The sequence below is a fragment of the Amblyomma maculatum genome, chromosome 1 (genome assembly GCF_055883805.1).
Source record: "Amblyomma maculatum isolate TAMU_Amacu chromosome 1, ASM5588380v1, whole genome shotgun sequence".
Lineage (NCBI taxonomy): Eukaryota > Metazoa > Arthropoda > Arachnida > Ixodida > Ixodidae > Amblyomma > Amblyomma maculatum.
The window spans coordinates 270,184,550-270,256,638 of NC_139344.1; the positions used below are offsets into that span (position 1 = coordinate 270,184,550).

General features: G+C 45.4%; 1 protein-coding gene across 1 annotated transcript; it reads right to left on the reverse strand.

Moving 5' to 3' along the window:
• Positions 1-30,633: 30,633 nt before the first annotated feature.
• On the reverse strand, positions 30,634-47,231 carry LOC146206516 (complement inhibitor CirpT4-like). The gene is made up of 3 exons (XM_084591247.1): positions 46,878-47,231; positions 44,622-44,733; positions 30,634-30,862 (listed from the first exon to the last, which is right to left on the reverse strand). Exons 1-3 carry the CDS (start codon positions 46,984-46,986, stop codon positions 30,763-30,765), a joined length of 321 nt encoding a protein of 106 aa, XP_084447373.1. The 5' UTR covers positions 46,987-47,231; the 3' UTR covers positions 30,634-30,762.
• Positions 47,232-72,089: the final 24,858 nt, after the last annotated feature.

Here is a 72,089-nt window from a genome sequence, read left to right on the forward strand (position 1 = left end):
AGCCTGGAATGCGCGTTGAGCCCAGAAGTCTCCACATATCTTTTTTCATTGGTTTGTTGCCCCCGTGCGCTTCTGAACCATTTATTTGGGCCAGAGATTGGAGCTTTACCAAGGGACTTACACCAAGTTCTGCATCTGTGGCATAATGAAAAGAATTAATTCGTGCGTCTAAAGGAAAACAAAAATGAAGCGAGAGGTAGAAAGGAAGAGAAAAACCGGCAAACAGAATTTTATACGGAGGACCTCTTTTGTTGTTCGACCTTATGTCCTCAAGAGCCTTTTTCTTCCCCCTTTTAAGCATATATGGCGGCCCAAAATCGTAGCATCCAGTAGGCTCCCTAGCCAAGCTAATGCATTTCGTGCTGGCTCCAGCCAGTTGTAATCCGAACAAAGTAGTAATTGTACATACGCACAAAGTTTCAGTTTCCTTTGTTTTTGTTTTTTTAGTCATCACGTGCCTTTAGCTCCCATTCTCGAAGACATCAGGCAACATCAACCGGAACTCGAAGCGAAGGCGAGGCCAAGCATGACGCCGAAATTATCTGAATACGTCTGAACGTTTTCGTCACAATGCTGGCCATCTGAAAATCCCCGGAGCAGTATTTGAGCCGGCGCTTGCGCCGCCAGAGAAGCTGTGTTCCTCGATGCCTTAATTCACTCGGTCATCGCCGCGCATTTTTTTTTTTAGTGGGGAGTAGCCTCTCTTGGTAGCCTGTCATCATAGCCGTTTTTAATCAAGGTCTTTCTCGCCTTTCGTCCGTTTCTTCCGCGCTTCCAAACTCTTGTACCGAGTACCGCCGTGGCTACGCAGTTGAGAGACGGCAGAAAAAGACTCAAATACGTCGAAATGAAGAAGTGGACATTCATGATCAGGACTGTAATGAGAGGACAAGGTAGCCGACGGCTTCTTAAGGTAACGGTATTGATTCCGAGGCAAGACAAGCGTAGCAGAGGAGGCTGAAATGTGGGTAGCCGAATGACACTGGGAAGTTTGCGCGGATGATGGGACCTCAGCTAACACAGGGGGAGACTATAACTGGAGGGATGCAAGCTGGGAGAAGGGCTATGAAAGGAGTGCTTACACAGCGATTTTGCAGGCTCGCAATATTCTGGGCCTCGATAATTTCTCGCGTGGTTTTGTCGCCACACCTGCGCAGGACACTTGTGTTACTCAAGCCGGGTGTGCATTAACAATCCCGGCAGTGAATGCCAAGATGACCTGATATCCGCTGTCACATTGCAATTACGCTCTAGTAATCTTTTATTACACTCTTAATCTCGTTCCACGTAGGTTTCAGTTATGAGTGGAACTTTCAAAAAAGTTCCGCTTATAAGCGGAACGTATATGGAACCAGATTAAAAGTGTAAGGCATCTACCAGTGTGGCCTACATAGACACGGCCACACGACGACGGAATCGAGTAAACTACGCCCTCAGTACAAGTTACGAACCGATCGAGATGTTTTATGTTGCAACCAATCTGTGTTCGGCCCAATTCCTTCACACGCTTGCACATGCTGATCAAGCGATCCGGAGCGGAAAAAAGAACATCAATACCAGCTCTTCTTCCTATTTTTCTTAAGGTGTGTGAAATTCCATGCGCGTAAGGGATGACAGCGATCTTCCTATTCTTGTCTTCTATTTGTGCCTCTTTCTCCTTTTAGCAAGTTCTCTGCCACAGAAGATAAAGTTGCGCCCAAATAGTTGCGCCGATGTGGCAGTGATTCGTTCCGCCATCGGACAACAATAAGTCCGCCTTGCGCGGCAAAAGCCCATTATGTGGCCCTTTTTGGCTTCAGCACGGCCTTTGCAGGCCATTGTTGTTCGAAACTAAGCCCCCGAAGGAGCATAGCAGGGTTAGCAGAGCCTCTTCCAAACGCACATCCCTGAAAGAGCCGGACGCCGGGCCGGGGGACGCTTGTACCCAATTTTACCGGTGGGTGTCCGGCGGCGGGTTTCGAACTAACCACCTCCCGCAGCCGAGACGGGCGCCCAAACCACTCGGCCACGTCTGCGGGTATCCAGCCTGCATGAGTCGGCGCGTCTGATTTTAAAAACTATCATGCAGCCTGTGGTCGCATGATTTATTGAGTGCATTGATGAAGCAAGAATTATTGATGCTGCGCTTAACCAACTTCGAGTGCGCTGAATAGAAGGGAAGAAGCGGTTTGTTGGCTCGAGGTTCAAATGCCCAGCACACATGATTGGAACCAAAATACAACCCTAATTCTAAAAACTTGATGATACCTTTGATAAGCAGTTCGTGGGTGATAATCAAAGGTCTCAGGATGCTTGAAAAAGTACAAAGAACCTTGGACGCTTCGGACGAGAGGGCATCATGTTCGCAATCCAGGATCATGAGATAGTCATCTACAAACCTAAAGATCTGCTTCACACTGCTGCCTTGAAAAGACCTGTTTAACGCCCTGTCTTTCATGGCTAAATACAGGTCACTGAGAACCGGTGCAATGGACGAACCTATACATATACCGTTCTTCTGAATAAAAAACGAACCATTCCACTCTGCGAAGGTTGATCTCAGATAAGTAGACAATAGTTCGAGGAAGCCGGCAGTTCAAATACTAGTCGCGTTTTGGAATTTTACAGCTCCATGCTGGTCTATGCAGTCCTTGATGCAATTGATCAAGTCGTCATGAGGAATGGCATAGTATAAGTCCTTTACGTCAATAGAAAAACCTGCTAGCGCCCTTTCGGACTTGTCTTTTAAAAACTTTGCCACCGGTCCTGCATTCCTTACCAAAAATGGGTCGTCAATAGTTAGCAGTGAAAGCTGCCTTTGTAAAAAAGATGCAACAGATTTCTGCCATTTCCCCTGCTTCAGAAACAATGACAATGGCAGAAATTAATCCCTTTTCAAGAATCAGTTCTGTTACAGTCACCAGGTGCGCTGAAGTAGTTGGAACTGAAATTAACTGAAATTAACTGTTGTCTGGAGAGAGCGCAGGTAACTGCGACGAAACATGTCGCTAAGGTCGAGATGAACAGCGCGCGAAAGTCCAGCCAGCGAGGCGGAGATCGCTGTCACGAAAAGAACAAGCGTCTCAACGTGGAGGCACATTACTTACTATGAGCACAGAATAAAGGCGTCGAAATTGGGTGTTCTGGCAGACTGTTCAAACTACGAGAGCAGCCAGCCAAGCAAAACTGGGCGTACCCTCTGGCTGGAATAACAGAATAGAGAGATAACAGGAGGATGATGTGCAGTCAATTTCCCTGGCGTGCATATCGCTGTGCAAGTACTGCAATCCATGAGCCGTCCAATAAGGAAGCGCTGCACCCCTTTCTTGTAGTCTGTTTCATGCTTGTACCTACTCTTGGCTAAGAGATAGCTGGCAAATTTGCGTCAAGATTATTGTACATGTTGTATAGCACGGCTGCAGATTTAAGTTCGATAAACGGTTTCTTTAACGCCCACAGAAACCTTGACACGTAACATTTCTGCATTTCGCCTCCATGAAAGTGCGGTCGTCAAAGCTCTTGATCGAAACCTCGTGCCGAGCTTCACGACGGCGCAGCCGATGAGCCAACACCGCGCGCGGCGATCGTTCTACTATGCTAGGGGCGCTGCATTGAGTCCATTGGTACATTCATCATTTGGTAAATTACGGTAAGGCATTATATGAAAGAAAAATGTCACTCATACTCGCACTGATGGTGTAACACAACTTTCCCTTTCAGTATTTGTCTCGGCTACTTAGTTTATTAGTAGAGAACTGTGGCATGTTGCAACATCGCTTGCCTAACTCACCCGTGAAGAAATACTATTCAATTCTGCATCCTGTGGCCCGCTGACGTGATTGTACATTAAGGATTCACCTACAGGCAATATACTGGATCAATATTCATTGCGGACAAATCCAGGGGTAATGGAATCAGATCAGTTTGGCAGAAAAATAAAAGGAGAAATTTGGCTGTTCACAGAGCGCTCAGGAAGCGAAGAAACCGGCCGTCTATCGAACCACTTTTGTTAATACTTTCTTAACATACTCAGCATTTCTAGACCTTTAGAGTTTCTCACAACCTACCTCGCCGCTTTCAAAAAAAAAAAAAAAAAAAAAAACAATCCTCAGAGAAGCGAGCTTTTGCATTTGAAGATCGCCAAACGGACACTAATGGACTGTTACCGCTGGCGTTATGCCAGTTAGCCATCGCAGCAATAGCAGCCTTTGGATGAGATGGCGCTGATAGTGCGCATTTGCTAGCCAGATGCAAATAAATAAAAAGAAATATAAGGATTAGCCCGGTTAACGGAGGAGGTGTGTCAGTTACTCGAATGCAGTGCATGCAGGTCCTATAGAAGCGCACTGCTTTTGTGACAGCATTCGAATGCTTAGCGGGAGGTACTGCTTATTGCTACGGTGGAGAGATTATTGGCAGAATAATAGCGAGGCCAACCCTACCTGCACCTTTCTAACTCAGTTTCTTGTTTTGTCTGGGCTGAGGCGACAAATCCGCTGCGTTCTGGGGCATTGATGTTCTATCCGGGGAATTTTTGTTTCCTTGAGAAATTTGAGAGGTAATATTTTGGCGAAAAGGGATCTAGAGTTTAAGAGAATTTTTCATACGTAAATTTTCTCGATACAAATTGCCCAAGTTTTCAAGCTGCTGCGGCGTAAAATTGCCATAAATTGAGATTTTTTGCTCTAAATAGTGGAATCTTCGATTAAGCCGAGGAAACTCCCCGTTATGACGCTCAGTACAAGGGCAAGAATAGAAACGCGGCGTCGGCTTCTGCGTCTGTGTGCAGATTTCTTGGTGTCTGGTCTTGAGAACGAAATTTTATTCTCACTGGCTGCCGCGTCATACAGTGCATGTGGTTTCGTCCTCCATGCTAATTTTGGGACCGTTGTGAAGGAAGCAGTGTTTCCTTTAGTTTCATGGTGGACGCTGAGAAAAGAGCTGCAGGCCGACATGCCCGGCTATGAAAAAACGTCAAATGAGCCGAAAATCTATTCATTAGGCTGAACTGTGAATGAGCGTGAAATGGACAGAATGTTCTGTGGGGATCGGCATCAGCTGTTCGCATTTACCTACAGCATAGTCACCGTCGTAATAGACAGGCCCCCTTCCGCTAGCGCGAGCAACTTCATTTTCCTTCGATATTCACGGCGTTCTTTACCAGCGGTGCAAACTGATTTATTTATTTACTATACCTCAATTTTCCCACTGACAGGAGATTTTGCAGAAAGTCATCCCAAACCCAAAACTACACTATTTACAGCACATTGATATCTCACGCATCTAAAATTATATATATTTAGGAATCAGCCTAACACGGCATCTTTCTTGGAGCACCCACATTATTCACGTAACCAATGAAGCTAACCCTGTTTTAGGTTTTTTTTTTTTTTAAATGTAACTTATGTCTGGCACTGGCTGCAGTAAAACTTTCCGATATTTAACTCTTGTCTGCCCTAAACTAGCATACTCATGGTCTATGGGGAACCCCAACAAAATAACATTTCTAAAACACTCGAGTCCGTTCATAACCGCGTCGTATTCGTATATTTATTCTGATTACTCATATCGCACGATCATAAAATAATTGAAAGCAAAAGCTAACATTCCCTGCCTTGAAAATCCCGTCGTAAAATAGCCAGACTTTGAAGGTTTGAAGGTTTATTTCCCCAACTGGTGTTGCGAGGACAGCCAGGCAAAAAGCTGCAGTATAGACAGCTTGAGATGTCCTGGCTTCCTCTTACAGTGCAGCATTGAGGGCGGCGGAGTACAACATCAAACAAAACGTGAGAAGAAAACAAACACGTATTTTCGGTACACAGAATGAGACATGTACGTTCAGTACGCAGTTTCCGTAAGTTTTATCATATATTATTTTCAGTCATTCCACTATCACCCCTGCTTACCGCATTTCACTTCGCACCAGTCCCCCGGAAACCGTCCATACACCTCGAGCATCCACTTCTGTGTAGCTCGAAACATTTTTTTGTCCGGACTGCAACAGACTGGAGCGACCTGTCCGCTGAAGCTTTTGTCCATGTTGGCCATGAATCTTGCAAATCATTCATCACCGGCCAATAAATGATCTCTGAGCTAACCCTCATGTAACGACTCAAGGGGGTCTTTGAGGTACCAATAAATAAATAAAATAAATTGATTAAACCTAGGATGTACCCAAGAAGTATACTACCACCCTCCTGCATAACAGACTTGACAGAAGAAATTATTTCCCACCCCATCCGAAACTAAGCACAGAAGAAGCAGTCACCCTCCGAAAAATACAAACAAGTAGTAACGTTCACGGTACTTTACTATACAAAGTCTCGCCCGACACCCACATATATGAATGCACATGCTGTTAGTGACAAACGCCCTGCAGCATAAAAAGAAACTAGGAGGAAAAACTTTAACGAAATGCAGTGTTAAGCGTCGAGAATGTCTTGAGCCAGGGTCACTAAGGCCAACCGGTCCGTCATCTGATCCGAGGCTAGCCAAATCCGCCACGTTGTGGGAGGAGGGTGAGGAAAATGAGAGGGCTGAATTGCAAAGGGGCGGGCGAAAATGTAGTGTTCTGAATTAGCGTAGGGTTCAGGACTTTTCAGGTATGCGGGAGAGTGTCTTATACGATAGAGGAAAGATGGGGCAGGAGTAAGGAGTGCATTTAGGTGTATGCGACGAAGAATGCGTTGCAGTGTAGTAGGGAGGGATTTGTCCAGAACTGGAACTGAATGAAGGGTTTTTTTAACGTTGTCATAGTGAAGATTGATTTGTTTTTGTTTTTTGTAGTGAAGCGTGGGACCCCACAACTTATGGTGTGGAGATTCAAGGGACTACATGACACCATAACCCTCAAAAGAACTTACCGAAGAGCTGAGGAAGACCTAGCTATCCAGCTCCAGTCTGGATGATCAGCGTAGTCTCGTCGACCGGACTAGGGAGGTTGCTCGGGTACGCAGTTTCCTGGACTGCGGGGGCTGCCAACCTAGGGCGAATATTTGACGCCTGCTCTGAATACAAGCTTATCTTTCCTAAACTCCCTGGCTGGAACATTACAGGAGGGGTGGACATAACATGGCAGGATGTTAGGTAAGAAAGCTAAGATGATTTAATATCTTCTGGCAGATGACCGCAATCTGAGGCAGCGCGGAAGAAAAACAATAAAACCTATGAAAAGAAACTAGATGGGCTATATTAAAACGAGTTGGGAGAGGGTATGAATCAAGCTGTGCTCTCAGTGCGGTGATACTGCTGCTGTAAGAACAATCAGATTGAATAAATCTAGTGGCGCGGTTCTGAATGAATTCGAAGATCGGTATTAGGTTATTATGATAAGGGTAAAAACAGGGGCTAGCATACTCTAGTTTTCGTCACGTTAAGGTCTTCCGGGCTAGTAGATAGCCATTTCGTATAAGTGTCATTCATTTGTAGCTCTACATCAGATAAATACCCTTCTTGGAACGGGCAGGTCGAATGTTTGATAGCCGTAGATTTTAAGGTGTCATAATTTCCATGGTTGGTGGCGCCGATAAGCATATCATGCCCGAAGAGGCACATTCCACGCTTCAACGCCCGGTAATGTCAAAGATGGCGTTGTGAAACGCATGCGTTCGCCATTGGTGCATTTACGCAAGCGGCGATATGGAGTCCGAAGTGGGAACGTCCTACCGAGGTGTTGGCGTTTCACTTCACCTCCCCCCTCCCCGCTCCCTGATAAGGTATACTCTGCGAAATAAAGTCGGGAGTCATGTTTTAGCCGAATGGGATGGCTAGGTGCCGGAAGTGCGGCAGATGAACCGCCTGTCTCGGTGATAGCGCACCTCGTCAGTCGCGCGTCGGCGAAGGTCGGAGGCTCTGTCGTAAGAAGAGTCAGCAGCGCTGTGTGACGAATGTGGTATATCGCGTTGCGATGTCGTGGCTCCTGACGGATGAATTGCGCCGGTCACTATCAGAAGGTCTCCGAAGATAAGAGCAGGATGAGGAGAGGAATGAACCATTATAAAAAAGGAGCGATAAAACTGAGTTTGAGCAGGCGCTTGCATGGATATCGCAAGATCTTGACTTACAGTTTGCCTACTAGCTCGCCAAAGTACTGCTTTACTCTCAAAGCTAGATGATTTGAGTAGTTCTCTTTTCATATATATATATTTTTTAATCAGAAGATGACTTTCATATTCATAAAAAGTCTCTGATCAGAGTTGATAAACCACTGGCTTCAGTTAGGGTGCTCTGAACGTAAACTTAACGAAGTAGTCAAATGATCGCGATGGCGTATTCCAAACGCGTATTCGAATATAGAAACGAGGTATCGGGCTCTTCCCAGAGCGAAAGCGCTTAGGGCTGCTTAGCACTTTCGGTTCGTGAAGATTACAACTTCTTTTAAGATATAGGACAGCGTTAAATTTCACTGCCCTAATTCTGGTTATGCACAGTGATCTCGCGTATTCACGAGATCACACTGCATAAGATGTCCCAGCTAACTTGGACCAAGATTTAAAAACGAAAATACGGTTTGCCCTAGCACAGTGAAACAAATTCAGAGATGTTCAGAGTCGCCTATGCTCACCTTCAGTATTTTTTGTTCATTACAGTTGATTAATTAGTAAAGACTAATTAGCTATTTTTCATTATTGGCTTGAGAAAAAAAGTGTCAATGCAAAAGTTGTTGATCTCGAAACACGGATAGCTAGTTGTTTCTATCACGCTACGACTTCCGCCGGCCTATGTGCATAGGCCTTCAAAAAATGTCACGTGACCGGCTGTTATTTTAAATCATTCGCCAAGTGTGTACAACCAGCTTCATCGTAGAGAGCATGGCCGAGAAAAGTGGGTTTTCTTATCTCGGACACGTCAAGTTTTTTTTATTGCGCCAGGCGTCATTTTCGGCAGGTAAAAATATCACTTTACGTAAACGCTAGTTTGATGGAAACAACGTAGCTATCCGTTTTTCGAGAGGATCTACAACTTCTGCACTGACACGTTTTCTCTTACGCCAATAATTAAAAAGTTGCTAATTAGCTTTGATAATTAATCAATAATTATTCAACTCTAGTGAACGAAAAATACTAGAGGTTAGTTAGCATAGGCGACTCTCAATATCTCTGAACTTGTTTCATCCTGCTAGGGCGAATCGTATTTTTTTTTTAAACGGCTGGGACACCCTATATACGCGTCGCCACGGTTAAAATGTTACTCCCTCCTATGTTTGGCATGATCGACTGGAGCTGAAGCCTGCGAACACTTAAAAAGAGGTGGAATGCAACTGCATACTTCTTCATTAGAAACTGCAGTTAGTGAATAAGCCATATCTTCCAGCTACACTCCTGCTCTGTCATAGTACTTTCTATTAACGGAGCTTACACTTCTTTTCATCAAGGTCGCATCTTTACGTGTGCGTGGCGTATATTTTAAATGCCTCTTGCCTCTCTTTTCATAGATATGAAATTATGTTAATGCCTTTTATAAGAATGAACTGATCTTCGCTAAGGCGACGTGTTCTCACATGTGTCATACATGTACGATTCAGATCGGATGGAATACACCAAAAATATACCTCCTTCTTTTCTAGGCGCTAATGTGCTATGCACATTAGTTTTCACTGCATTCTACCCTTTTTATACTTAGTTTCTTTTTTCTGCGTTATTTTCTACCCTTTTTATACTTAGTTTCTTTTTTCTGCGTTATTTGAGGGGGATGTAAAAGAAAAAAAAAAGGAAATGAAACTGCTTATTTGCCGTGCCCTCCTCCTCTGTCTGAGGTGCAAATACTCTACCGGCTGACTTTCCTCGCCCTCCCCTCTTCCTCCCCCTCCTCCTTGCTCTCCCAAGCTGCGAACAAACTGCGAAGCCTTATGCAAAACACGGAATGTTTTGCGCGATACAGAAAACTCGGAACAGGTGCGCCTTATAAAGATGCGAAGTTTACTTTTCTTTCTTCATGCCATTCTACCGCACTTTTGCATCTCTGTGGCAGCTTCACAAGCATCCTCGTAAAGCGTCAACCTAGATAGCATCTCGGGAAAACATGTTCCTGCTTTCTCCCCGGTCGGCTTTTGCTCAGAGGAGACGACAAATCCCAGCGAAGAGCCGTGTCGGGATGAAAAACAACGCGACGCGCCTCGCTCGGCTCAAAACTTATGTTCTTGTCACAAAAGTGGAAAGTGCTCGGAGTGCGATGCGCTAGCTAGTCTTTATGGGGCGCGGGGTGGGCGTTCTGCAACTGCTGTCTTCTTTCGAAGCGAGGTGTTACGCCGAGCGAAGGCTGACGTCTGGCACGTTTGGGCGGAATGCGCACCAATTTCGCTTGCGCCACCTGCGAAACCAAATAGCGTCGCGAGCAACCTCGTAATGGAACGAACCGGAGATCAGCGCTGCGGTGCCAGCGCAGACAAGGAGGTTAACGAAGGCACCAGCACAAAGCTGCGTTGGTGTTCTCCACAGAATGCGTCCACGCGGATATTTTTACTCTGGGAGTTCATCTTTCAGCAGAAAAGGGCCGTGGGCGACGCCTTACTAGTCGTCCCCAGGGTGTGTCTCATTATTTTTTCTTTTTCATTTTTTATGCACCTCTTCGTGAATTCATCCCCTATACTGTTCGCCGAAATAGGCGTCGGTCTGGCTGATCTTTCAATATGTTCGAGGTTATCTGATTTCGCAGGCAAAAGAGGTTGCCTGCGAAATCAGAGACGAATGCATGAGTGACAAAGAATGGTTATGTTGGTCCACAAGACAACGTCATGGTCGTCATACACGAAAATGGCCCGAGCGGCCGTAAAAGAGGCAGGGAAGGCTAAGAAATTTTAAAATGGAAGCTTTCACTAAGATTTTGAGTTTCACTTGCGTCAAGCACCCGTAGCTTAGTATGCTGTAAGGTTGTATGTTGCATGGTATACAATATTACACAGTGTGACCCGGATTGCCGTTTTTTACGCCTCTGAATAATACCGAAATATATAATACTGACATTTTCTCCCACGACATGATCAGCAGGCGTAATTAAAAGCAGTGTATTGTGATGCATAGTTTTGAGAATTATGCTGGAATAGGGCGTCAAAGCTTCTGCTAATAAATAATTAATTAATAATTGCCTCCTGTGCCGGAGTTGCAGATAGCAAAAATGCAACCTTTAGGGTGTGAGGCAGACAGCTTTGGAGGCATTTGTACATTAAATTAGCAATATAATTATTTCACTTCAGAATTCAGCATTATACTTTTATTAACACAAATAGTTTTCTCTGCGCAAACCACTGACTTGTCATACTATAGTTCATGCTGCAAATGAACAGTCTGTTGCGTGTGCGAGGAGTTGAAATATTTCTACTCTTACGTCACATTCCACATAACTCATGGTCGGTTTCTCATGACAACGCACAAATCTTGTTTTATTGTCCAGCGGAAACAGTGCCATCGATGGGATCGAACCTGCTCGCTGGTAGGGATGTCTACCGGCTGCTTGTTCTGTATATGCGCGTGCAAACGCGCAAAATTCACAACTTAATGCTTGTACAGGAAACACTTCAAGCCTGTTGAACCTGCAGTGGGCGAAGCTTTTAAGCAATAACTTTTTAAACAATAAACGAAAAAAGCAGGACACAAAACGTTATTGCAGCCGAACGACAAAATGTCACCCCCACCAATATCTTCCCACGTGTTGCTAATGATTTTAACGATTACTTCCTCAACGTTGGTTCTAGTCTGACCGGTCAGTTCTCATTGCAGTCATCTGCTTCATTTGTACCTAAATTGTGCGTAATAACTTCTATATTCAGGACGTCTCTACAGACGATATAAAATCTGCTGTCAATAAAATGGCAGTAAATAAAGCAGTTGGTCTTGATGGCATACAAACACGGGTAATTAAAGAAAACATTGGTATCTTTGGTCTTTACCTACGCCACTTGTTCAACCACTCCATACATAATTGCTACCGAGATATACTAAAATTGCTAAAGTGGTGCCTATATATAAAGATGGAGATCCAAACCAACCATGTAGTTACAGGTCAATATCTGTACTCAGTGTGTTAAACACTCTTTTTGAAAAGCTAATTGCGCAACAGGTTAAAACATAGCTTAAAGAGAATAATATTTTTGCCCCTCAGCAACACAGTTTTGTGGAAAACAGATCAACTTCGACGGCTGTATTGCATTATCACAAACCCTTAATTCCGCTGTGCATCAAAATAACACTGCTGTTGCTGTTTTCCCTAGATATTAAAAAGGCATTTGACACGGTCTGTCACCCCATTTTGTTGCACAAATTAGAACGCTATGACTTTGCAGAAAGCTCACTCAAATTCTTTCACAGCTATTTATCTTCTCGGAAACAAAAGGTACTTGTTAATGATTTCATGTTAGATGCAAAAAAAATATATCTTGTGCTGTACCACAGGGCTCTGTTATGGGTCCTATATGGTTTTCACTCTATATAAATGATTTTCCGTAGGCTCTTCACTTTTCGCAATTAATAATGTATGCTGATGACACCGCCTTAATATTTACTGGTGAATATCTTCCGTTAATTCGAACAACAATAATGAGTGAACTCAAAATTTTGTCTTCCTGGTTCTTTGAAAACTGATTAATCTTGAATGTCGCCAAAACTAAGTACGTTACTTTTCAATCTAGATACAAGACAACCTAAAATTCCACACTTACTCTAGGTGGCTCGTTAATACAACCAGTCTCGTCCTTCAAATAGTTAGGAGTAAGTTTTGATTGGAATGAACAAACTAACAACGTATGCAAAAAATTAGCTTTCGGATCCCACAAGCTCATTAGGGCGAGATACTATTTTCCGTACGATGTATTACGCTCCTTGTACTACTGTTTCTGTCATTCACATATCAGTTACTGTTATGAATCCTGGCGTCAAACCTATAAAGCCTACTTATCTCCTCTATTTCGTCTTCAAAAGCGGGAACTGAAGACGATAAGAGCTGATTCTGATCACTCTAAGAACATTTTTGATGCTAACAATGCGCTCTCGTTCCCATCCTTGAGCAACTATAAAATTTCGCTCTTGATAAACAACATAATAAACACTAACTCCCCACTTCCATTAAGCTTTTTTTTCCTACCTTCCCGTAATACAAGACAAGCATCCAGTTGCAACTTTAGCCTTCCCAAATATAGCAATATTTATGGCGAACGCCGAATAGAGTTCAATGGAGCAAAAATATGAAACCAATTGCCGATTTAGGTAAAAGTAGCCAGAAAGTTTAAAATTACTTGCAAACTGCATTACAAGTGTAATCAAACTTTGCTGAAACTCTTGTCTTGTGAATTATCGATATATCATTTCTCAATGTATTCTGTGTATTCTTTTCGTATCTTTGTATTACACACTATTGTGTATATTTTTTGTTCTTCTTAGAGTCTTCTATATTTTTCTTGGTTTTGTGGTATGCACATTGTAAACGTGTCCTACGGTGTATATCATGATAACCTTTTCAGCCTTCCAAGCTCTGCGGCTGAACTACAAGTAATTTTTGTATTGAATCGGCCACATAGCTTTTACAGATATGTGTCCAAACAGTGTTTGCACATATTTATTGTTACTGCAATAAAGTTCCCCATAAAAAAAAAAAAGTAGTTCCCTACATGTAAAAGACTTGGCGTATGCAGGTTCACACAACTGATTTTTGTTGAAACCATTCATAACACAAAGCAGTAATTTATTTGAGGTAATGATTCACGATTAAGATACACCGCCATACAAGGTCAGTTGCAAATATTTACTCAAGGTATTTGAAGTAATATGATGCCAGAGACAGATGCAAGAAAAGCCTCGCCGCGATAACTCAGGGTGGTGGGCTACCCACCCCGAGGACGCTGGTTCGACTCCGGCCACGTTTCGATGAAGGCAAAACGCAGAGCTTCAGCGTAACGTGTGATGTCAGAACCCGTTAGGGGAGCCCAGACGGTCTAAATTATTCCAGAGTTCTCCACTACGGAATCCGTCCACGCCTGAGTAGCTTAGGGGACTTTGAACCGCATATACCATACCATACGCCCGAGGCAAGAAAGAATTATGCGAAGGCAGTAAATATGGTCATGATAATTACAGATGATAATATATATTTATTTAGAGTATTCAGAAGACATTTTAGGTTACAACACCCAGCATTCAATTTTGACATTTCATTGCGTTCAGATATAGTTAGTACCAGAAAGGAGGGCTGGAAGAATATGTTCTACAAAATTCAGTGGTGTGTCGTGCCTGGGACGCTTTGTTTCGGGGCCAGAAGGATTCCGTGGCTTTATGCATGTGTCCAGATTCAGCTCATACTCGCAGAGCAACGCATAAACAATGTATAAGCCTCTCAGTTTGGATTTTTTTTTATTCAAGGTTGCAAGTCTGGTTCTGCCTCTACGTTCTGAACTTCACTTCGATTTGATATCTTAAGAGCCTTGTCAGAGGGGTTTAAATAAATCGTATGACACATAATAATTATTAAGAGAGGAAGTGCAGGATACCCGTTCATAAAACGTTGTTATCAGTAAGAAACGTTATAACTCAATCTTCTTTTCGGCCAAAGAGTAAATTTTATGTCCGATATTAAAATTATTAGGTTATGCCTTGCAGGCTTGCCAAAAGGAATGCGCGGAATGGCAGTGCGCAGGCCGTCCAGCATGGAGAGGTGAAGACTATCACCACCACAATGCACAGAGGAGCAGCTGAAAAGCCGAAAATATGTACGATCCGCGCTCTCGGGAGAACAGCGAAGTTGCCCTTGAATGACTAAAAAAGCGCTCATCTCGCAGCGGGCTCGTAGTTAGTGGGAGCCGAGTTATCCCCGCTCAACCGTCGTCTCTCGCCATCATGCGGAGATGCGGTGCGCACTCAAGTTTGACTCTAGAACACGGGCTGCTCGCCACAAGAAAAACCCCCGTGCTCGCGAGGCGGATTTCAGCACACTGCAAAAATTCGTATATTCATCATGTTGACATGGAAATGGACAGGAGTAATTTGGCAGCTTATGGGGTTTGAGACCCCCAAGACCCCCTGACTATAATAACTGGCAGGCGTACTTGAAGTGCGCGTACAGGATGCTAATGGCCTCACTTCTGGCAGTGAGTATACCAGCGTAGACCTGCACTTACCCAATCCAGCTAGGTGATACTGATGTCAAATGGGATTCTCAATAGTCTCAGTTCAAATCAATTAGTGATAATTAGCAGTTGGACCAATCGATAGCTGAGGGGCCAGTAACTGCGAAACCAGTAGCTGCTGGAATCAGTTGCCCAGTAGCACGAACAACAATTAGATAAACAGCGTGTGAAACGTTCATCGCTTTTTTCTTACATTTCTGAAAAATGACTCGGCGGCAAAGTAAGAGTATCTCAGTCTTCAGCAATGTTCAAGAACTGAGGACAACTCATGCGTCTTACGGTAAAATGTGACACCCTGCGTGACCACGCAGCTTTAAACCTGGCAAGAAAGCCAAGAACAACAACAAACTGGCCACCCTGTCTGCCTGTCCTATCACTAAACATCTATATGTCCTAGAAGCTCTTCGTAAGGAACCGTAAACAGCGAAGATTGCACATTAAATTTTCTCACTATTTATGAGCTTTAGGCAATTCAACAGAAAAATTGTGCTGAAGAGAACCATTACCACAGACACAATTCAAAAAGGCAGGTATGAATTTTTGAATAACAAAAAATCTCATACCAAGCAGCTGATCCCAGCTCAGGAGCAGAATCTCTCAGCTGGGACAAGAAAAGCCCACCAAAATGCCCTACTGAGACCATACACACCAGTAGGAAACCAGACAGCTTTCTTCTGGAACCAGTAATTCCCAGCACGAAAGCCAATTGCTGTTTTACTGAGACCTTTTCAACCAACAGCAAGGCAGAAGGCGGCCTTCTGGGACCAATAGATCCCTGCACAAAACTATGTTCGTGCTCTACATTGGCCATTTCAACCAGAAGAAAAAACAGAAGTCTTCCCTCTGGCAAAAAATGAACCAGTATTAGAAAGCAGCAGCTTCTTATACAGAAATGTTTACCTCACATCATGTCGAACGTCGCATATGGCACCGAACCTACGAGAAAGTTTTCGGGGTACGACGTCAGACTTAGGAAAGCGCTGGCTGGGTCTGTGAAAACATACTGGGAAAAGAAGTGTGCCGGATCCGCATGACGTACTCTCGACCATAGCCTCTACACACAGCGATATTAACCGTCTGATGTATCCCCCCCCCCCCCCATCCATCGAATTAAGTGTACCGGGTGCGCTGGCATACGTTTAGTCGCAGTAATGACAGCCATTACACTGGAGTCGCCTTGTAACATGTGCGCGAAGAAGTAACGGAAGCGATTCCTTTGGAAAATTGCTTGCCGCTACGAATTTGGCGAATATCTTCAAAGGAAAATCCGACCTCTTATATTTTTGAACTAATACCGTGTTCAAAAAAAAAAAAGAAAGAAAAAGCAGCCAGAATACCGGTCCTTTGAAGAAAGTCGATCATTCCTGATTTCACGCTTTGCTTTCAAAGCACTTGACTTCCTCTGATAGGTTCGAAGACAGGATATCCGAGCCAGCCGGGTCTTTATTTATTTATTTATTTATTTATTTATTTATTTATTTATTTATTTATTTATTTATTTATTTATTTATTTATTTATTTATTTATTTATTTATTTATTTATTTATTTATTTATTTATTTATTTATTTATTTATTATACCTCAAAGTCTCTTGCCGGGACATTACATGAGGGGTGGGCAGACATAGCTATTTATTTCGGAGCAGCGCACACAACCTTACGGCTCTGAACATGCTAAAATTAAAACGTGCATTATCTGTACGCTATGACTTCGTTTCCGGTGTGGCAATAGTGTGCTTTCAGTAACCTTTGCTGAGCTCCCTCTCGCCGAGCCCAACGCTACCAAGCGGCAGCCACTCGTCTAGGCGATGAAGAGATGAAGATTCAAAGCTAGGAGAAGAGAGAGAGAGAACTAAGGTAATAAGCGTCTGGTGGCACTCGAAGAATGCGAAAATACAAGATGAAGTTCAGCCAAGACGACGACAGCCGTACAGAGAGTGGTAAATTTCTGGAAAAAAATTAAACGTATTTTACTATAATGTCGATACAGCCACAGTTCCTCCTTCTAAGATAGTAAAGTAATGTGAATGAGTCTGCGGTAGACGATATCAAAAAGCGAGTGGCATATCTGTACGTGGCTCCAAAGCAAGGCAATTTTTCAACATATGGAATGAAAATTTTGAGTTTAAACAAAAATGGCGAATTTGCTGACAATATCTTTAAAGTGGGTAAATTGGTTAGAGAAATGTAAAGAAAACGAAGCAGCGAGGATTGTAGCATCCTGCATCATTTCGCTTCAAAGGGAACGCTTCTACATCCAAAGTAAAGAAATTTGAGGGGAATGGTTCCTCTAGAGTTGCAAAACTCGGAGTTAAGCCGTAAAGAAAGTACTTTTTATGGGGTTTTTATCTCTTTCAGCACTTTTAAAGTCAGTGGATTTACTCTGAGGGGTCGAACCTCAATTTGGAAAAACATGGCTTTGGAAACTTTCCGTTCTTGGAGCTGCTTTGTCGACGTATGCGCATCCCTAGGAGCTGTTTTACGGCCTCACATGGCGTGTCGCCGGGGCAGTGGCGTGCGCCATTAAGCGCTACGTGTGGGTCGACTGGACCTTAGAGTCAACAGGATTCTGCGAATACTGGAATGCTTTCTCTTTCCTTGTGCACTTCCCGCGAAGGAAGCGAAGAACAAGAGCCAGCCAAGAAATCTAGAGATCGATAAAGAGGTCCTTGTAGAATAAAGGAGCTGTGGGTTGGGGAAGTGCCCGCTCCAGGTCGATGCGCACGCTTCACGTTTTGCCCAAGGAGCTTGCCGAATGTCAGGAGCACAGAAACAGCGCTGCTTTTGAGTGCTCAAGTTACTTAGGTCACATCGATTGCTACTTGCGAGGAAATCGCACTCCTGCATGACCTCTTGGTTCTGCTGACTGCGTCTCTCACAATTCACACTCCGTATACTGTGCCCCAACTGATGGTTTTCCTTGTGGCCTATTACGGGTCGTTTAAATGCACCAAAATTAGCTGACTGTCTAATGGCGAGCATACTAAGCAAGGCTGCCTGTCATTTCGGGTCTGTAGACCTCGATACACACAAGCTCGTGCATGTGAGGCCGATCACTAAAAAATGAAGTTTCAACCGTTGAAACAAAATCCCTCAAGCTTCTTTCGAACCCATATTTCCGAATTCGAAAAGACAAAACAAATAAAAGTAGGTTAGGTAACTACTTGGAGACGATCGGGCGGACGACGATGGGAAATTGAGGGCCTATCTCCACTGGATCTCATTCCATGTGACATTTACGGTATTACACGGCGTTCCAGTGCCGCTGCTGTGGTCCAGCCCATTTTTAAACCTAGACTGCACGCAACAGAATTGCTTCCTAAAGCAGAAGGCTGAACAGCCATCGCCATATATGAGAAAGTCGTGGGTTCAGATCCTACCAGCGGCATTTGGTTGTTTTTCTTCTCCTTCAGTTCAGTTCAGTCGTTCAGTCGTGTCCGACTCTTCGTGACCCTATGGACCATGTCACGCCACGCTTTCCGGTCTCACTATCTTCGTAACATCACATAACTTCATCTGCAATGCCTCGAGGATGCCATCTAACCATCGCGTTCACTGCCTACCCCTTCTCCGGCGACCCTCAACCTTTCCCAACATCAAATCTTTCTCCAGCAACTCCTCTCTTCTCATCAGATGACCAAAGTAGCTGAGCTTTAACTTTAGAATTAAACCCTCCAATGAGCAGTCAGGGTTTATAGTCGACAATATCGACTGATTTGATCTTCTGGCAGTCCAAGGAACTCTCAAGAGTCTTCGCCAGCACCACAATTCAAACGCGTCAATTCTTCGGCGGTCAGCCTTTTTCACAGTCCAACTCTCGCATCCATACATCACAACTGGAAAGACCATAGCACGAGTTATACGGATCTTGGTTGGCAGACTAATGTCTCTTCTCTTTACTAGGCGGTCAAGGCTAACCATTGCTCTCTTTCCCAGAAGCAGGCGTCTCCTAATTTCATGGCTGCAGTCTCCTTCCAAGGTAATCTTGGAGCCCAAGAAGAGAAAATCTGTCACAGCTTCCACTTCTTGTCCATTGATGCTCCAGGACTTGATAGGGCAAGAGGCCATGATGTTGGTCTTTTTAATGTTCAGTTTAAGCCCTAACTTCTCACTCTCTTCTTCTACGCGCATCAGAAGTCTCTTGAGTTCCACCTCACTTTCTGCCATTAAAGTGGTATCATCCGCATATCTAAGGTTGTTGATACGTTTTCCAGCAATCTTCACTCCAGCTGAAGATTCGTCCTGACCGGCCTTCCTCATGATGCACTCTGCACATAGGTTAAATAGGCGGGGCGACAGTATGCAGCCTTGCCTCACTCCTTTCTCGATCGGAAACCAATCAGTAAGACCATGCCCAGTTCTGACTGTGGCCTCTTGCCCTTCATGCAGGTTCCTGAGGAGACAGATGAGGTGAAATGGAACTCCCATCTCTTGAAGAGCTTGCCACAATCTGCTGCAATCTACGCAGTCAAACGCTTTCGCATAATCAATAAAGCAGAAGTAGATGGGTTTCTGGAACTCTCTTGCTTTTTCCATGATCCAGCGAAGGTTGGCAATTTGGTCTCTAGTTCCTCTGCCCTTGCGAAACCCAGCTTGCACGTCCGGAAGCTCCCGATCCACATACTGCTGCAGCCTACCTTGGAGGATTTTCAACATCACCTTGCTAGCATGAGAAATAAGCGCGATCGTGCGGTAGTTGGAACAATCTTTGGCACTGCCTTTCTTTGGAATGGGGATGTAAACTGACCTCTTCCAATCCTGTGGCCACTGCAGGGTTGTCCAAATCTTCTGACATAATGTATGCAGAATGTTAACAGCGTCATGGTTGAGGTTTTGAAGCAACTCAGCTGGAATGCCATCAGTTCTGCTAGCTTTGTTCTTAGCAAGGCTGGCTAAGGCCCATTCAACTTCACTCTTCAGGATGCCCGGCTCGAGATCAGGAATCACAACTGTCTTATGTTGGGTTTGCACATTCGGGTTCTTCTTGTACAGTTCTTCTGTGTATTCCTGCCACCTCTTCTTTATCTCTGAGGCTTCAGTGAGGTCCTTGTCTCGTTTGTCCTTTATCATGCCCAGCTTAGCACAGAAGCTTCCTTTGATATCTTTGATTGTCTTATACAGAGCTCTTGTGTTCCTCAATTGGCAGTTGTCCTCAACTGCTTGGCACTGTATGTTCAGGAAGGCATTCTTATCTCTCCTTGCTATTTCTGAAAATCCGCATTGAGAACCTTGTATCTTTCTCTTTCCCCCATAACTTTTGCCATCCACCTTTCCTCAGCTATTTGCAAAGCCTCTTCAGATAACCAGTTTGCTTTCTTGCATTTCTTTTGCTTTGGAACTACCTTAGTAGCAACTTCTTGTATTATATCACGAACATCAGTCCACATCTCTTCGGGCTCTCTGTCTTCTAGATCTAATTCTTGAAATCGATTCCTCACTTCCACAGCATATTCTAATGGAATTTGATCCAGATCGTACCTGAAAGGCCTTCTAGTTTTCTGCGTTTTCCTCAATCTAAGCTTAATTTTGGCAACAAGAAGCTGATGATCGGTGCCACAATCGGCCCCAGGCCTTGTTTTTACTGCTTGTATAGCGCTTCTCCATCTCTGCCGACAAAGAATATAATCGATCTGATTCCTGTACAGACCGTCCGGTGAAGTCCATGTGTACAGGCGCCTCTTGTGCTGTTGGAAATGAGTATTCGCTATGGTCAGGTTGTTTTTTTGACAAAACTCTACTAGCCTCTGCCCAGCTTCATTTGGCTCGCCAAGACCGAACTTGCCTATAATTCCGGATATTTCTTCACTCCCGACCTTAGCATTCCAGTCTCCTATGAGAAAAACGACGTCTGATGATGGGGTGTGGTCTAAAAGGCACTGTAGGTCCGCATAAAATCTCTCAACGTCAGCTTCTTCAGGAGTAGTGGTCGGTGCATAGACTTGGATAACTGTTATGTTGAAAGGGTGACCTTGGATCCGAAGTGAAATCATTCGGTCGTTTTTGGGGTTGTACCCTAGCACTGCTTTGCCCATTCTTCTGTTTACTATTAGAGCGACCCCATTCCTTCTCTTGGATTTGTGCCCACTATAAAAGACATAATGGTCGCCGGAGTTAAATTTTCCCATTCCGGTCCACTTGAGCTCGCTGATACCCAAGATATCAATGTTCAATCTGTTCATTTCTCGCTTGACGACATCCAGTTTACCTTGCGTCATAGATCTTACATTCCATGTTGCTATGTGATATATCTCCTTGCAACATCGGACTTTCCGGTCGCTTCCCGACACATCCACAACTGAGCGTCCTTTTGGCTTTAGCCCAGCCGCTTCATTTGTCCTGGAGCTACTAGGAATCGCCCTTTGTTCATCCCCAGTAACATGTGGGACGCCTTCCAACCTGGGGGGCTCATCTTCCGGCGCCATATCATTAATGGTATTGTGACTGGCCATAGGGTTATCTTGGCAGGAAATACTGGAGTGGGTTGCCATTACCTTCTCCAGTGAATCACATTTTTCAGAACTCTCTGCCGTGACCTATCTATCTTGGGTGGTCCTACACAACAGAGCTCACGACTTCATTGAGTTTCGCAAGCCCTTCCGCCACGACAAGGCAGTTATCCATGAAGGGGTTTCTTCTCCTTACTAATTAATTATTTTTCAGCCATTAAATGGTCACACTACTAAACTACCAGGGGTAAACACCAGCATTTATAACAATTACAAGGAGTCTTGTATGCATTTCTTGGTTTCGATGACAAGTTGAACTCCTTAGTATGTGCGTCCCATCAAGTCCTTCACTATTCCACCCTTTTCTGTGCGATACTTAAACCAGAACAGCGACGATGGAGCGCCAGTCCAGTGCATGATGTGCCATCAGGGCACGAGTGGTTGATCGCAGTGCATCATGCTACCTAAGGGACACAATAAAGCCCGTGTCCCTTGGCATTCGTTTCTTCGCATTCGTGTCTGCTAAGTAGGCCATGTGCGGCAATTATGCGGACATACCCGACGCCTGGAAGAATGAAATGGACCTAACACGGGCCGATCCTTTGGTAAGCTCTTAGGACAGCTGCTGCGTTATGAGCTGTTTGTCCGCGTCGAACCATGTACCCCACAGAATTTGGCACGAGCTTTTAGAATATCGTGCATTTCAGCACGAACTGCAGTAGCTTCCTAAACAAAATATATGATGGCTCCTATCACCAGCGTACGTCAAGCAACCTTCACGATCTCGTGGTGCGTCGAATGTCCCATTTGTGCCGAAGGATTGCACTTTCTGAGCGGCGTTTTGATCGACGACCTCACTTCACAACTATAGTTCATGCGCCTACATGTGTGTGGCTGCCACCAGAACAGAGTGATAGTAACTTACGATGCCTCGAAGTGAACACTCGTATGTCTTACGCTTACATTGTGTCTATCGTATGACACATGCCGGAAGAAAACAATTACCATACCGGTGCAAGCTCGAAGGCATTAGGATTAGACGTGCTGGCAGTTACCTTGAACCAGAAGTGGCAAAGGTGCTGCACCGTGCCTCCGTCTCTGCGACGATTGTATAGATCGGGATGATCTCCAACGCCGTCAATGCCGCCGAAGGACATGCGTGCGTGACAGCATGCAGTGTCCCGCCAATAGTGAGGTGGTGACGTTGAATTTTTATATCTGGTATTTCATCGAACACGTTCAAACATTCCTGGAAATAGTAAGTGCAAAATTGAAAAAAAAAAAAAAAAAACTAGCAGGAACAAACTCTCAACCGTGGCGGACACAGAACAGTGCGCAATTCCTCTAATTATCTGACTGAATAAGAAAACTGGCTAATTACTTAATAATAATCGCAGTTAGGTGGTTAGCTGCACTGGGAAGTTCGAAGCCGTGTTTAAGACAACGCCTATTAGTTTTTGAAATTAAGAAAAATCCCTTTTCTAAAGCCCTACAGCACGATGAAATCCGGCACCTTTTTTTTCCTATGACTGAGAGCAAGAGATGCACAGGAAGGTCGGTAAAGACGTGATGTCCGGTAATGACGTGTAGTGGCTACGGCGCTATTTTCGAACTGCACCCGATACTGCGCCGCTTCATGTCCATTATTTTTCCGCGCAGCTTCGTGCAGGTGAAAGACCCGCCATTGCGAACAGCGTAGTCGTTATTTTTGATAGCGACAAACCGAAATAAAGTGCTCGACATGTCATCGTAGAGCAGGCATTTAGAATTTCGCGCAAATATAGCCTGTGCTGACGTCATTATCGGACGTCGCTTCAGTATCCAGCTTCCTGCACGTCTCTTGAGCCCAGTTTTGGTTTGGTACGGAAGAAAGCGTTGGATGTCATCGCACTGCAGGGCTTTAGAAACAGAGTTTTTCTTAGTTTCGAGCACTGATGTGGTATCGTCTTATTCAAGGCTTCGAATTCACCACTGATACAAACTACCCAACTGCGGTAATTACAAACTAATTAGTGGTTTTTAGTTAATTAGCTCACTACTTATAAAAGTTGTGCAGCATAATGTGTCCGCTACATATGAGATTTCGCTCCTGCTGATACTTTTTTTTTTGTATTTAGCACTTGCTTACTTTAGGAATTTTTGAAAATGTTCGCTGAAATACCCGTTATATCGGCAACAGGATGATAGCAGTTCTAGCGCAGATGCCGGGGTACGCTTGGTGCGGAGGTTGCCGAGTCTGAAAGTGCTCTGATTGTATACTCACTGAAAGCTGTGATGCCTGTGGTCTAAGCGATGCTTTCAGAAAACGAAATTTTGACGATACTCGAACTGTTCTGTGCATCTACGGTACGCGCAAAGGAACCCACTCTAAGACCGAGGGGAAAGTGTGTGTCCGCACTCTTCGCAACACCTGTGCGTGCGACATGGCCACTCGTTGAAGAACAGTTGCGCAAGCACAGACGATCCTGCATGTGGTGCTTCGAGTTGCCTTGCACTTCGTTACATACATATAACGAACGCTGTCACACACTCGCGTGCTGACCGTAAAGTGGATCGCTTTGTACCAAGCCAGCTGCTCGCTGCTATTGAATTGAACATCAGCTTGAAGATCCTGCGAATTGACTTTCGTGCAGTTGACGTCAACTGCGGAGACGTCCGCAATTTCCATGAACACCGGCATGGACTAACTTCACTTGACTTCACCTCATCTCGCTTCACTTCACTTTATTTTCCTTAAAGACCCCTTTTGGGTTTGTTACATATCATTCCTGTAGGAGGTTCGCCGAGCCGCAAGTCGCGATTTCGGAACACACCGACCTAATTTGCGCGGGGAAATTGCCGATTACCTAAAGGCGCGATTGGCACAAGTGCCCACTCCGGAAAAACTGCACTTCACGAGGGCCATGCTAGGCGAGAATAGCGTATTGTGCCTGCGCGATTCGCTGCGCGTAAAAGCGATGTTGCAAGATCTGCTGCTTGCCATCATACCAGCTGGTAACTGATAAAAGTAAAAAAAAACTTCCATCTACGCCTACCTTTTCGTTATAATAATACCTAGAAAGCAGCACATTTGGTAATACTTTAACCATAGTGTTCTAGCGCTAAGCCAGGGAATCCTTGTGATTTCTATTAACTGAGGAGTCTGAAATAGAGTTAATTTAAACACCTCCATTAGCAATTTTAATGATTTAACTAGACATACTACAACAAGTAGTCAGCCGGCAGAACAATCAATCAGAAATTCAGCGAGTATAATTACAGCAATTCAATCAGATTTATTTCGTTTGGAAGCACTCTGGCGTATAGACTCAGCAGACATTCATATGGCGCCAAAGAACTCCGACGTCCGTTGCGTGGTCTCTTCACTAAACATTTAGTGGGAAGGAACAAAATACAGTTTCCTCATATAAGAGCGGTGTCGCTGTAACTTGCATGGTTTAAGAAGTCACTTCATTTTCATTAAAGGCCTCACTTGGAGGTGTTACATAAGGGGTGGTGTTTACAAAATGCTGGTATCAGTCGTAAATGTTGATGAACTTGTTGCACACAAATGCATTGAAGTCTTTTAAATAATTTTTTTTTATTTACTTTTGATTCATGTGCTACGCATACGCATGACCATAGCCTCATATATGCCCGGTCAATTGGTCCTGCGCGGTTGTTTAAGATTATCTAAAAGCACGGGTTGTTGGCGCCGCTTCGCATGGCGCACTAAAAACCAGACATTCTTCGGGATGACGTGCATTTTGGCAATGAGACGCTCGAGCCACAAGGCTGCCGCTTCATGCACCGAGCATAATTCTGCGAGGAGATCCCAGCCGCAACCACCGCAACCACCGCAACCTGTTATGTTCCAGCGTTTGCGAGCTTTAAGGGGATGGAACATTATTGCACGAGCGCGAGTAAATCATGCAGATAATCCGGATATATGCAAAAAAAGACGAATTTTGACCAAGGTAACGCGAAACATTAGGTAAAATGATGGAAGCAGGGGCCAAAAACACGGGCCTGGAAACTGAAAAACCAGAGTGCGATTGAATAGTCGTATGTACAACCTGCTTAACTATTGTGCAAAGCGCACCACTGTACGAACATTTAATTAATCGGGGGAATAGCTACTTGTAAATATGCTAAAAATCCCGCGTGCGTTGCAAGAATTATGCGGCGCTAGCGCACACGTTACGTCAATAGCCTAGCAGCAGCGCAGATCGCGATGTCGCTTTATTTGAAAGCAGATGAGCTCCTTGGGCAACTTCACACACTTATGGGTGACGCATACATTCTGTACAGTTGCTTAAAGTGAAATAAAGAACGCAAGCATACAATGAAATAAAATCACCTGAGCCCGACTTTAACGCGCGGTATATAGAGCGTCAGAAATGATGTACGAGGTAAGCCGCAGAGGTTCGTGTTCATTTAATTCCGCACGCATGTGCCGAAAGGTATCCGTAGAGCCGCTGCACGGGCATAGACGCTGGCACACAGCAAGCTGCGGGATGCGTAGGTTCGCTACGCGTACGCATGCGCGACTGGGGCACAGACGCTGGCACATAAGAGGCTACGGGATACGTAGGCTCGCTACGCGTACGCATGCGCGACTGGTCGTGTCTACAGTGCAATCTGCTCCCCTCATGAACGGCCGTGACATAAGAAGCGGCGGCGCATGGTAGTAGATGCGCCCGATAGAGGACTTCCTGCTGCTTGCGCAAAACCGCAACTATCGCGATGTGAGCGCTCCGTTTCGAGAAATCTTATCAACTGAGCAAAACACCTAGTTTTGGAGCTCGCCATGAAGCGGCGCTTCCAACATCAGCCTCCCATCAACCCACTTGGGTTCCCCAATGCGCGGCGAAGAAGGCGGACTGAGGCGCAGCCAATTAGTCCAACATTTATGAATCGACAGCTCTATATCTATGAAAATTGTGGCTGTGAAGATACAGTTGAACATCTGTGTGAATGCCCTGCATTTTGAATGAAAGACATAAGTTGTGTTGGGCGCTAGGCCGCCTCAATCCTAGCCTTTTAACGGCGGATAAGATCCATGGCCCGTGGCCACGACAGTCGACTGCTTTCAAGGCACACAAGGCACTGTTATGTTACCTAACAGCCACTCGCTTGAGTGACAATTTGTGGCTGTGCTCGACGTCCCTTTTCTCTTCCCCTCTTTAATCCCCTTCTCCCTTTTCCCCAGTGCAAGGTAGCCAACCGGAAGCCTTTCTGGTTAAAACTCCTCCATTCCCTTCTCTTAAAAAAAAAAAAAAAACGCGGCAACCGTTATTAGGTGTCTTTTTCTGTCGTCCTTTTCGCAGACGCTTCTACGGCGCGCGCCTGGCGTAGGTGCTTTATTTCAATATAGACGTGACGCTTGCCTACTTGAAACGATTCGTTTTGGCTCGAAGAACGTTCCTTTATAGACCTTTGCTCCGAATTCCATCCTCAGGGACGCCGGAGAGTGATACCTTTTTCCTGTAATACGCTTATCCACGGCAGCATTGACGTAGAAAGCCCTTTAAATTTTTTAAGTGCTCAAAATATCAAAGGAAGTGGATCAAGATACCAGTCTAAAGCGGCAGTCGAAGGGAAAGCGCGCGTCGGTTCCTGGACATCGCTATTCTTGAGTTAGCTAGCTGAGCTGCCGATAATACAATCAGGAATCGGTATTGGCAGATAAAGTTGTTACCAACCAACCAATCGGTATTGGTGACAAGACGGTTCCAGTAAAACCAACTGCTGGGCTAGTGGTGCATTTGAACTAAAAGTAAAGGTTTTGCAGCTTGCAGGCAGATGGAGGCTTTTGAGGGCGTTTACTTTGCCTTTTTTTTTTTTTTTTTGCGCATGCGCATGAAGTCCTCAGTTAATTTTACTCGTTTCGAAGAAATATAACCAGTTGAAGTTCAGTACCCGCCCTGTCCTTGCCTATCTGTGTATTCATATTTGTTAGCGCTACAGAACCATTCCTTTTAGTATTAAACGGTTCTTTTTCAGGCGAGGCAACCTTCCTCAGGGGGCTCCTGCGGTGTCATCTCCGTAGCTTCTCTAGCAGACGACGCGTGTGTCTGCGTTCGTAAATTAGGTGATCTCGACTTTAAGCGGCATGAGAGCCCCTACATGCGTCTCGATAGCTATTTAAATAAATACAAAACGGGCATATTTGCATGTTTCGGAGTTTTATGATCCTCAGAGGCCGCGAAATTTCATCTCGTGTACCACAGCCCTGTAAGAACGCCAACAGAATCGCCGGAAGGCATAGTGCCCTGAAAAATGTGTTGCCACTAGCGGCACACACTAATGGCCGCTCTTTGCGCAGCGCAGGCTCGCCGACGGAGCACTTTCGCTCTTCCATCGTGGCCTTTAATGCGAAGGATGGTATCCTTTGATCTCGGAGCTCATCACCAGACATGGATAATATGGGAAGCTATGGCATGACACAGCTCTCAGCGACGTAAGGCTATGTTAAGCGGGATGAGTAGCTTCACGTTGATTATTTTCTTATTAGCAGAAGGAAATAATTAAAATGGCAGTAAAGCGAGTCCAGACACGCGGCAATATGGACGTCTAGTGGAAGTATCGATATCTACAATATGCTCTCTGTTATGTTAGGCGGCGTAACGAGAATATTATGTGCAATGAGAGCGCAGCGTTTTCATCCCAATTGTTTGGTTTGGTCTATGGGGTCTAACGTCCCAAAGCGACTCAGGTTATGAGAGACGACATCCCAGTTTGTTGCAGCTATTCCTCTGGAGGCTGTTCCTGTCTACAGCACACAGACGTATCGTACGACGTTCAAGAGACAAATAAATTAGGCGTAGCGGTAATGTACGTCGGATTACCGTGTGCCTGCTGTGCGTCCAGCTGCAATGTAGTGCCCACTAATCCATCTTCGCTAAGTTAAGATTCTTTAATGACAACCACACGCAACTAGGGAACAAATCCATGCGTTCAAGAAAACCAGTTCCTATGCTAGCTGGTTCGTTCATAATAAAGATAAAACTTGACGGCTGCTGACTTCAGTTAATTAAGAATGAACCAACCAACCCATTTAGAGCCAGTGCCTATCCTACGTGCGTGTTAGTTCTCCTTTAATTATGTAAGGTTACTTTTGTTTAAAATCCCCTCGTGCATAGCTCTTTCTGTGCAATGCAGAGGTATTCGTGGGGAACGTTATCTGCACATCACTCATATTGCCGGAGGGAGCGAAACTTGCTCTCTTTATTTCTCAACAGAGATAACGGTTCTGCGGAGGTATGCAATCACCATCACCGTTAGCAGCTGCATTCTGCATACAGCAGGATGATCGCCCATTTATAGGACCATTATCTGATTAAGACTACCCTTGGGCCACCCCTGTCAGCCCTATTATTGAGAATTTTCTAACGTCATCACTGCATTTGATTGTCTGCCAGTCTTGTTCTTTCTTTTCGGTCCTTGACTTCCTAACACTGCTTTTCTGATACTTTTCAGCCATGTCTTTCACGTCATCATTCCCGGCCTGAAATCTCCCCTCAATTATAGCTAAGATATGTTTCCCTGATGTTCTTCTCTAATCCTTGCTGCTTTCTAAGCGCACATTTTAAACTTCCTGGAGTTAAAAGGTTTCAATCCTATAGGAGATATTCGATCAAGTGACAGCACGGGCACCATTATGTGGGGCAAAGCGCAGCATCAGTGAAAGCCAGAATAGACGGGAATAGCGTGATTAGACACGCCTGCAGCATTTCGCTGTGCTTTATGCACCACAAAATGGCGGCCGCTGTGACGTAGGTGCATACTCCCTATAATAGCCATGTGCGGCTGCCTTTTTCGTCACAGCGGCATTGGAGTAGCGATAGCCTATTAGCAGGTAGGTGCTAGCGATCGCAATAGTGGGCGCTCCTTAGCATAGCTAGAAAAACGCCTTAGAATAAAAAGGTAGCGCAAAAAGACGAGCACAGAGGAAGGGAACACAAACACGAACGCCCTCACACTGGGCTCTGTGCTATGTCCCTTCATCTGTGCTCGTCTTTTTGTGCTACCTTTTTATTCTTTAAATGCGTCACCAACTAGCCCAGCAACAAGTTTTATAGAAAAACGCCGCCCAGAAGAAATATGTTTTTGCCCATTTGATGCCAGTTCTAGTGCTTTCCAATATACCATCTGAAAAATTTCCCATACGTTCAGCAATTAAAAATTTATAATGCTTGATAAGCAATATCTAATTCAACAACCTTTTCATACATATTAAGTGATTTCCAAAATAATGTGTTTCAGTGAAGCGAAATACAATAGTGCATTTTTGAAGCTTGGCTTTTGACATGAGCCGCTTATCTTCAGTAGAATAAATCGTAGCGATGGCACCTTGTGTCGAGATAGCCTAAAAGGAGAATATTATTTTTACTGCGAAAGCAATACTACTCTAGGTTTCGAGCCTTCAGCGTAGCGCGGCCGGTAAACACGTCTTACCCACGTGACGCTGTGACGTCACACCCCACGTGAAACTAGGGTGTGGGCTGGCAGGAGCTGCCAACTTTGGTCTCGTTTCACATGGGACGGTTATGTCAGAATCAGCCTGCTAGAACCCTGGCAAATACCCTATAGGGCGCCTTGCTTTTCGCCTCTTTCGAAAATCGGCCGCCGCGGCCGAGATTCGATCCCGCATCCTTAATGATGACATTCGAGCGCCCTAACCACTGCGCCACCACGGCGGGGTTGTCTTATCTTTAACTGAGACATTCGAAGGAACGGAGTGGCTGACTTGGGTATTAGCCACTAGCAGCAAAGCCTTTTAAGAGTAAAACTGAGCAGCCTTATACAAATAGTATGTGTTTAAAGCCTTTGGTTTGGTTAATAGGATTTAACGTCCCGAAGCAACGCAGGCTATGAAAAACGCTGTAGTGGAAGGCCCCGCGTAAATTAGGTCGCCTGAGGTTCGTTACCGTGCGCTAACTTCGCACGGGACGCCTTGCGCTTCGCCTCCATCGAAAAGTGGTTGTAGCGGCAGAGATCGAACCCTGGTCTTAGGGATCAGTAGTCGATCCCAAGGACGCTGGTTTAATTCCGTCGGTTTCGTGCGTCCAATGTGATATAAATGACAGCGACGCAGAAGAAAACAAGAAAGCGGAAACGCGTAATGACATACATCTATTGCGAGGCTTCAAAAGGTACAATTGTTTTGCTTTCTTGTCATGAATGATCTTGTTTTTGGGGAGTGCTTCTAAGCTGTGTACATGACTGCGGGAGGCGAGAGGCGCCCTCAGGTCCCGACATAAACAGGTCTTGGGCAGCAGGATGGATAGAGTCCCTCCTGGGTTTCCATACGGCAGTTCACCGACGGGCAGTAGTACGTGGTGCACCTGCGGCAGAGAAGAAGAAAGAAGCGAGAAATGCTTGTTTTCTTGTTGTTGTTTTTTTTTGTGTGTGTGTGTGACGACTGAGGGTGAAAAATAGGATGGCACCAAAAATGTGGGGGAGCAGCATCATGTCCGGATTTGAATGCTCGTGTTAATAATGTATCATCAGAGGCAAGAAAGAAACGCGCGTTCTAACTGTAGATGCCAAGCGTTAAAAAAAAAAAAAAGCAAACAAAGGTCAAAAACAGAGCGGGAGTGGCATATCTATTTAACGCATAAGTACAAAAATTTAAAAGGCGATATGTGAGCGGGTATCTCATGATTCAGCTCGCACTGACGGACAGGGGCCAGGAGCTGCTGGGAGCATATGGGCCCCGCAACTAGGTCCGTCTGGCGCCTGCGTCCACCATCGTATTTTTTCGGGCCCAATAAATGTTGATTCATCATCATTATCACTGTTGTCTTGAAGAGAATGCTAGAAAGCGATATTCAAGGTTCAGTTTTATAACACCACAGACAGCAGAATTTTGGCAAATTGCAGACTGCCAAAACATCAAGCTTTTTTTTTTTTTTTTTTTTTCCACTGCGTTCTTTCTTGCATTGAGCCCCTAATAACACTATCGAGTCCGGGCTGAAGTCGATAACTTCGGGCTCAGTAGGAATGGGCAGCACGTAGATGGACGATTAAAAAAAATTAAAATAAAGATTAGGGCAACAGTTTATCACATTACCGCATTACAAGGCTTCCCTTGAGCCAGCACCCTACTTGAACCCTCTTACCTCAAGCACGTCAGCGCGCGTCTACATGTCCTAATCGGTAGTCTATAATAACGTGATCAATGGTCTCTGGTTTTTTACAGATTGTGCAGTTGAGGGTCCAAGGTACAAATATACCTTTATCATTAAGCCTCGGTTTTTACGGGACGGGTACCAGAGTGAAGCTTGAAGAAAAACGATCTGACGGTCGGCTTAACCGGCTCCTTCCTAACGCTCTTTAGGACATCTTGTCCTGGTTCTCCACACTTGCTCAACCTCTTTGTAGAGGTTGAGCAAGTCCTTATAGATTTTTTCCTGGGTACAGTACTAAGATATTCCACCGAAAAATGTGCACGCAAAATTTGTAAGGCAAGAACAACTTCTCCTCGTAAAAATCCGGTGACAGCGCAATTTCTGGCCGGATACCTAACACAAAAAAGTTCGGTATCACATTACCTAAGCGCATCTGCAGGATTGTGCGCAACAAAGGGTCTGTTTGATCGCTAAAAAAAAAAAAAAAAGAATCGTGACACAACTTGTCTCAGAAGCAAGTTGTAAAGACCAAGGCCACCCCTTTTCATGGGAAGAAACAAATTATTGCGGCTAGTTTGCGCCCAATTTGAGCTTCAAATAAAAACTGGAAATACTATGTGCAGTTTCTGAACGTTCGAGCGGGAGATGCATAAAAATTGCAACAAATACCAAATTTTGGCAATAAAAACGCATTGCACACATTTGCACGTGCGAACACTGAGAAGTCGCACCCTTTCCACCCAACTGTTTTTTGCTTTCTCTTTTGCGTTGTGTCGTTCGACAACTATCTGCTGCTCTTATAATACTCTAAGGGTACACCCAAGTACTTCGCCAGAACCGTCGTCCACCGCATATTAGCAAACATTGCCGTTGTATTACCCCATTCACCGTACCAATAACTAATGCTCTTCTCCCAATTGATTTCGCACCGTCTTTTTGCAGTAGCCGCCCGCCACTTGAACGACTTGTTTAACGCTTTCCCGACGTGCGCAAAAAACGGCGATATCACCCGCGTAAGCAAGTACTTTTACCTGCGTATAGACGGGAGAGTGAAATCGCAGACATGCTCAATATGTGTTAATGATAACAGAAACTGCTCAAGATAAATAACAGAAAGCATAGGTAAGAGCGGACAACTTAGCAGGACTGAAGAACAGACAGGCACACATTCTGATAACTGCTTATTCGCAAATGATACGTGCAACATAGTTTTCATACGCCATCCGCACACCTCGTGATATCATTGAGCCAACATATACACGTATTGGTATTGCGAAAAGAAATTTCGTGCGACGCTATCGAAAGCATTCGCAAGACCAAGCTGCATCATAATTCGTTCTACGAAGGCGTCACAGCATTCAAGAACAGTTCTTGTAATGTGCACATTTGTTCCGATGGTGCTGCTTTTAACGCCGCATGTTTGATGTAGCCCTACAAGGTCTTTATAACATTTTCCACTCTTCTGGTAAGGATCTTCGTAGACACTTTATTATGAACATTTAAGCGGTAACCGTATGTGGCGATAACCTCTGACGATACGTCGCGCGGCGCCGGCACCAACGCCTGTCGTTGCCGCTGGTGCACATGTCGCACGGAGCGACGGGCTAAGCGACAAAGAGGCGCGTTTTCAGCGCTGCTCTCTTACCGTCGCCTCGTCGTTCGGTCAAGGGGAGTGAAACTACGCTATATCCCGTTTGTAACACTAGACAACATGAAGTACGATAAAACACTGATGAAATTTCTTGTAACGCGTCGCATTTCAAAGGGTCATAGCGCAGCGGTGCGCTGCTACACTGCGATACCGAATTGGATTGCAGGCAGTGACTTTATCCTGCTCCTTTCGAAAATTAAGATTATCTAGCCACACTAGTCTTTTTTTTTTCTTTTAGTACCATACCAAGCGTTTACGGAATTGACGGATCAGACGAAGTGAGCGTCTGCATGGCACCAGGTTCTTCGCCCAAACCGGAATAGGAAAACAAACTTCACCCGTGAAAAAAAAAAAAAAAAAAAAAAAAATCCAGAGTGGAAGTTTAGCACTTGAAACGCATTCTGCGATTGGCTGGCTCGCGAACTGCTTCCGGGCGAAATCTTCTAAAAACCGAGAAGCTGAGCGACAGCAACGAGCGGCAATGCTTTGGCGGTCCTCAGCCCACCGCGCGACGGCGTCACGCGAATTGATTGCCTCATACGGTTAGCGCTTTATGATGCTTATCGGACGACAAGCCCCAACCGACAGCAATATAGAATTAAAACCCCATGGGCTGTTCTAAATGACGGTGGCATTTTCTTTGTGTCCTCAACTTCGGTAAAGACGCAAGAAAAAACCCCAGTGAATACTCCTTTGAAACGTTTATAGAAGACAGCACCTAATCCTTCAGGACCAGGGGATTTTCCAGCGCTCAACTCTTTAATAGCTCTTTCAATTTCTGATTGGCATCTCCAGCCCTCTTTTAGTTACGTCTTCTAGCTTCGGCGTGCGGGACAAGGACGTACTTTAAAACCCCTCTTCATTGATCTATCGTCACCCATACGATTGCCTGTAATGCTCAACAAATTATGTCAGTGTCATTCGTTACTTCATTTTTGTACTTTCTTTGATTTCATTCTGAGTCGCGTACTTCTTTTCATCACTCGGCGAACGCTTAGTGGAGCACTTCGTCGAGCCGGAGACGCTCGACATGCGCCCGTTATACGACAGCTCTGTACTTGTCTTTATCGATATTGTCAAGCCTACGTTTTGTTTCTTTGCGAAACACAAATCATAACTCTTCTTGCTTGTCTACAATGAGGATGATAGTAGCAATGACACTGCAGTTAATGAAAAATTACAGTGATAGCATTAGCAATGAAAATGACGATGCATTTACTTAGTGATAATGAGAGCAAACGTGATGCACCGTGTGCCCCCGCAACGCTCAGGCTTTCGCATCCCATACTTCGAAATCCCATACTTCGTATTGGAAGAATCTACTGGTACAAAGACCTTGCTGGCTCGTGTTCCCAGCAATAGTATCGCTGTTCGCAGGCATTTCATGGGTGAAGAAGCCTAGGTACGATATCTGTTCTTCAGTTGCAACTCCTGGATGGTGCTCCTATCCCGCTTATTTCTAGGTTACAGCGACGCGAAAGAAAACGAGTGCCCTCTAATTTCTCACAGCTGCTACTTCGCGCGCTCTTGAACGAAATATTTAAATTGATTCAACTTTGGAACCGCTGATTAAATTTAGCTGTATAGCGAATCTTGAGCCAACCTCTAGAAGTCCGTCTCTAGGCGCCAAGCTTACTTTTCGGAAAGATACTGGCCTGATGCTTTTGGAACCTTAGATTTATATTACCTTACGAAGGGCCTGCGACGCAACTGACTACAGTTGTCCGTGTTGAAAAGGTTGCCATGAGCTAAACAATGTGTCTCAAAACAGGCAGAAGCAGCTTCGACAACACCGCGTCAGGGAAAACGTGTCTCGAACGCCTCGGAAACCGTGTCGGCGGGTCGTAAAAGAATATCAAAAAACAAAAGGCGAACTTTGATCAATAAAAAAATCTGAAACTCAAAATGTGCACTGGAATATCGGTGCATGGTGAGAATCAAAGGCGGCGGAAAGAAATCAGGAACCGTCAGCCCGATACGTAACAGTGCTGATGTGGCACGTAAATAACAGTTAAAGGTTCAACCCGGTCCACTAGGGTGGCTTAATGGGCACTGTGCTCTGCTGCTGAGAACTAGAGTCGCAGTTGGGCTCCTGGCATCGGCGGCTTCATCTCAATGAATGATAATTACGAAAAAAAAAAAAAACCATCTGCAGAGATTTCGGTGCACTCTGGAGGAGGAGTAGCCTCGTTATGCACCGAGGAGTTGTATTGGCAAGTGAAAAAATTCCTCAATTTCTCTAAAACGGCGTATTCTAAAATGGTGCATGTTCGACCGCGAATGCCCGGGCACCGTTAGCGGGGAGCGATGATGCTATCGCCAAAAGACGTTGAAAGTTAAAGACCTATCCTACTAACAAGCAGCCCTAATTCGGCATATGCGTATAAGACAAAAACATTAAGTGATACTGGCGCCAGGCAAAAACATCTGGCTCCTTTACGCTTGGCAAGATAACAGCTGGCGTGGTAGTAAAACGACCGGGATCCTTCGGGCTTGCGCACCTATTCATCGCAGCAGGCTGTCAACAGGGATTTAAAAAAATTCGCTAAGACACCCAAGACTCTTTAGGTGGGAGAATGCGAAAGCGTGGGCACGACCACAAAGACCACAGGATCCTCTTCACATTGCACAGCGCCGACAGGGCCTACACTCCGTGCTTGCTGGCATCTACAAAAGCGCGCACGTTTCTTCGAAATATTCCGTATGTCGACCCATTATTGCGACTTTCAAGGGATATATCTGCCGTGCGCGAAAGGAGCACCACGGACTCCCTCCAGTTATGCGCCGCTCGCTCGTCGGACACCCGAAACGGCGCATGCCCTAGCAAGCATGCATGTTCGAAAAACCGCACCTCTCCCTGCGCCCGCTCTCTTCGGACTGCTGCTGACGGACCCCGAAGGTAGTACGTCGCCGACGGGTCTTTTGATCAGTGGGGCAGGTAAGTAAAGCTGTAGCTTTAAAAAGTCCCTGAGGGGTAAGGAGACTCGGCGCGCAATAGGCAATGCTAGTGGCACAAGGGCCTGGAGACATCCAACGGCCGCCGGTGCTCGCTGAGGCGCGCGCCACGTAGGCCTAACCGCGGGCGGACGATGCCCCAAAACACGCCTCGAGGAGAGCGAATCCTACACCAACCGCTGGAAGTGCGGCCCGTGTGCGTAGACATGATGGGAAGAGGCCTTACCTGGGAGTCAGCCGACGGGGGAGAGCCTGCCGAGTAAGTCGAAAGGGCCGGGTGGACCGAGCAAGCGACGCAGCCCGAGAGGCGCGCGGGGTGACAGCCTAGCTCGGTCTGGCGGTGGCCGCGTCCTTATCTTTCCTTTACTCCTCTCGTGCTGGGCTGTGGCTTCCCTCGTGACACCAGCCGATCAAGTTAGAAGATGTTGAATTAACTCAAAGAAGCGCTCCAAATCAGCATTCTCTGCCGCCCCTTGCATAGATAGTGGGAAAATAGCATTGCTTTGTTCCTTTTTTTTTTTTTTTTACCTTCCAGTGCAAAGACAACGTGGAGTAGCTGAGATACTTAACGTGTAGATCATCATGCAGTTCTTCTATTTCTCACTGAAATCACTGCTTTCAATTCGGTATGCTGAATATTTCTCTGCTGACTTAAAGAGAAATTATTAAGAAAGTACTGATTCACCTCGGTCAGTTAGGCAACATGGAAAAAGAAGAAACAGAAAACTTTCTTTTTTCTTCTTCCTCCCCTCCACAGTTTAACTGCGTTTCTTTTTATACAAGTGTGTGTTAAGGATAAGCTGACGCATGGTTCTGTTCTCTCAACAGTAGGTTTCTCTGAGCACCTAGCGACAAATAGCAGAAAATTATTAAAACGAATAAGAGCGCAATTAACGCCCGCCATTCCCGTTGCTTCCGTAGCAATATTAACTCTACATATTTGAACGCCGAAATACGCGGGTTTGACTCCACTTGTTAACATTATTTTTCAGTGGTGTGTATATATATGTATATATAAATATATATAGTGTTACGAAGAAGAAGATCGGCAGTGGCGCGGGAGGAGCCCTCGCGCTAGGCCAGACATTAAATCATCTTTCACCCTGTCGCCATGTTGTGCTGTGTTCTCGCTTGTAACCCCGTAACAATATATATACGTGTGTGTGTGTGTGTGTGTGTGTGTGTGTGTGTGTGTGTGTGTGTGTGTGTGTGTGTGTGTGTGTGTGTGTGTGTGTGTGTGTGTGTGTGTGTGTGTGTGTGTGTGTGTGTGTGTGTGTGTGTGTGTGTGTGTGTGTGTGTGTGTGTGTGTGTGTGTGTGTGTGTGTGTGTGTGTGTGTGTGTGTGTGTGTGTGTGTGTGTGTGTGTGTGTGTGTGTGTGTGTGTGTGTGTGTGTGTGTGTGTGTGTGTGTGTGTGTGTGTGTGTGTGTGTGTGCGTGCGTGCGTGCGTGCGTGTGCGCGTGCGCGTGCGCGTGTTCCCATATCAGGCAGCATAATACCATGTGTGACCAATCCCCCTCATGGGTATGTGCTGTTATCTAAGGGCACAACTACAACGGCAACCCTACCGTTCAGAGATCAGAATTACGCTAAGCTGGCACCTGTTTTAACTTCATGTAAATAACAGAAAAGTAGCTACTATAGTATTTCTCATTTCCCTCGATGAAGCTCTCTTCGTGGATGACCAGAGATTTATGTATGGAAGCCGAAGTCGCCAAGCGAAGCTATAGAACCACCGCAGCCTTCCGCTTATGTGAGTAAAGATCATTACGCAGATGTTTCTTTCAGCTGCTGGTATAGCAGGTATAGCAGGACAAGCGTGCACTCATACGCACGGGTATACTGAATAGCCAGAGCGGCCGCAAGCCTGCCCGGCGCTCCATCGTCCTCGAATGTCGAACACATATGTACCTAAACACCGTGGTCACGGCGTGACGGGTGCGCAGCGAAACTGGCGTTAAGGAGAACTGCGGTGTGGCTTTGTGTTCTGCATAAAAGTTTAAAGTTGATTACCCCCCCCCCCCCCCCCCTTTTAAAGCTGCCACAAGGTGAGAAACGTTCGATTTGCTTTGTACCACACGCTAAGGCGAGGCTGTAACTCAGCGAAAAAAATAAAATAAAGAAAAGGTCCTGTCTAGAAATATTCTTTTACCATCCATCTAAACGAGCTCGCGTCAACAAAATAAGAGCGATAGTCGGTCTATAACGGCCAGTTCCATAAAACAATTGCAGCCGCCCACCCTCACCAGGCCCATCGAGCTATCAGCGCCAGCTGTTCCTCGCAATGATGGACGCAATGGTAATCGTTAGCACAATTAATAGTTAATGCACTTACGTCGCATGTGAATGCCACTGCCACAGAACGACTACATAAATGACATTAAATAAACACAAATTGCTGCGGCAACCTACCACTGACTGGGCGGATTCAAAGCGGAGGGACAGTATAAATACTCTGCATCACTATTTCGCTCCGGGCCTTCAGTTCTGATTCGGCTACTCAATTTGACCTTTGGGACAGGGGGGAAACACAGTGTCCATAGCCCATACTTACAGTTTTTGTTTTCAAATATTCACACACAGTTAATTAATGCATCCTTTTGCTCTGGAGTTCGTAAGCAGGTGTGCGTAGAGGAAGGGGCTCTCCGGCACATAGGTGGGACGGCGGTTGAGATGAATGAAGATAACCTCCTTATATGAGCGAGCGCAGTAAAGTCGGCAGCATACGGGCCTTTAATATATCAACTCTGCGCCCGACATTCGTACCACAACTGGACCACGCCGGACGACGCAGGCGCTGTCATCGTATACCGACACCATTGGCAAATCCCCACTTTCTGCGCTGCCAAGAGCCAATGCAGAAAATCATTCTGGGTTTACGCGATGCGCCACATCGTGCGTTAAATGCGTGTGTGGCAAAGGCGAAACAATCAATACGAGAAGTGGAACCGTTCTGCACATACTGCGGAGGGTAAGCGGCGCTTTTTTGCTCGTGGCACTTTAATTCGTCTTGCGAAATTACTTTTAACGCTCCAAAACGCATTTACCAGTGCTTTAGAAATTTTGTAACAAGTTGGACTCCATGTTACGCTTGAAATTCGCCGCAGTTCCCGGACGACGTTCGCATGAGCTTTTCGAGAATGGCACCTGAAAGCATGCTGCCCAATAATCCTTACGGCATCCGGTTTCTACCCGTACAAAGTGACGAAGTCCCATACAACATGGTTATGGTGCTGGGCCTCCACAGCATTTGGAAAACGCGGACGGCATTTAGGTACACCGAAGAAAATGGACGATCTGTCAGAGACAAATTCATTGAAAGTGTATCATTTTTCAGAGATGTTCTCCGTATCGCCCTAAGCAACCTCAGTTGCTGCATGTGGCCGACGGATTGATTAAAATAAAAACAGTTTTAATCTATCGTTTTAGCCAAAGGTAGGCTAGCGATTTTTATGCCTGCATGCACTCTGTTGACCGGCAATAAAGAAAAAAAAAAAAGATTTAGTCGGTAACGTGCCTGGCTGGCGACCCAGAGATCGTGGATTCGAATCCGGACGAAAACATGGAATCGTGCAGTCCTTTGTTGTGTAAGTTAATGATCCATTTAGGAAGGTGTTCGTTCTTTTTCTTTTGTCTGCGTCTGTCGGCGCTACTAGTACCTGTACGTGTAAAACATTGAAATTTTGTTTACATAAAATCAGTTGCTTTCACAAAGTTAAGCGATATAAGACATGCACCGACCTTTAGTTCACAGTGTAAGTACTCTTTTCGTTTTATTTCCACGCATGGCGTGAGTTTTCCTACGCAACGCTGCTACCGTAAGCTCGAAAGCGTTGCAGTACGCAGGCACAGCGTTTCTTAATGATGCCTTATGGACGAAGGTGGCATGTCCGCGACCTTATTGGTCGGGGCCTGTATTCCAAGTTTGCGTCGTTTTCAGAAGTGTCGTTTTCGCATTCACCTCGAGTCATCTGACTGGTGGAACCACCGGAACCGGATGTCAATTTGGTTACCACCACTTTCGGTTCTGGCGTTTCCACCAATCATCAGATGAGGTAAAAAAAAGCTAAAACGACACCTCTGAAAGCGACGAAAACTCGGAATTCGAGCCCAGGTCTTGTTGTCTGCTGACAGATCGTGACGTTCGCCCGCTTCCATAAATATGCCAGCACGCGTGGCCTCCCAGGCTGGTTAGAGGCTTAAGAGCCTCCGCCATTCCACGTCTCTCTCCTAGCGGAACAGAGTGCCGTTTGCGTTGGCTTTATAAGCGGAAAATAAACACATGAGATACGACAGAGAGGACAAATTAAAGCAGCCAGTGCAAGATACCACTAGATAGGACACACAGCCCGAGCAACTGCTGCGATGGCCGGGTGACGTAAGGCAACATAAAAGAAGCTGCTCTGAATGCAGCACCAGGGGTTCCAATCTTGCTTGACACTGAAATTTCTCCAGCTGGATGCCACTTGTAGGAAAAAGCTTAGACGTTTTGTTACAAGTTCTACTCCATGCCGAGTTCCCGGACGACTTTCGCTGAGCTTCCCGAGAATGGCATCTGAAAGCATTTCCTGCTTAGTAAATACAGTTACATTCAAGCAGGAAAAGTGCTGCTACGGAGATTTTGAAATGTTGCCTGACTACGAATATGAGGGACGCACTATATTAATTAAATGCTGTAGCACTCTGCTTTAGAGTTTGACATATGTTCAGGCACACAAAATAAACCTCTGAAAATGCTAAATGCTGAATGACTAGTCTATATAACTTTTAATCCGGTTCCACACACATCGTAAAATATTTAGTAATAAGCGTAACAATAACTTGGACGTTACACTTATAACTGGAACGTTTCTACAACGCATTTAGAACCAGATTAAGAGTGCACAACAGACATAGCATTCTGTAAATGAGCAAGGCCCGTTTAGCGTGATCGAGACAATGTCCATACTATTTTAATTGATAGGAATACGGTAACAATACTCTTTGCCGGGATATTGTGGCCGCTATTCCTGCTGAAAAGGCAGCGCTGCGTGTTCTCCTTTCTTCGGATACGAAGTCTCGCCTGTCATTGAACCTTTTTGTCATCCCAATGCAAAATAAAGTTGTTGGCATCCTTAGTCGGCACTTACCATTTCTCCTCTGTTTGGTCGACATCAAACACTAATAGCTTAGCTCTCAGTTTGACTCTTAACGAAATACCGGCACTTCCTCTTCGCCAGATGTTATTCAAGACAGGCTCCTCACTAAAAGTTGTTGTTAGCGTATTTATGATATAGACGTTTAAACACAGCATGCACGGCTTTTACGCCGATTTAACTGGGATGAAATTCAAGCAATTTGGCGATTTATACATTTTCCAAAGCCCCAAAGCCCTGCAGTAAAAAATGACTGTCTTTGCATGTGAGAGAACGTTACTGAGAGACTGAGGGGTAGCGCTTCTCGGTCGTCTTATCTCTTCCATTCCTTTATTCGTACTTTATGCCAAAGAATGGTTTACCAACCAGCCAAGCCTCATACCTTTATAGAATTCCTTCGTTCAAAATGCGATACGACCTGTATAAAGTTAATGCTATATAAATAACTATACTTGAAGTGCTCCACATTCTCGTTGAGGGGATGGAGACACTGGAACTATGGCGGTGGCATGATCAAGATGACAAGAGAAAGGGTGCTCAGCAAGCGTAAACAACCCGACTTAATGATTTCTGAAGACCCCTACTAAAGTGCCTTTCCTTTATCGCGCCTTATTAGTCTGATAACTCCTTGTTCGGCGTGCAAAGTAACGACTTGAAATAAAGTCCTAGAGGAGTATGCACTTACCTTGACCCTAAAGATGTTATTTGGAAAGAGGCGCGGTCCGCTGCAATTACTTAAGCTCCATCCTTCTCTTTGGACGCGTCCCTTCGTTGCGACACGGAACTCCCGGCGATCAGCTCAAACTGCTAACGATTTTTCAGGCGTGGAACAAGACTTCAGCGCCATGCCTCTCGCAGACGACAGACTACGATAGCGCGTGGCTTATATGCATACCGAAAGTTCTCCGCTCGCCGTAAATTGAGCGTTGCGTGCAGCGTTCGTTTCGCTGCGTAATGACTTCCGTCGCGTGTGGTTTCCGTTGGGCGCATTGCGACAGCGGACGCGGCTCACACGCGCCTTCTTGAAAAGATAGACCACGAATAAGTGTTCACCGAAAAGCTGTCTCTTCGAAAGTTGCGAAAGTTTGAAGAAAATGAATGAGAAGAAAAAGAGAGATAGAGAGTGGAAGGAAGAGAAAGTAATGAAAAGAAAAAAAAAAAAACGAAGATAACGAAAGAAAGAGAGAAACAAGTTTGTTAATTCGATAGAGCCTTATCAAAGCTGGAGAGAATCAGGCATTTAACACCACCTTCTACTTCAAGCTACTTTGGTGTGCTTTGAAACGTGCCCAATGAAATACAACGGCAACGGCACTGAATTAGACTTCATTACACCAAGTTTTTTCTTTACTTTTTTGCTACTTACTGCCGCAGTTAAACGAACCCGCAAGCCCGTCACTGACTGTCGCGTGCATGTTTATGGTAGAATCAAAAACAATGCTCGGCCGGCCCCTCATTGCGAAGCTACCATAGAGAACCGCAGGTGGCTTTCTGCGAACCGATATCAACGAGTGTCTTGTCCAAAACATTGCTGAGGTTGAAATAGGGGAGCCGAGAAGTGACTAGAACGCTCTTCTTTAAGCTCGTATCTGTCAAAGATGAGGTTGCTCAACGCGCTTTTCAGTAAACATAATACCTGCTGCGGACGGTACATACCATGCCTTATAGCTATCAATGTATACTTGATATGGCTATTTCGAGAGTACTGGTTATATTACGCACCACTTGCTTCTCCGTTTGCAGTGCCAGCTAGAGAAGAAACAATGCTCGCATGATGGTTATTACCGTGTACACAACACTCGTGCCATCTGCTTTGATCTCCTGCATTTTTTTTTTTTACTTTGTTAGCACTAAAGGCCCCATGTCAGACATATGCATTCATCCGTCCATCTAAAATACCGGCTGGCTGATGACAAAGTGGGAGAAGAAATACTGAAGTGGTGATGATATGAATGGTTTGAGTGGAGAGAGGGTAATGCGCGTCCTACTGTGACTGCCGGATTGGACCGTTCGAAATACTAATGCTAACGCAAGCACTGCCACTTGAATCTCGTTTGAGCGTTTGGGCTTTCAGTGCGCTGTAGAATTCAGGGTCCCCACTTATCAATTTCACTAATGTCTGCCTTTTTGCTATGAAATAAACCAAAATAAAACACACTGTGTCCGCGAGCGAGTCGTCACCAACCTGCAGCGGCACGAACAACTCAGCTGCTCTAGTCACAATATTGGACCGCTACGCCATCGCCGCAATCGAACATCCCACGTGTTTAACTTAGAGTTTATCGCGCTCTGCTTCGCGTCGCCGTCTTCATCGTCTTCCATTCATTTGCAATGGATCCAGGACGCACCGTTATCCCAGGGACCCCTTAGAGTGCGTTAAGCGACCTCTAAACTTTATAGGGCGCTAGCACTAAGGCCCCCATCACCGATGTCGTCTATATTTGCCTGAAGCCTGCTTGACCTTGAAAACCGAGTCTCGAACTGAAACTAAAGCGGAGCCCGAAGTGCTAGCTTACTTATTTCTTATTTAGACTGACCATGCTCCAAATCACTACTACTTTTGCATTTTTAAAAAATTCCTCCTTACAACATTCTCGAATAGGTCGGCATTTTTGTCAAATAGCTGGTAACCAAAAAACGCGCCCCAGATGGCAAGACCGAGACTTTTGTGTTCCGCCTTTATGGGAGTGCTTAATAGTGCTACGTGTTATCAAGCTCACAAGGGGAAATCTATGCGCACTACGTGGTGCTAGGAATCACAGATCTCGCCGAGATGCAATATTGCGCTGGTATTTCTCGTTATGTTTCGCACCTGTTCACGTAGGCATGTCGATAAGGCAATACCAGGACCCAGTGGTCGCCGTGGCTTTTGTCATTCGCGTCTTAGCTGCTGAGAGACGTTCGTCTAGGATGCTTGCCGAAAGCAAGCGGAGACGGAAGAAGAAATGCATCGAAAAAGGCACGGCGCGTACACACCCAAGAATAACGTTCAAAACAGGCCAGTCCATAAATATCGACTGCAGGGCGTTTGTATTTCCGGAGTAACATGCGAACAGGAAGGGCTTGCCATCGTAAGCCAGTTCCGTTACGGCCGTCAGGCGCGGCCGGTACGCTTTCTCCTTACGTAGAAGAAAAGAAAAAAAAAAAACAAAAAAAAAAACAGCGTAAGTGGGAATGGTGAGGGAAAGGCGGCGCAACTCCGCACGCTCCATTGTCACCGAGCGCGAATGCTTACTCTTGGATGAAGACTGCCTTGTGGTGCTCGATGCAGGTCACCCTCCGGCAGGGGGATTCCTGGCGTAGGCTCTCTCCGGCAGGAATGGTGATGTTTTCGAAAAGGCACGAACCTGTCCGCGTCGCAGGTGTGGGAAGACGCAGTCAATGCCACTCGAGGAGCCTGGTGCCCGCGCTCGGCCCTCGAGCGCAGGGCGCATACGTGACGCGGCGTGCGTATCCACGGTTAGAATCAATGAAAGTGCTCGCGTGGGTGCGAAGAAAATATTGGCCGCAGTGTTTGCACAACGGAGCTGTTTTAAATGCAACGGGCGTTCACAAGAGGAGCTAGCATTTCGACAGCGCAGACATGGCACAACTGGAGGGCGCCTCGCCTTACTTTGGGCGTAGTGCGTAGGTGGAAATGTTGAATCATTTTTGATCTTGGGTGGGGAGCAGGCGTAGACTGCATAAGAACGATAAGGTCGTTGTTGAAAGCATGGATGATTCCAGTTGCCTCATTTTTCTGGGAGGTAAAAAGAAAAATGGATGCGCAACTGATTGCCTTTTACCCAAGTAAATGTCCAACTAAATGCTTTTTAATGGCTACTATATTTTTATTAATTTGTCAATAAATATGGGTAATATATGAAATTTTGAAATCAGAATAAAAAGAAATCAAGTTTCAGGAGTGAAGCTAACATATAAAAAGTGAAACGTGCGTTCTGTAGTGGACGGTAAACTTGAGTGGTAGACATTTTTCTCTCAGAATGTGGTATTATTATGGAAATTACAATATAAGACCGGAGCACGCATTGTGCGATCACGCAATAGAGCCTGCGATTCAACTTATTTGCACATGATGGCGACGTTTCATTGAGACTTGGAGAGTGATCTTCGCATATTTCTCTCTGGTTAAAACGAACAACCGTGCAAGGTATAGCGGAGTGTTTCTCACATGAAAAAAAGCGAGGATCTCCGCTTTCTAACTTTCCGCGTCCTGGTTGACGGTGCAATCGGCCAACAAAAACGCAAAGCTGATTTCATCGAGGCATGGCACACTACTCACTCTTGTATAGTCGTCCACGCCAGTTTGATTTCACATTCCGATCACGAATTGTCGGGTCCTTCGTATACACGCGCCTCGATTAAGTTAATCCATCTACTGCAAAGATGGTTGTTGCGGCCGCATTTGCTCAAGAATGCTAACTATTACGACGCCGTTGAACAACTAGAACAAAAAAGACTGCAAGCAAAACTAGCCATTCATGCATCGCAACGAACAAACAAGCAAACAAACAAGCAAACAAACAAACAAACAAACAAATGCCGGCAGGTAGATTGCCGTAGTAACGAGACCACGCACTGGTAAAACAAATGTGCAACGCATCATCCTATACGTATAACGCGAGACACTCAGAGAATTAGCAGCGAAAAGTGAGTGCTTGAATAAGTAAAGTTTTAACGTTTAGAATATTTGCAATATATATAGCCTAAAACCTAGCGCACCACTTTTAAATATTCTGCTCCTCTCGTTGCACACAAAAGAGGACAACATTATTTCTACTTAATGAACCTAAGTCAGCATTGTTATAAAGCGCCCACGACACCATTTAGCAGATAATTACAATGCGAACAAACTTTTGCAAGGCGTTGAAACGCGACCGCTCGTTCATTTTGTTTTGCACTTTATTGCGTTTATTCTCGGCGTAAAAACGGCCCAACGGCAAAGCAAGAAAACAGAATGCAGAAGTCAGAAACACTGCGCTCGTTATTTTGCATTTTGTAGTTACGCTGCTATTACCCTTTACCGTAGGTAACACCACCGGTTGCCTGGATACGATGTTTCCAGGTCGACCCGTCTGTTTCACCATAAACTAAAGCCGACGTTGAGCAACGAGCTATGCAAGCAATACCATCATTAGCAATGTATCTCTCTGTGATTTTTTGCATCACTACGGCGTTTAATTGACCAGGTGTCGTTTTCTTGCTTTTTTCTTCTGTCGCAGCCAGCTACGAGCTTAAAATTGCAAAGAGGGACATGCTCAATGAGGCTAAAGCGTGGTCGTATAACTCCCCGTATAAACAAGGAGCGTTGTTGTTGAGATTAAGGCGATCAATACACACATGTTTCGCTGTACAAGAGGGAGTTGCGGCCCGCGTGCAACCCCATGGACAGCCGGAGCTCCGGCGATAGGCGCGCGCGCTCCAAGGACGCGCGACGGCGTAGTGCAGCGCGCGCGCGAATCGCCGGCCGGCGCGTCGGTCGATCTCTTACCGTTGACCAGTTGCATCTCCATATCAGCGCGATAGCCGGTCCCGATGGTCCAGCAGTGGCCCACGGCCAACATCGCGGCCAGGGCGAGGGCCGGAATCGACTCTGGCATCGCACTCTCTGGCAGAGGACCACACCACTTCGTGTCGAACACGCTCGCCGAGGTGCCGAGCGGAGCCTTCGAGGAGCGAGGGCGCGGCGTTATCACGAGGAATGCTGGGCTTCAAAGGGGCGTCATGGGGTGCCTTCCGCTCATCTCAAGGCCGTCTGTGTCACCAGGCTGAGGACGCGCGTCGGGTGGCGCCAAGAATCGGCCTCCGAGACACGTGCGCTGGGAACTGCGGCGGCGACTCTGAAACCGCGTGTGGCGTCGCGTGCTATGGCTCATCACGCGCCGGCGGCTCATTGCCATGCATCTGGTGCACCGCGCGCCGGACGTGTCACCGCCGTCTTCGTTAACGGGTCCGTATGTCCGCCCAATTAACATTCCCCGGATGACACCGTTTCATGCCCGTCACGGGGGGACATCGTTTCCTCTGTGCCTGCGAAACATCAGCACAGATAGGCAGGGCAAAAGGGAGACCGGGGCGCGATTGTTCGTCGCCTCGATTTTGACGCAGATCCGTACGGGCGAGGTGCGGCACAAGAGACGCGTTTATTGCGCTGTTCTGTGAGATTCCGGCCCTTTTGCCGGCGCGCCGAACGCAAATACCTCAAAGGTGACTATCCGACTGGGATAGAATACTTGGCTTTCTTCGTCATCCTCATCTGCTGCCGGACGCGATGTCACGTGCATCTGCGTCTACATTTATACGCCGCTTCCATAAGATATCTGAACCTGTTTAAAACGCCTGATGTGCAGTCATGCGCGCGCTTGCACGACGAAGGATTCATTCGCATTCAAGTCTAGACTACCAACGCCGTTTAAAAGTGAAAGCCTAGAGGCTAGTAAGCATGCAAATGATGTGCGCCGGCTGCTGCGTCATATTACTTTCCGCCAAGAAAGAGTTGAGCTACAAACGTTATTATGACTTGCATTTTAATGAGGCGCTCACTTCGTTTCCGCGCACACTATTTGAAATGTACGCTTACAGCCTCCACGAAGTAGAACAAAAGAGAGAGCAACAGGCCTTGCGAGGCCGAAGAAAAACAAGACAACAAGAGGCATGGTTTTGATTGAGCATACAATCGGAACTTTGTTTCCTGAAATTTGCTAGCGGCAGATAACCTTCGGGCAGCAGTCTGGGTAGTAGGACCGCCCTCGTTTAAGCTCGCATCCCGGCCGAAGTTCGGGCAGTGGTCCGCACCTGGGAGCAAAGAAACGCAGGATAAATGCGCTTTATTTTACAAATATGCCACGAGAATTCCACAGAGCTAAAGCTTACACTCGGATCTGCAGTCGCACCGCCGCGGTTGTGCAGTGAGCAAGATACCCGACCATTGTGCCTGAGTACCCAGGTTCGATCCCGACCGCCGGCTGCTGCGCTTCGTTGGAGGCGAAGCGGAGTGGCGCCCGTATGTTGTGCGATGTCAGTGCACGTTAAAGAACCCCATTCGGTCGAAATTTCCGGATTCCTACACTACGGCCTCTCTCACAGCCTGAGTTGTTTTGGGACGTTAAAACTTAAAAACCAAACTAAACCAGCAGCTCTGCAGGCTTTCAAGTGACAGTGAAGACAGAGCTATCTGCATTTTTAAACGGGAATTTTCTTATGGATGAAATGTTTTCGCATGATGTAAGATTTCACTATAATGATCAATACACTTGTAGATTTCCCCTCGTGAACACAGCTAGGTTTCTGCTATAAAAGTTGGTGCTGTCGACAGAAATGTTGCCCTTCGGCTTCCCACGGAAGTCTTACCTACGCGCAAACGACGAGCCTTGAAAGGAATCCTTCGCCGCGCAGCCGAAGGTTAAACCATCCACTTCAATGTTTCTATAACAGCTTGATGCAATATTCTAGAGCAACCACACCGGTAAAATTGATATTAAACAAAACTGGAGTTGCGGTGATGCATCATAATCAGAAAGAAACCATTATCCAGAAAAACGGAGCGTTCATCAGCTAAGGACGGCCTAGAACAAAGTATGGGTACCGCCTCCACCAGCCGATTTCGTGGTGAAAATGCGTGCGTCGACATCGATTGTGTGTATCCCAGAAGCCCCCTACTCACTTGAAAAGAATGTCAACCGGTACATGTCGGTAGGAGCGTAACGTGTTTGAATTACTGATCTCCACTGGGTGGCCCTCGAAGATCAGTGGTTTGGTTTATGGAGTTTGGAGTCTCAAAGCGAAAGCGACTTAGGCTGTGAGAGACGCCGTAGTGAAGGGCAACCGCATGGGGTATTTTAACGTACATTGACATCACACAGTACGCGAGTGCCTTGCTTTTCGCCTCCATCGAAAAGCGGCTGCCACGTCCGTGACCAAACCCGCGTCCATATAAGCATTCGATCACCCTAACCACAGAGCCACCACGGTGTGAAGATCAATGGACTGAACTGATTGGCGAGAAAACTTGGAAATAAAATTTTATTGGCTATAATTAAGGCGTGTGCTCTCGGGCAAACGTTAACGCAGCTGGAATAAGCTAGAGAATGAATTTTCGAGGAAGCTGTTCCTTAACAGCACTGCTTCCGTGGCATCTGCACGGTGACGCTTACCCTGGACCTGTAATGTTCACCGTTCTCCGCGGAATACCTCTATGCATTGTTGTTGCACCAAAGGGCCCCCTTTCACACCAGATATAACTGGCATCTTCTTGAATACCTCGAAGCATCACATACGCAATTTCCATTCTGGAAGAAACGTGCCAACAACAGCTATAACTTCTTTATCAGCACTGCAGCCGTAAAGAAAAATACATTAGGATCAGCGCAAGTGCAAACGCAACTTGCGATGCTTACCAGTTTCACCTGAGAAAGGTGAAAAGTATTGGCTTCATGAATTTCTCTAACGTCACTAAATAAAAAAAATTGTTTATTATTGTTATTATTTATTTATTTATTGATTGATTGATTGATTCAAATAACTCACATGCTCCTTTTACATGGGAGTATTGCGTGAATGGGATATACAAATAAAGTATGAAAATGTAAGACCAAATACAACGAGTAATGAAAAAAAAATACACAGTAATTTTTGAGCATAAAACGCTAAACAGGAAAGAAACAGCTATACAATGATTTAAATAATGCTACATAAAAATCGAACACAAATAGGAATCGCTGCAAAATGTAGCCGTACGGCGACGTTCTCCTCAGCAGACGGCTTCAGCCCTGGCGCCTTATTTTAAGCCGGCTCTGAGCATTTGTAAATAAAGTAGGAGTGATCAAGTTTTCTGCTTATACGTATACTTATTAGGCACCCATTATACTGCGCAAGAATGAGCCGATGCCAAAAAATGAATGCAAATATCTCTTCATATCCCGCCTAATAAAATCATGCAGTTCCAAGTCGCCTCGCAGTATCGACCAATGAAAAGTGAGGAACCAAAAGAAAGTGAAACAAGAAAAGATAAATGCAAGGAAGCCCAATATTTCTGCTGTGAACAAAATTGAAAAGCTCGATAGCATGCGACATTTAAGTAAAACCTACCTCGATTGCGTGAGAAAATGTTTTCTTGCTGTGTTTACGTTTGCGACTCCAGATGATAGTCACAAGGCTACCATAAAATGTTCAAACTAATTGGCACACGAACTCTCTCTGCTTCCGTTAGAATATATGTGAGCTCTGAGGCCCCTAAACCCACCTTTGTTTCTAGAGTATTATGAAATTGAAATTGGTCTGAGAGTAGCATAATTGCGCTATCAAATACTTATAAGCGAGTGAAAAGGTGTGGCAAACCTACCCTTCAATGGTGACTTCCTTCTTACGGATGTCGCAGGAGATCTGCTGGCAGGGTGTTCGTCTTCTCACGCGCCCATGGAATATTTCCCGTCCGGCATATACGCACCGGCCTGCAGAGGAGGAGAGGGAGCGAGAGGCAGAGACACATTGTAAGCGGGTAGCAGGTAGTGAACTTGCTGACCTTAATATTTCACACGTGATGTTGATGTTAAAAGTAGCGGCATACCTGCGGCTGGATGTTGTATCAGACGGCTATAAATTTTAAAAAGCGGTGTCTGATTTAACACGACGTACCAATAAATAGCCCCTAGTCGCCGGTCGGTTGTGGCCGGACCTATAAACATGATTTGCGGAAGCACAACTGGGACTGTACAATTCAGTCAAAAGTGCAACAAAAAGGGGCAGATGAGTCGAGATGCGCGTCACCTGTACCAGGCTAAATATAAATATCAAGCGGCGGCTTATCTTGGCTAAGCACAGAAATATTCGCGGAGGCATTATTTGGCGCTCGTTTATCTATGTTTTGCTTTGTTCAGCTTTGATTTGCCATGTTTCGATAATTATTTAACGGGTGCTCTATACGCTTTTATTAGGATTACAGAGTCGAAATTGGGGTCTTCAGTGTACTTTTGTCTGAGGAGATGAAGAGCCTCAGTCTGTGTTTAAAACCCACTACTGCGAGTTTATTATTATTATTTTTTTTTCGTGGTTGCTCGAAGGAGGCTTCAGAGCCACTCTGGTGAAATCCAAGAATGTGGGTACCAATGCTTTTGCATTAAAATTCCTATTAAACAAGCAGAAACAAGACCTTGCTCCTTCTGAGTGCATAACTTGATGCCCTCCCTTTATGTTGGCAGCTGTTGTTAAGGTACATCCGGTTAAAAAATGAGTGAAAAATAAAAACGCTCCAGAAATAAGATGTGGCCTAGTTTCAAAACCGCGTTTCAATCGTCGCAAATTTTTTTTAGACTATTTACTTTATTTAGTTCCTATCATTTCTTTTTCTCTTTTGGGCAATAGTGGAATGTAGCAGTAATATTTCCTTAAAATATGCGCTTAGATATCCAATATATGCCTATAACTTAAAACTTTAAAAGAATTGAAGTATTTGCTATATAAAATGTTTATTTCACTTCGGAGCTCTGAGGAGTCTTTTTATTCATAGAAATATTCTTCCCAGCGCTGACATCTCAATTATTCGCCATGTAGGACATATGGAAAACGCACTACCTGTTGCGCATGGTAGAACGTGGGACATATGCAGTCGACTGCAAAGTCACATTTCTCATCGTGGGCGGTGGTTTTCGCATGACAATGCACGAATCTTGTTCGCTTTTCTCGCGGAATCTCAATAAGTAGTCTAAGGGGTAGAATCCGCTAACTGCTTCTGTAGCAGACATGGTGCCTTTTCCGAACGCACAAACTGAACGCGCACAACGGAACACCTGCAGAAAAAGGAGATTAAGTGCGTGGCTTTTTCGGCTTATTGGTTCATAGCTTCAAAACACTATCGCAGAAGAAGACGGGGGAAAAGAGGAGGAGTTCTTTTTATTACCGTGTTCTCGTCTTCTATTGCACTACAGTGTTTTGAAGTTTTAGATTGAACTTATGCTAGCTGGCGCAAGGCCTTATATACTAAATTCAGAGTTGCTAAGCATTGAAAGTTTTTGAAAGTTTTAGAGTTAGTAGGTATATATATGGGGGGGGGGGGGGGGGGGGGTAACAAAACAAAAACGTTCCAAGGCATTCCAAAAAGACAGCAACGGTTATCTCGGGTAATGACGTTTAATGTGTTTATAGCTACTAAATTTTCACTGAATAACGCCTTCGGAAAGTCTTGCTGATATTCATTTATTTACTGTGAAGCTTTTACGTAATCATCGTACTTATGACGTTAACGTTCTTGGCAGTGTCACTAAGAACATGTGTGGTTCATTCTAACAAAAGCATATTGCTTTTTTTGGCATGCGCTGGTCTGTTAGTTAGAATAGGGGTCTCCCCACCCATATTCGTCTGTCCGCGGTTATGAATGTAAGCATTGGCGATGAGCGGAAACGGTCTTCATTTTTGTTCGTTTACTGACGAGCGGAAACTTTAGAAAAAGAGGACGAGCTATTCTGCTTGTTTGTGCAAACTACGAACTTGAGATGCCGACGTTTCTGCACTTGTGCCATCTTCTAGCAACTATAGGCTGTTCAGCAGACCCTCGAGGCGGAGAAGAGTAGAGATCTCGACGTTCTTACGTGGGATATCTAGGCCCCGTCGCGTTAAACCCTGCCGGAAACGAAATAGCGTTATTGCTCACTCACTCTGCCATCTTCGTAATGTAGCAGTGAGATTTCCTCTAAAATGCTATATCTCTGACCGCGTGCTTGCTTTGCGTGCTCCTGTGCATCCGTTGGGCTGCCACGGAACGCTGTCGCTTCGAAAGGTCTCAAGGTGAACATGCACCATTGGAGCTCTACTGAGATCAGGATTGGAATCTAGTGGAAGCCTTTTGTTTGAGACGCTACTTGGCGCCAAATGGACAGTATCAGATTCCTGTGAAGACGCTTAACCGGAGCGGAACGAGTAGGCCACACGCTGAATACCTTAGATTTAAAAATTCGTTCATTCTAGCTGACCATCCCTGTGCCAGAAGTGTTTTCTCTGCAGAAAAATACATCATGTTGCCGTCATATCCACTGGACATTGCTATGAATCTCGAGACAGCTGTGCAAATTGAAAACAAAATTAAAATTAAAAGAAGGCTACCTTAGTATAGTTTAGAGCAGTAAATCCGTACGAAATGCGGTATTACAAAAACTTGCAAGTGATAAAACAGCACCACGGTCAATTGCTCAACGTGGCAGCAGAAACGAAACAAATTATTCATGACGCTATTTGTGCAGCTGTCCTTCATTGACCCTTCCAAACTTACAGCTCCAGGGTCAGGGTTAACGCAGTTTTTAATTTGTTATTCTTCCTTTCTTCCTAGGGACGCGATTAGTAACAGCTGACATGAACCAAACACGGTTGTGGTCTACAGCTACAAAAGCAAAATAATAATAATAAATCTAACAACGTTCCTTGGGCTGTTTTCTTGACTCAAAGGTTCAGTACAACTACTTACCACTCTTGGGGCATGAGCGTGTTAAATACTGCGGTTGTTCTTATACTGCTTTGCTGCATTACAAGAGTTGAACACTCGATATTAAAATAAGGAAGAAATTGTGGTGCAAATTAAAATAGATAGCTTAGTGAAGCGCTGCAATACAGGAAACAGAGTTGTGCAAAATAAGGAAACACCTAACCACAAAATCGATATGCCTGTGAATTGCTGCACTCGCGCCAAGATTCTGTAATAATAGAGGTGACTCCTGCTTGCCTATTTCAAGGGCTAAGCTACGCACGCTTCACCTTTGAGTGTTTAGACCAGCAGAGTTCAAGATGTGTGTTTGCATGAATAATCAGTTGGCGTCGTGTTGCCTGCGATGTGCAGGCGGGAGCAGCCGCCCCTCTTCAGTTATTCTGTAAACGTTCGGAGTTCAATGCACGGACGAAGTAATTCAAGGGGAGCGGAATGCAGAACGAGTCATGTTTTTAGGCACGTTGGTCGTGTGCATAACATGTTAACGGCTTCTCTTAATTACAGGCTACTGCGTTAGGGGTCTGTAGCCCGAAAGTAATAAACTGAAGCGTTTCATGTCCTCTTTCAGTAAGCAGCAGGACCAATAAACTAGTAATCATAAAGTGTGTATGACTTGGGTATGTGTATGAAGTACTTAGTAAGAAGGAACACGTCCTGATGACGACGTGGATATATGCTTTTTCTCAGCTCAGGTTTGGTGAAACGTCATGAAAAAAAAAAAAAAAAAGAGGAAAAAAGTCACAACCTGACTACAAATTTTGTAAACATTTTTTTACTTGGCCCTTCCTTTGCACCTTCACCACAGAAAGGCGCCGCCTTCGATGCAAGAGCCGATAACTGTCGCAACCAATGTGAATCTCAAACTCTGGTATCCAAAACAGTATGTGAAAATCTCCTAAAATCAGTGCTCCGAAAGGCCGAATTTGTGCAGGGTAAACAACCATGATCTGTGGCCAGTTTATCACAGTCGCTTCATGTTAGAAGGTTTTTGTTAATTTCACTCCAGATTTTTTATTGGTCTATTTTATTTAATGAGCTAAAGGGAAAGCAAAAATAGCCTAAGTGGCTCAATGCTAGTGCTAACATTATGCACCCAGTTTCATCCGCGTCCGAAGTACCTTTCATTTTTAAAACCTTGGCTCAAGTTATGTGGAACAACCTGTATGTATGAGTAGTGGTTTTTTTTTTTTTTAACTCGGGCGGAAACTATATTCGTGGACTAGGCGCAGACGGATTTTCTGCTCATTCTTAAGCAACGTGCTTTAAAAGCACGCATCAAAGCCTGCTTGATAAAGTATGGTCTTACTCCAACTTTAAGAGCGGTGGAGTGACAACTGGCTTTAGCACCCAATCATCGGCAGTGCCACGGCAGTCTTGCCTTTTTGCAATGGCAGGACCCGTTTTAGTGGCCTTGATCGCCCATTTCAATGGGTTGGCCAGGAAGTGCCGTTTACTGAGTCTTCGATGTAATATTTCTCACTTTAGCGCCCAGAATCCCAACTGCAGCGATCGCTTTTATCCCTTTTACTCTCGGTAGAAGGACGGAGCAGTTAGCCTCCTCGCTCAAGAGTGACCGCTTCTCCAGTGTTACAATGAGACAAGCCTGGGCAGATAGCGTTTCGCAGCTCCCAAAGCGAGTCAATTCGCAAGCAAGAAAAGCGGGTACAAGTTGTGCACCCTGTTAATGGTTAGCGGTACAAATTGTACGCCCTCGTGCATGTTCGCCCCTCGCACGAGAGGGTGAGAAGTGGTAAAGATGCCTATCGCTTCCTGACGCCGCCCTATCAAAGCGTCTAATCTTCCTCCGTATACCTGTCACGTCCTCACTTACCGTTCTTGAGGTGCGCTCTCTTTCTCGACACCTCCACGGCGGTTGTCAGGGTGAGCAGAGCGAGCAGCAGCGCGAGCACCAGGGCGCTGAATGTTCCGGGCCTCATGTTCTTCACCCTAGCTGAGGCGTCGCGCTGTGGCGGTGCTGGGTTCCGTGCGCTTCTTTATCGCGAACCTGCCCGGGCACTGCCTTCGAGACCACGTGGGGGCCCCTTGAACCTGTCATTGGCCGTTCCACAGACTGTCAATGACCCCCGCACAGACGGGGACCCTCGCGGAGTGCGGACGTATCTCTGCGCTCGACTTTTCAAGGCCACGGGGAAAGTGGACAACCGGCAGTGCAATGGTTTCGCGTACACCGCACCCCGATACTGCGTACCGAGCGAACTCGCCCGGCAACCACGGCACCGAGAAGAGCCGCCTCGTTGGTTCCGTCGGGTTCGGGCGACGGGGGCTCCCTTGTCAATTTCCTTTCTCTTGAGCGAATGATGGCGGGTCTGACCTTGCCCATCGCAGTGCTTCTCATCCGCACTGCGAGCTCCGCGTGATGCGGGTGGTGCGATGCAGCGCCTGACCGCTGCCCCAACTCTTAGTTTGATAAATCCCCACTGCCGGCAGGGCTGAAATACTACACACTAAAAGAGAGGCGCTGGCTACCGCTTCATTCGGGGGTCTCGGACCGAATTCCGCCGAGGGCTAGCCCACTTATTAGCCGGCGTTGCTTTTTCCTGGAAGACGAATGATTGGTTCCTCGGGAAGCCGGAATAGGGCGCGCGGGGGCTCGTAGCAGCATCGGCCTCCCAGTGCCCTGAGCATCGTGACTGCGTCCAACAAAGGCTAGCAAAACGGTCGTTCAGGATAAGGAGGTCTTAATACATGTGTAGCTCAAGACAAGGTTCGGGGTCTTGAGTGCAATGGGCTTGTTCTCCGGAATTTGCCAAAGGTGCCATGTTCGCAATGTCTCACGCAGTGAAACGTCAGATGAGACGCATTAGTCATGCTCCCCGACAGCTGCCTGTGCTACTCTGCGAGCCTTTGAAAGCGCGAAAACACCGAGGTGGAATGTAACAATCAAATTGACATTGCATTCAGCAATATATGGTGCAAACATTTCATCCAAGGCGATTCATACATTCCAGGTGAAACTGGGACCTCCTCTGGATGCTCCTGCAAATATTTCACGGCAGAAAACACCGTCAAAAAGTGCTTGGACGCAGAATTTAAAGAAGAAAATATCTTTCCTTATTCTTGAATTGAGAGGGTTAATTTTGTTAGAAGTACTTTATTAGTACTTTAGTGCCGTTTGACTGCTAGGTGCACTACTTGTGCTGCACTTCGGCTACACTATTCCTCAATAACAAATTCATTCATTTACTGAAGATACTATTTGCAATCTTTATGGAGGCAGGCGCTTTTAAAAATAAACCCTCGAAAGACCACATTTCTGAAAATCGCCATCTGAAAAGCGAAACTCCGATCAAATGAATGCAACTTATAGAGATTAGCGGCAAATTTTCCTTGACAGTCTGGTTGTAGGCAAGTTGGTGGAACATCGTAAGGAACGAAACCGTACAAACAAGGGGACATAAGCAAGGACCCCGCCATGTGTCTTCTCGTTGTCTCCTTGCCCCTGTCGTGTCTTAATACGGTTTTGTTCCTTAAAAAATGTTCTTTCTGCTGCCCTCTGCGATATCATCCACAATTGATATATTTTCCTGCTGCAATCGCTTTCCTCAGTCTTCCTGTATGACTTCACCCGGAACGTATGCACTATTGGCGCTTTTTTATTTATTTATACATTACTGCTAGCCTCAAGGTGAAACTGTAAGCAGGAGTGGGAGACATGAAGTATAACATAATTATTACATCCGAAAAACAAAACAAGACACAACAAGCCTGCTTCCGAAAACCGACACGCACACATGGGCAAATGCAACCGCGAAAACAGAACAGCATTCTGCTAAAAACAATAGAAAGAAAAGCAAAAATACAGAGAAACAAGTAAGGTAGACGAGGTAGAATTGAAAGCGCCTACCATCACAACTGAAGCCATTTCACAAATGATTCAGTGGTTGGGCTTTCCACAGCACTTGCTGGCAGTCTATTCCACTCACGTATTGTCCTCGGAAAGAATGCGTTTGCGAATGTGTTCGAATGGCAGGAATAATCTTGTAGTTTTACGCACCACGCATCCACCCACCCAACCACCCATCTACACACAAGAAGCATACCGGGAATAACAACCGAGCAATACGCCTCGAAGATGTTCCAGTTAAGTGTAGCAAGCGTGAAGTGATGAACGCAGTTACCACGCAAAAAAAAGTAAAAAAAGAAACCTCAATAACTCTTCTTGTAGGGTGCTGAGAAATTTTCTTCCCTAAAGCCCGTGAATCAGGTTTTCAACGCTAACCGCACGCGCTCCGCCCACAACGGTTTTTTTACTGGGCTGCTGTTTTGTGTTTATTTTTCACTGTGTTCTTCCCTAGTTTTATCGTTCACTGTTACCCTCAGGCTACTTCTATCAAGCATAGCTTGGCGCGTCCATACGAATCGTTTTCATGACATACAGCTCAGTAACAAATTCTCCCCGATGACTCAGTGGCCTTGGCATTCAGCTGCTAAACCCAATTTCCCAAGGTCGTGTCTTCAGTCCTTGCGGTAGAAGCAGTATTTTGATGGAGGCGATAAAAAAAAAAAAAAAAAAAAAAAAAAAGCGGCTATCTGTTCTGTGATATAAACGCACAGTAAATAATACCAGGTGGCATATATTATTCCAGAGCCCTCCATTACGTCGTCCCAATAGTCCACGCGTCGTTTCGGAAACAAACTTTGTAGTGGTGGTGGTGAACTCTTTTATTGCGCCCCAAAACAGGGGACCAGTCAAAGGACCGGTTGCGCTGACTTAGAGGAGGTCGGCGGGGATCCTTTGGGATGCCGCGGCCTCCACCGCGCGCTGGATAAGCCAGCGTTGGTCTGCTGGCTCGGAAGTACACAGGAGAGACTCCCACGTCTCTGGGGTGTTTGAACTCTGTAGTACACAATTCAGTTTCCAGTCAACGCTTTGTTAGTGCTCGTTTCTTGAGTCAAGGTTCAATCGTTTTACATTGTTAGCTAGGACGACGTAGTTAAATAACTGGCGCATGCCGCCATCTGTATAGGAGTGCCCATTGCTTTGGAGCTGCAGAGAGATATGCTAAACCAGAGAGCGTCATCAAATCCTTCGTTATATATGGTCTTTCCAGCGCTACGAGCTGAGCGAAATATTAAGCAGGGAAGTGAAAAGAAAAGTGTCTCTCACTAATTTTTTCAGGAGCCCCAAGTTTCATTGTGTCACGCACACATCTTTCGTTATTTTTGCAGGTGTTTTGCGCCTGTACTGAACCACATATTTGCTGCCATCAAAACTTCATTTTAAAGATAACCTATTACTGTTACCTGTAGCTGGTTTGAAGGTGCGTTCCGCATTTCGTAAAAAAGAAAAGTCAGTAGACAATTACATTTGTCTTCTAGCTGTACAAGAAGACGCACGAGAGGCAGCATATAATGCACAGGCATAAACGTGACTGTTTTTTCTTTCACTGCTGCCCATTTTCACAGACCAAATTAACCGCTTACGAATTTCTCTTAAGCAACCTAAATCCTTGTAGCTAAACATAGAGTTTACTCGCTCGTATACTTGTCGCTCGTATACCAAATCAAGAAAACAACTACGATATATGTATCGTATTTCCTGCTATCTCTTTACATACGAAATAGAATGGAGTACTACCTTCCCTGTAATATCCTGCAATCCTGCCTCTACCCCCCCCCCCCCCCCCCACACACACATACACCTTCATGTTCATCTTTCATCTTTATTTTCATGGTTAGATAAATGTAACATGATTATCAGTATTAAAGAAGGATGTCCGGAAGTATTAACTGTCCGGGGGACCTCCTATGACAAAATGAATAACATTCGCGGGTAACTTAAGGGCAGTTATTAAGAAAAGAATATATGGGCGTGCAGAGAACAATTTACAACACTACAATAATACAATACAATACTTATAATAAAATGCAAACAAGAAGCAGTACAGAAAATTCTAAATAATCAAGAACTGGAAACAAAAATGCACTACTTGCAGAAATCTGAGAATGCAATTTACTGAAAAAAGAATGAAATAATGTAAACCCGCAAACTTACGACGTAGAGAAACATCTTTAGTCGGTGGAACAAAACAAGGTAAAAAATAATTAGGTCTTTAATGAACGGATAAATGAATCAAGATTACGCTGTGATTTGATTTCGGAATTCAGTGAATTCCCCACAGATATGCTTGAAAATTATGCAGTTTGTTTGCCACTATTAGTCCTGACTTTCGGCAGTAGTAGATTATTATGTTCAGCAAATCTGGAGTTATTATTGTTAAACAGCTTGGAGGACTCAAAACCACTAAAAACGACCATGATTATTACGCGTTTTAAATATAATAGATGGCAACCTAAAATTAAGCTGTAGCGACAATGGCAGTATGTTAAGTGTGCGATAAAAAATGACAACGGATGCACGGTAAGGGCATAAAGTAATCATTCGGAGTGCTTGAGTTTGAAGGTGGCGAACACATGAAAGGTGAGTGTTATATGTGTTATCCCAAGATGATATGCAATACAAGAGGTGGCTATGTACGAAGGAGAAATATAACATGCGAAGTGTAGGTAGGCCAAAGTAATGCCGGGCTTTAATTATCACGTGAATACTAAAGGCTGCTTTAGATTTAATGAATTTGGTATGCTGGTGAAACTTTAGTTGATTATCTAAAACGGCACCAAGTAATGTTGTGGATTCTGACGGGTAAATTATGTGCGTGCCTAATTGCACCCGAAGAGCAGGAGCTACCTCCTTGTTGCATGAATGAAAAGCCATAAAGGTGGTCTTTTTTGGATTAATTTGTAGATGATATTTTGGCACCAGGTATGAATACTTAGAAGGTCAGTGTTCAAATTCACGAATGCATGCACAAGCTCATTGTGCTAAACCGCATGCTTCCTCCCTCCTCTTTTGGTCTCCATCCTTTTGTCTGGATGCGAAATTCTTTTGAAGTAGACGGAAACTCTCTCATGTCATGTAATGTGCTATATCCTCTCCCCAAAGCCTTTTTTTTTTCTTTTTTCAGCTGGATGTTGCTGCAAGATACGTAGATACCATTCAAATCTCTCGAATTACACCTTACGTACAAAAGAGCACTCTGCGATGTGACAGCGTGGCAACGGCAGCTGGAAACGTAACCAGCGCTGAGTGCAGCTTCGTGGTTCCTTTTTGTTGTTGTGGTTTTTTTTTTGTCAAGTCTGCAACAAGATATTGGTTGTGACGCTGTGTACTTGTTGTGTCAAAGCCAGACAAAAATAGAATTGCATGTCAGCGAGGAAGTCAAAATGATAAGTACAAAACAGGCCAATATATAGTCACGGTATGCCTTAGAGGAACAATAATAGAGTTGAACGTTGAGCTAGTTGGTCACACATCTCTTGGAAGAAGGCAGCAGAGCAGAGCAGCGTTGTCCTTGTGTTTGTGTGCGCTTCTTAAGTTTTGTGTTGTTACCTGCTCTGCTGCCTTCTTCGAAGAGATGCCTTAGACTGCATGATCGCTTTTTAACGGTTGTTGAGAGTGGTTTAGGCAGCCGTGGCTATAACCTTTGCTGAAACCCTGCTCTTGTTCGTTGCAGGTGTTGTTGTGTCTTGTTGTCCAAAGCTGCTGGGTTGGTGTCAAGTTTTTAATGTTAGTGGTACAGTGTGTGCCTACATCTGCTGTAAAATCAAGGGAAGCCATGAAATTTTTTCAATCTGAAGCAAAAAATGGCTGCGGCTTAGCTCGACTAAGATTTTTTGTGTAAGTGAAAGCTTTGTTATGCTTGGTTATGCTGTGTTGCTAAGCCAGGTTAGACTCATATAGATAACCTAGTTTACTGATCAGAAGCTCGGGTAAACGCTGTCAAACACAGTTTGCTGTGGTTTAGCTCCTCCATGGATGTCTGCAAGCCTCAAGGACATCAGAGCAGGGTACACATAACACGAAGGTGTCGAGGGCATTTTGTTGGGGGAGGCCCCAAGATGCGAGCCAGATAGTCAGCGGTGGCAAGAAAGGGTAGGCAGGGGACTGGAAGGCTGTGGGGAAATGTGATAGACTATGTTGTATGTTTGTGGAGATATGAAACGGCACTAATAAATTTTGTCAGGTGTGTGAAGAAGCAGCAGCAGCAGCAGTTGTGCGAAGTAGAAGAAGCGAGGAAGCAGGAGAAGAGAAAGAATAAGCGAGCGCCGCCGGTTCCTCACGCAGCACCTGAGGTCAAATTACGTAGAAATGAATGCTACATCTTGAATTCAATTTATTTGTTTTGTCTCTATATCAACACTGCTACTTCACGCTATCTACGGAAATATTATCCTTAATGAGGATTTTCTCTTAAATGGACACTTATTTGCTGTTCTTTTGTGTTAGTACTGTTCCTATTTCGTCCTCTTGATGCCCTGAGATCATTTGAGAAAATTTTGCACGTAATTCTTATTCCTGACTTCGTAGTTAAGTATATATCACATTTTCTGTGTCTATTTGTCTTGGAGAGAGGGAGGGAGGAAGGAAGAAAGAAAGAGAGGAAGGAAGGTGGGAAGGAAGGAAGGAAGGAAGGAAGGAAGGAAGGAAGGAAGGAAGGAAGGAAGGAAGGAAGGAAGGAAGGAAGGAAGGAAGGAAGGAAGGAAGGAAGGAAGGAAGGAAGGAAGGAAGGAAGGAAGGAAATGTGTCTAGAAAGGGAAGGAAAGGAGGAGTGGAAGGACTGAAGGAAGGAGGTAAACAAATAAGAAAGTAAACAAGCAAGCAATGAAGCCAAGAGAGAAAGAAGCAAGCGAAGAAGGAAAAAAGAAAGGAATAAAAGAAGGAAGGAAAAAACAAGCAACAGTGTGAAGAAGAAAGGAAGGAACGATGCAAGAAAGGAACAAAAATATACATATTGCACAAATCTCAAACCCGACAGCCGACATTCCCGCAGCGCGAAAGAAACGATAGCAAAGCACCGATGCCGAAAACAATTTAGCGCACCAAAATGAATGAAGAGACGCGTTGTTCTTTCTTCATCGCAAATTTCCCAGAACAGCGACAAGGCTTTCCGTTGCGAGGTATGACACCCGCGTGGCCTCCAGCAAATGCAGCGCGGGTTGGGTCGGGGTTATACGACGGAAATAGAGGGAAGTGAGCAGCGAATACACCAGCGGGTGGGAAAATAGTGAACATACCGGGTAAAAAAAAAAGGGAACTTGCAAAAAGAGCGCAAAAGGCAAATTCATCTAGGATAGGCTTGAATACGGCGCTTATATTCGCTGCCTGGGCCCGTATCGCGAGCAGTCAAGGATCCGGTGATGGATGTTGTCTGGAGAGGTTATACGAGCGGCGAAGTGGTGGAGGCGCACAGATCTGCCAGGCTTTTCTGGTGGAGGGAGTGAGCGGCCGGGTCTCGCACCACTCAGCACCCCAAATCACCGAGAGCGTGCGTGGGCCTCTACTATACCTGACTGCACACAGGATGGCGCGCAGTAATTACATTGCAGATGCGGGCAGTGACAGTGAGCAACGAGGCGCGTGTGAGTGCTTTGCAACGGCCTTCTCCATATGCACAGTATACCGGGTGGGTTAGCAAACCCTTTCAAAACGTTTTGAAGATAAGGCGTTTGAAATACAAATAATATTGCTTCAAAAAAGATTTCAATCGTGCCGGACGTCGGCATGAAAATCACTTTAATTAGGCGCATTGCACTATTGGTAAATATTTAAAGGCAGATATCCGAGTGTTTAGTGCCAACTGCAAGTTCATAGCTACGTACAGGTGACGCCATATCAGTCTTTTGAATCGCAGACGAAGTCGTTCTCTATAAAGTCCAGCAGTACGAGGCAAGCCAGTGCTTCTTTCCTTACAATCCCGAACATGCGAATATCATATGCGCAGAAAGCTCGGTGGAAACGCAGCGCCCGTTGATGACTTGTTGCAATGACTATGCTCAGGTCAAGATTCCAACCGCCCGCGCTGGTGCGCCACTATACGGTACTGCTTTTTACTGCGTAAGCAGTGCTAGTGTGACTAGGCGAAAATGCCGGCATCCGCCTGCCTGTATCCTTGTGGAGCGAAGCCTCCATCCTCCACGAGCACTCTCCCCTCCCCATTTCCTGGCCTCACCATGGAACTCCCATAACTAGGGGTCTGCCCACCCATCCACGGCCACCCTTGATCCCCCACGCCACCTTTACCTTCCAAAATCACCTTCCATCACCCACTTAACTCCACTCTCTAGATGCGGCCCCTACCACAATGCACCTACTTCCCACTTCTAAATAATTCCGCCCACTAGATGACAATGGAACTAAAAGGCGACGAAAAAATCAATCTCATAGGTACAGTGATAAAGTCTAGCTGCCCTCCAAAACCAACCCCCCCCCCCCCCCCCCCCGCCCTTCAGCCACCTTCCCACCTATCACCCTAGCTAGGGGGCTGCCAGCGCAACCACCACCTTAATTCTAGCCACCTCCGCCCACCTTTACCTTCCTGATGAAGTCAGTCTCGGGTGTGAGGGCTCAGCTTAGAGTACATGAATTCATTAGGGTAAAGCATCAAAGTAATCAGCGAGGGTAAATCCAAATGCCTTTTCTGTATTTTCGCATCAGGCGCCAGATAGTCCCGTTTCTTTTCTTTTTTTGACGATGATTGTCATTTACCTTGCGCCAAGCGAGGTATATTGCTCAGTGTCAGTATATGATCAGTTGAAAATGAGCGCTATGTGGCCCAAGTCTCTCCTCGCTCTCGTTTGTGCGGGCTCATTCTTGGGCTTGACAGGCTGGGGCATCCGACGCCTCTTTGCGTGTAAGTGGCTATGAGTTCTATATAGTTCCAAGTTTTCTGTTTAGACCTTCCTATTTTACTTGCTTTCTTGTTATGCGCCCGTTAAGGAAAAAATATGATTGGAGGCGGCTGTGTTTCGATGGATGTGAAACGAAGAGGCGTCTGTGTGCTGTGACATCTTTAAAGATCCCCAGGTGGTCGAAATTACTTTGGAGCACTCCACTATCGGCATATCTTTCTCTCTTTCCGCTTTCACTCCCATCTTTTCCTTTTTCTTAAGGCGCCGTTCAGGTGTCCACAGAACAAGTGGGACAGATACTGCGGCTTTCCTTTCCTCTAAAGCAATTATTATTGTTATTTATTACGAGTGAAATCAAAATATAGCAACGTATCCCTGCAACATTCAGTACACATATTGTGTAGAGGGACAACGATTCTCAAAAACGCTACCTCGGTGCTACTCCACACTTTCTGAAACACTACGACGTCCTTCAAGTGGCACGCACTGTTGTATTATTAGTGAACCATTAAATGCAAGATGGCCGGCCGTATAAGCATTTCTTGAATCGGCTGAATGCTAAACGCACCGAGTGATGCCTGAACTTTTTTGCACGATATTTCACAGCAACGATGTAGAAGGATGATTTGAACTTATGTCATGTGACCGGCAGCTGCTGTCTGGCTGCCGGTCACATGACAGCCTACCCTGTTTTATGAGTGCCTTGTTGTGCCACATAAACAGCGAAAACTTGAAACCTAATACGGAATGTAATTTCATTGTAAAGAGTAGTATTCAATGGGAAGAGTTAAAAACAACAATTGAAAAAAGAAGAAAGAGCAACATAAAACACATTACAGGCCCCTTTGATGGCCTTCATTAGGCAAAACCTTTGCTCGTTACGCCAGATATTTTATGAACTGCATTTGCTATATAGTGGTGGCGTCATATCGCCATTACTCGTGGCCATAAAGCTCTGGTTCTCTACTGCCGAGCGCCCCAGTCTCAAAATACAAAGCGTATTCTCTCTTCTTGCGGGTTGTAGTAGGAGCGAAGCCCCCGTCACTATGTAAAGGGCTTTCCGCCAATCCTCTTTGTCCCCATGTCGCCAGGACAGGGGACATCGTGTGACGCAAGCGCTGCTGGCTAGACGATAAGACTCTCACTCTGCTCAGGCGAAATGGGATTATGTCTCGGTAGCCATCACCGTCACAACTCGGCTTATACGGCGTATTAGTTCGTGCTGTCCCTTTCTCCACTGTCGCGACTGCGGTTCCAGATCTGTGTTTCCAGCGCTTGTTTTGATGCGCTTGAGCCGCCGCGGCGGAATTGTCGCTACTGACGCCTTAGCTTCGGAGCTGTACCCTGACGACAATTCCGCCATTGAGGCGCGTGTTAAGCGCTGCATTGCAGCACACTGCCGGCTTGGATGAAACAGGAACGAATGCATTGTGAGGACTCATGGATGTCATTTTAGTTACCTAGCGCTTGGGAACTTGCTTGCAAGGCTTGCGGGATTTAAGAGAGCTCACCACGACTGGTTCTTTCCATTGCGATTTGCTCGCAGTGCTTGAACTCATAAGCTTGTGATCCTGACCAACGCACAATTGTCGCGGTTATCCCTTTCGGAGCAGCACAAAATGCTCAGAGGTTACAATCAGTAACTTACGGAATTATGTTTTGTTTTTCACTTGTTTTCTTTAGTGAATCACATGCATCATTTCCGTGTTCATACACTATGTACCGGGTGGTTTCTTGTTTAAGATACAACAAAATTTCATAAAAATTATCTCGCATTCGCACATTTCGTTTTTACTTTGCAGAAGCTTACAAAAAATGACCGCCATCTGAAACACAGGTGGTTGAATAGTGACGCGACTAATAAATAAATATATCTTAACTAGCTTTTTCGCCGTGCACAAACTGCACTCAGAAATGAAAGAAAAAGTATCGCTGAGCTTTTCTACAGACAAAAGATCTCGTCAGCCATGTTCAAACATGAACTTATCGTCAAAAGGGCGAGAACGTCGATGCCTTCGCCTTCACTGCTAGCTCACCAAGGCGTCATCGCCAGCACTATCACAGTGTATTCCTCTCTCCTCTTTTTCCTTCTTTTGGGCAACAGCTATCAATCAATAAACCAGTCAGTCAAATCGCCTTATTCCAGATCATTTCCTGTGGAAGCAGAGGCTGAAGGCTAATGCCTACAACCTGAATAAATTCCAGCCGCTCAATTCGTGCAACACGCGTCATGAAATATAAGAGGCTGCGCTTTACAAAGACGTTATGCTCCTCACTCGATATCCAGCCGTGAAAACATAACGTAGCATAACTTACAACTTAGATAACATAAAAAACAGAATAAGCATATATACACAGTTGGGACAAAAGTCACATCGCAGCAAAACTTAGCGAACTTTCCTGAACTTCTTACAAGTATTAAGTAAATGGCAAATCACTACAATACGATGCGCATAAAACAAAACAATAAAGCACAAAACGTGGTCAAAATATAATGAAACCAATATAAGACGTGAGCCTAATAGAACATGCTGTTTTCACAAGAAAAGTTGGGTCGTGTTTTTGAGCTTACCACGGCTACCTGCCCCAATCTGGACCGCTTGATACAACGACGACTGTTTACCACAATTGGTTCAAATTTTCAGAAGCTCCCTCATTTTATGCAAAGCATATTTATGATGCATGTTGCACCATAGCTGTTCCTTCCTTATGTGTTTGTGGTTGTGGCGCTGCGGTTATATAAGTTATTAACTTGTCCGAAAGCTAGGTTCGTAACAAGGGAGCAATTACTCATTGACATCCACCTAAGCGCAGCCGTACGGCTACAAAGGAAAGCTGTACAGCTTTCTCAAAAGCTTCGTATTAATGAAAAATTCGTCCTGGTCCGGGGATCAAACCAGAGACTGCGCATTTCCGGGGCAGTCGCTCTACCAACTAAGCTAACCAGGACGGAGCTAACCTCTAAATATTTGACAAAAAGCTATTTTTATTGATGATAAACTGTCACGGCGAAAGTTTTGTGATATTTTTGGCGCGTATATAAATTATTATTTTGTACAATTCAATTTTGTTGGCCATAAGCTTATCACGTTCCAAAAATAGTAGACAGTGGCAAATGAATGGACGGGCGGGATGATCGGCTGTGGCGATAGGATAGAGAGCTCTCGTGCAGTAGCTGCAGCGAAACGGATGCCTGCAGGCGCGGCCGCGGGATCGAAGCCCACCCTGGGCGCGTTTATGGCCACTTTTATGTCACTTGTTTAAAAGTCAGAGCAATGTCCCTCCGCTGTCCTCCTCTCCTCGAGCGGCGCCGCTAGCGGTGACCACACTCACGCACAGTCTGGCTTAAGGGGGTTCAATGCACTGGGAAATTAAGAATAGAAGCGTAAACTTACGTCGGAAGGTGCTCCTGGAAATCTGCGACAAAACAACGTAGATTGCTAATCTTCGGGATAAGTATTTACTTTTGAGCGCGTGATTCAGCAATAAACTAAAAAAAAAAAAAAAAAAAACGAGCCGATCTTGGTGATATTTTTGGCATAAAATAACAAGCAGCAGAAAGTGATGAAACCTTGCGAAAAAAGTTGTAGCGCACATCTTTTTCACGAAGCACACTCTACCACCAGGAGATCTCATCTTGGAAGAAATCCAGGAAAACCACTTAAGGGGACACTTAAGCTCCGCCTTTATGGATACAAAGCGGCAGTGCTCACGGCTACCATCCGCGGCTCTCTTAGCAGATCCTCGATCGCGTAAATAGAGCTTGCCACCCTAATAATCACTATCTGCTTAACTTCTGCCCTTTTATCGCTCACATACTCTTCTACATACAGTCGTAAGGTAACACATTATGCGAAAGTACACCCAGCATGTATATAAACGCCGCTTAACCAAGCCGTACGACCATGCTTGGGTGGTGTAGGACTAGAATGTACGAGCCGGAATGCAAAGGGCCTCGCAAAGTTTGATAGACCTCACCCTCACATCTGAACCGAGAAACCCGAGTTTGCTGTTCCTGCCAAATGGGCCATGTCACGTGGTCTCGTGACATCACACAACTCTGCGGCCAGTCTGTTGAACGAAGCGCTGGAATGCGGGGACGACGCGCTAATGACGGTTACACGGACGCTGTTGCGATGATGGCGGGGGTTCGGAGAACGGGAAGAAAGGACACGAGGTGACAAGGAAAGCCGCAGAAGGACGGCGGGCCAGAAAGGAACGAGAGGCGCGCTAGAGCAGGTCGACCCAGCCTTGTCTCTCGAGGGACGACTGCCTAAAAATACGAAGACGGTTCGATAGTCCTGCCGATGCTTATATTGAGCTCGTCCTGTAAACCGTAATAATCAGCGCTGCCTGCAGCTATGGTCATCATCTCCTCAAGCACCGGGTCGCCGCAGTAGCGTCCAGACGCAGCCTCAAGACTGTCGGGTTTGCTCTCTCCAGCTCTGATTAAATCTGTTACTGACCCTATTTCATATGTGATTCCTCTTCTGTACCCCGAAAAGAGCCCTATAACTGGGACATGGTATCTGTTAACTTCTTGGACTGGGTTACTTCACAAAATGGCGTGGTCTGCAAAGTCGGTTTCTGCGCTGATTTCCAAGTTTTATATACACAGCTTACTTTGAACCACAGTGCCAAAATGTAATTGTGACTCAGAGTTAATACTTCAGCGTCTTCAGCACCGCATTCTCTTACTTCAGCCATCAAGCGTTAATCGCGTTAAGAAAACTCAGTCGCAAAGGATTCACTTTTCCCTTCCAAGTGGTTTCCCCGCCCTTTCAGATTTCCGAACTCTAGAAGTTCGATCACGCGTAGCATTAGGAAGAATTAAAAAAAAAAAAAAAAACTTCCTAATGAACTTGTGGGAAAAAGACCACAAATTTCCGGAGTCCTCCACTACGGCGTCTTTCATAACCTATGTTGCTTTGGGGCGTTAAACCCCTTAAACCGAACTATATAGACCATCTGACCACATGCCGGAATCGCAAGTGGCGCTGGAGGTTAAAATAATATTAAAAAAAAAATTATAATGCATGTTGAATAGATTTTGCAAGTTCCATTTGATCCCAATGCCGATGTTAAATATTAACAAATAACGATATACCGGGTGTTTAACCTTGCAAGGCCCAAAATATATATGTATAAAAAAAAGATTACAGACTTTAGATTAATTTTCACCCTGGGGCTATATTGCAGCTACGACAGAAACCAGATAAGACGCAGAAGGCTTCAGACAGTTCGCTAAGTAACTAAATACGTTCATTAACTCTTATAATTTTCATTTCATAAGGCATGTTGTATTTGCAGAACTGGAACTCATCCCCCCAAAAGTAAAGCCGCGAAAAAAAGGATTTTCTTATAAAGAACAATTCAACGGGTGTTACAAAGCCCACAAGTGTGACCCTGATAGGCGGTTTCACCAATAACGCAGCGCCAGCGACGCCTCCGGTGTAGACCACTCGGTGAATGGGCGCTTTGAGGCCGGACTTCAAGCGCAACGACTGCGCGCATTGTGCACCGACGCGGCGGCTATCAGTGACGCCGCCGTGGAAACGAAATAGACAATGAACCAACGTGCGGGCGTCTGGCTCTCAGGTGATGCCAGCAGAGTAAAGAAATCTCTGTGTGGAGCGATTTACGCCACAGGCGCTGTGCTAATGTGTGAAACTGCCTATCAGGGTGACATTTGAGGGGCTTGTAACCACCTGCTGCAATTTTTTAAAGAAATGCTTTTCTCACGCCTCTACAATTCTGGGGGCCAAGCTCCATTTCTGCAAATACAGCATACCACATAGATTGGAAATTGTAAAAAGTTAATTACCTTATTTAGTTAATAAGCAAACTAATTGAGGCAGGTTGCCTCTTTCCTGGTGTCCGCCGCAGCAAGGTTAAAATGCGTCTAATATTAGTACAATATTAGACACTAATAATAATATTTTGTAGACAGTTTGTACTAATATTTTGGACCATCTAAGAAAGAAAACATCCTGTACTTTGAAGCTCAAGCCTGACAATCATAAATGTGCTCCAAACGGTACTATAGTGCTCAAATCATAACTATAGAACAACGCTGAAAACGTAAGTTCAGTATATTGTCCCAGAACATGTCACAGTGTCCGCTCAGTGTTTACGTTCTTCAATTAGTACAGTTCTGTCGTAAATCTCTGAGATGCTGACTAAAGGTTTATTCACACTTGCGACTAGATGAGGTAGTCGCTAGTCGCGCGACCAGAGGAGAGGAGCTCGCCACTACCGATGTTCACACTTGCGACTGTCGCCTTCTCGTTCTGTTCTGGTTCCGAACGAGTTGGGAGTAAGAGAGCTGCTGGGCGATGACAGCGAACGTCGGTAGCAGCCGCTTGCCAGACACTTCAGCTTTTTTCAGGTGAGCCCGTGCGCATGCCGCGCTCTCGTGTTTCCAGGAGAACGCCGACGACGAATAGACGGTGTCAATCACCGTGGTGTCAATCACCGTGGTGTCAATCACCGTGGTGTCAATATAAAATGTTGCGCCTGCGTGAAAAACCTGTTTCTCAAAAGTTCATGGTACTTACCGGATAGTCCGAATATCTTTCCAATCTCCTCCCACGCCATATCTTGCTCCCTGCCTTTGAATTCCGGGTGCCGTTTGTTGAAAAGGTAGGGGTATTCTTTAATTGCATTGAGAAGGTGCTCGATCGAGTACTCCGGGACCTCGCTGATTGGTGAAATGGTTTGCGGCTAGTAGTCGCGCGACTGGAAATTCGAGCAGTGCTCGATCGGCCCGCAGTAGTCGCTTTTCGCCTGATGCGACCATTTGCGACTGTCGATTTTCGACCAAAAAGGTCGCGCGACCGCTGCTAGTCGCAAGCGTGAACGGGCCTTAAGAACCTGCATGCGCAGCCCCAGAGCTTCGCCAAAGCAGTTCGCTTACCCTAGGACCGAGAAATCTACCCAGTGATGGGTGCATCTTAAGCAAGCATCGAGGCTATCAAAATCGCAAAGTAGGCGCTTAAAATTTAAGCACGTAGTAAACACAAGTAATACATTTTATTGCTTAGCCACAATGGGATTAAGGACTAAATATTCGCTACTGACGTTCTTATGCTTCTATCCGTTCTTATGCTGGACTTCCAACGCAGGAACATTCCTGTACTGGGCCAGTTTAGAGCTAGCATGTCGTTCAAGAAAAAAATACAGCTGTGATAACAATTCATGACACACCCGGGCGGACTTCCCTTCTTGGCCTAGACGCTGCGCAAGCTTTAGGACTTTGTATTCTGGGCACGCAGCTGCGTTGCCTGCACATGGCTACCGAAGAAGGTTTAGAACCTATCAGGAACAAGATAGCAGACGCCTTGTCCCGGTTACCTGTTGCAGACACAGAAAATGGCGTTCAAATTGAAGAGGAAATCATGTCCCTCGTAACATCCTTGATTCACAAAAATGACCTCCAACTTGCTAGAACCGAGGATTGCGAGGTACAAGAAGTTACTCATTTTGTCCAGACATCATGGCCACCCAAGAAAAGATTGGCAACAG

Coding starts and splice junctions, on each gene's coding strand:
- LOC146206516 (XM_084591247.1), bottom strand. CDS start 46,986: ATGCCAGAGTCGATTCCGGCCCTCGCCCTGGCCGCGATGTTGGCCGTG. Junction 44,734..46,877: donor GGAGATGCAACTGGTCAACG/GTAAGAGATCGA, acceptor CGACGCGGACAG/GTTCGTGCCTTTTCGAAAAC. Junction 30,863..44,621: donor AAGGCAGTCTTCATCCAAGA/GTAAGCATTCGC, acceptor TCTCTGCCGCAG/GTGCACCACGTACTACTGCC.